Source organism: Haliotis cracherodii, unplaced genomic scaffold (genome assembly GCF_022045235.1).
Source record: "Haliotis cracherodii isolate W230 unplaced genomic scaffold, xgHalCrac1.p SCAF_2, whole genome shotgun sequence".
In the NCBI taxonomy this organism is placed as follows: Eukaryota; Metazoa; Mollusca; class Gastropoda; order Lepetellida; family Haliotidae; genus Haliotis; species Haliotis cracherodii.
The window spans coordinates 71720118-71787353 of record NW_027266275.1 but is presented as its reverse complement, the minus strand read 5'-3'; the positions used below and the strand labels follow the sequence as shown (position 1 = coordinate 71787353).

Sequence of the window (67236 nt, the reverse complement as noted above, 5' to 3'; positions counted from 1 at the left end):
TCGGTGCCAAATCTGGTGAGTACGCTGTCCAATCCATTCGTTGCACACCGTTTTGTGCCAAGAAATCAGCTACCACCCGAGCACGATGAGATCTGGCATTGTCGTCCTTCAAAATGGCGCCACGTCCAATTTGACAAAGCGCAGGAAGAACAAGGGGTTGAATGATGTCGTCCCTATACCAGATTCCTGTCAGATTACCCTGAACGACGTAGAGAGATGTCCTGTGGTGAACAGAAATTCCAGCCCACACCATCACTGAGCCTCCACCATATCTGTGACGTTGTCTGACGTTGACGTCGGCAAACCGTTCCCCAGGTCGACGATAGACACGAATCCTGGCATCATTGAACTGCAGTGCAAACCGGGATTCGTCTGTGAAGAGCACTCTCTGCCATTCAGGACGTGTCTACACCAGTCTGCACGTGCTCTCCGATGATGTTGCAGAAGAGATGGTCGAATTGCTTGGCGCCGTGACCGGATGTTGTCGGTTACGGATTGTCTGGTCAGACACTTGGGTTCCTGTTGCAAGGCGCAGTTCATCTCTAAGATGTCTTGCTGTGACAGGTCGTTGACGCAATGCCAGGTTTGTGACATACCGGTCTTCACGTTGTGAAGTTGACCTGGGTCTTCTGCCCTGAGGGCGATTCTGAATGGAATTGGTCACTTGAAATCTGTGCCACAGTCTACCAATCACACTTTGGCTACAACCGATTCTCTGGGCAATATTTCTCTGACTCATACTGTCCTGAAGCCATGCAATGGCTCTTCCACGATCAACAAGGCTTAGCTGACGTCGAGGCATGTTCAACATTCAAGTGTGACTCGTACAGAATCGTTCGCGGAATTTAAGCAAAAAACGGCACACGATGCACGTGCATTTCATTAATGATGAGGCAAGGATGAGTATATGTTTTGTTCTATCGCCGTGATGTCAGTTTTTGTTCGAATTTGACATTTCTCAAAGCACCTGATGCACCCACAAACTCGTTCAGTCTCCATGATTTGCACATGATCCTTCAATTTGATTCGCGTATCTTCAATTCTTTTCAAAACATTTCTCAAAATACAACCAACTGGGTGGACACAATGATTTACATTTTCATACTCTCGAAATACTTAGGCCACATGCCATCACATGACATCCGGGGAACGTCACCTGTCAGATTTAACACGGCGTAAACACCTTGTGGAAGTTATTTTTTCTATAAACACATTGGACAATATGCTCTGTGTATACACCTTGTGAAATATTCTCTCTGAATCCCACCTTGGGCAATATGCTCTGTGAATACACCTTGTGAAATATGCTTTCTGAATCCCATCTTGGGCAATATGCTCTGTGTATACACCTTGTTAGATATGCTCTCTGAATCCGACCTTGGGCAATATGCTCTGTGTATACACCTTGTGAAATTTGCTCTCTGAATCCCACCTTGGGCAATATGCTCTGTGAATACACCTTGTGAAATATGCTTTCTGAATCCCATCTTGGGCAATATGCTCTGTGTATACACCTTGTGAAATATGCTCTCTGAATCCCACCTTGGGCAATATGCTCTGTGAATACACCTTGTGAAATATGTTTTCTGAATCCCATCTTGGGCAATATGCTCTGTGTATACACCTTGTGAAATATGCTCTCTGAATCCCACCTTTGGTAATATGCTCTCTATATACAACTTGTGGAATACGCTCTCTGCAGACACCCTGCAAAACGCAGATTCGATTGTACGCTTCCGACTAGCATGTGTTTATGAATCACTAGTGAGGATAACAGGTGATTCCGAAAAGGTGAGCGTACCCTGCCCCACCGGCGGCACTCGTCGAAAAAGACATTCAAAGGCAAGTCAGTTGTTTACCTGAGAGAACATGGGAACATATGGTACAAGTCAAAATAGGGAATTGCATTGGACATATTTGTCACTGATGCGTTTAAAACCGTTTGAAAGCTTAATTGAGGTCTTGAATTTTGTAACCTTGATCAAACAACTTCTGAGCAGGAGTTGTATGACGCTCTCTGAAATCTTGGTGGATAGAACATGCTCGATTGTACCTCAAACGTTGTGAAATATAGACACCAAGGGCTGGTGCTTCAGGAATGTTGCTCGACATAAAGGGAACGTTGACTGTTGCAAATTTGAAGTCATCCATCTGGTCATACAGCCTTGTGCCGCTCTGAATCTTTATGCATAGATCTAAATACGAAACGCTAATGAGGCGTGGAAGGGATCATCAATATATACCTGAAGAATATGCTAAACTTCGCAGCCAAATTACCTTGCTTTAAATTTGCCAATCCGATCAGAAATTCCGATTCATATGCACAAATAAACAGATCAGCAAGACGGTACATTTGGTGCCTTGGGGATGCCGACCTCTTGCCGAAATGTCTTACCCCCAAAGTTTACATAGATTTTATCAATGAGAAAGTCCAGCATTTTACATAATGTTTTCTCAGTAAACTTCAGATGGTATTTGCGTTCAATTTTAACAATTGCCTTGAATCTGCGAATTATATGTAACTGTATCTTTCGTCGCCACGTTTTGTAGCAAAAGCCCCATGGATCAAGAAATGACGATTTTCTTTAGATTGGTCTCATATGGGATACGCGGGAACTGTTACAGTTTAGGCTCTATATTTCGTAGGTTTCCCGACAGTTTGAATTGTCTTTCAATGCAGTGGGCACGCAGTATAAATACATATATTACAGTGACTTATCGAGTTGATACGGGGGCACGGGTGGTCCGGTCGCCGCGATTCGCTGTGCAGAATGGGGTCTCTTGGGCACGCCAGAAACCTATGATTGTGGGTTCGAATCCTGGTTCGCCACAATTATTTTTCTAGGTTTGTCAGCACCAGAGACCTGCATCACTTCGGACTTTCCTCCAACATTAACCTGACACGCCGCGTTATAACTGGAATACTGTTAATAGCGGCGTTAAACCCAACTCACTCACTATTGATTTGATACTAAGCTAATTTCACATGAGCCTCCCACTGTCCCACAAGTGTACAAACCGGGATAGTGTGTGTGTTCGGTAGAATTCTTCTGTTTTGGAAGGCTTCGTCGTTATTTTACATATTCATGTCCCACGCATACATTTTGACATGTTTCTGATCTGTGTCCAAGATTAACATTTGCATTTAGAATGAGGCTACATTGATGGGAATTGCTAAGGTGTTGGCACAGTGAGGTACGAAAGTTTACACTGCATGGTACGCCAGTATGACCTGACCTATCATTAACCGAAGCTTATATGATCAATTTAAATTTGGAAGGTGTGGCAGTAATAGATTCCGCCGATTATTATGAATTATGAATGAAGTATGATTCCCAAGTCTGCAGAGAATCCACCATGGTGAATGGTGATTTTGTCGCTGCTGTCGGTTCCACATGAACCACTGTAGACACGAGATACAAGTCCCTCTGCTGTCACTGTGGAGAAGAGACACAAGTCATGTAGGTTTTATGGTCAACGTATATCACCATGTTCCTAACAGTATGTGGTGGTGAAATGGGGTGTAACGTCGCGTTCAAGATTATTGCACTTATATAGCGACGTGCATGCACATGTGTGTGCTTGTACTAGTCCGGAGTGATACCGATTTTTAGTGCTAGCCCACTGAGATACCATGCCACAGTTTAACATGGATACCCAACTCAGACATAGTATACTAACCCCGCGCCGAGTCCTTGTTTAGCCCCTTAATGCCAAGCTCAAGACAGGGTAACAAGTAACATCGTTTAACGTCTTTTGGTATGACGCGGCCGGGAAGCGAACACCGAACCTTCCGCTCTTCGGGCGGACGCTCTACCACTAGACCACGAAGACAGTCGTTCCTAACAGTAAGTTCCTATAGTTTCAAATCAAGCACACTGGTAACAATACAAACACCAATCCTTCATATGCACCACAGCTGACACAGCCGCTTTCAAACAAACACAACTGATCATATTACCAAAAAATAATACAACAATAGCAATATGATGAAAATCGTTTATTTTCAATTACCATTGCACAGTGTATAATGATTCAGTTATTAATTTAAATGTGCAATTGCATCACATATTGACTGAATTTTATGACTGATAAGAATGTCAGCTTGAGATTGTATGATATAGGCTGTACAAGGTCTATCAGAGATTGTATGACATAAGGTGTAGTCTCTCAGAGATTGTATGACATAAGGTGTACGATCAGCTAGATTGTATGACATAAGGTGTACGGTCAGCTAGAGATTGTATGACATGAGGTGTAGTCTCTCAGAGATTTTATGATATTAAGTGTGCAGTCTCTCAGAGAATGTATGACATGAAGTGTACAGTCTCTCAGAGATTGTATGACATAAGGTGTACGGTCAGCTAGAGATTGTATGACCTAAGGTGTACAGTCAGCTAGAGATTGTATGACCTAAGGTGTAAGTCAGCTAGAGATTGCATGTCCTAAGGTGTACAGTCTGCTAGAGATTGTATGACATGGGGTGTAGTCTCCCAGAGATTGTATGACATGGGGTGTAGTCTCTCAGAGATTGTATGACATGAGGTCTACAGTCAGCTAGAGATTGTATGACATGGGGTGTAGTCTCCCAGAGATTGTATGACATGGGGTGTAGTCTCTCAGAGATTGTATGACATGAGGTGTACAGTTAGCTAGATAGTGTATGACATGGGGTGTAGTCTCTCAGAGATTGTATCACATGGGGTGTAGTCTCTCAGAGATTGCATGACCTAAGGTGTACAGTCTGCTAGAGATTGTATGACATGGGGTGTAGTCTCCCAGAGATTGTATGACATGAGGTGTACAGTCAGCTAGATAGTGTATGACATGGGGTGTAGTCTCTCAGAGATTGTATGACATTGGGTGTAGTCTCTCAGAGATTGTATGACATGAGGTGTACAGTCAGCTAGATAGTGTATGACATGGGGTGTAGTCTCTCAGAGATTGTATGACATTGGGTGTAGTCTCTCAGAGATTGTATGACATGAGGTGTACGGTCAGCTAGATAGTGTATGACATGGGGTGTAGTCTCTCAGAGATTGTATCACATGGGGTGTAGTCTCTCAGAGATTGTATCACATGGGGTGTAGTCTCTCAGAGATTGTATCACATGGGGTGTAGTCTCTCAGAGATTGTATCACATGGGGTGTAGTCTCTCAGAGATTGTATGACATGAGGTGTACAGTCAGCTAGATAGTGTATGACATGGGGTGTAGTCTCTCAGAGGTTGTATGACATGATGGGAGGCAGATGACAGACGGAATGGGTTGCGTGAGCCACTTTGTGTAGGCAGTCCGTCAACACTCACAACGATATCCCAGGTTCACTTATACTGCGTGCAACAGATATTCCACTGGTGAGTCAGCTGATTATTCTTCGTGCGGTAAGGAAGAGAATTTTTGGATGTCAACTTCTTTATTATGAGGATCACAACGTTTCGGAATATATGCTTACTCCACAATCTGTGTCTTGTTCACATAATAAACTTATTGATATGGGCACAGCGTGTGAAAGTGCAACATGGGCCCGCCTATAGCCAATAACACGACACTGTAACCGCTGCAAACACTACCAATTCCGATATTGCCAAACATGTTTCAAACGATGATTGATGCATCACAGTTAAACACACTGGACATTTCAAGAAATGATCGCAACCACAGCCATAATGTCATGTTTTGTCCAGTAGGGACAGGTTTGACAGCTAGGAGACAGACGGTCTGCGAACCCGTTCGGATAGTGTTGCAGCGAAAACAGAACAAATACACCTGAGCGACGTACCTTGGACCTCCCATTAGTTAAAATAAACATGCACGAGGAAAGGGACTGATCCGTAATGCTAACAAACCCCACTTATCTGCAGTTTCCGATTGTCAACACGTGCAGCAGTGAACGCTCGCTGTCACCACGGCACTTTCAGTCGGAGACGTGGGAACAACACGAGCTATCCATTCAGTTACCAATTGCCACGATGAAGCCCATTTCTAATGTTCCCCGTAGTGATATTGCTGGAATATTGCTAAAAGCAGCGTAAAAAAATACTCATTCACTCACACACTTTCCACGAAAACCCTCAGCACACAGATCCAGACGTGTATTCTGCTGCAGCTGTCGTCTGCCATAAGAATGAATGGATATTGTTTTACGCCGCATCGATTTTCAAGCAATATCACGACGGGAAACACTAGAAATGGGCTTCGTCGTGGCAATTAGTCACTGTGTGGAACCTTCATATGCCAATATGTGACGCGCGAACGCTTTAACCACTAGGCTACCCGACAGCCTCCTTAATATAGTAGTACATGTATATAAAAGAAATAAAACAATGCTGCAAACGTTGATTTAAGCTCATGCTTTTTTTAGCTAACGGACGATGTGTTGATGATGCTGAGTGAGACGGTGACGTCATTTTGCATTGCGTGTTGCCATGGGTGATAAATCCTTTATATAACCAGATGCAATATGAACTGAATGATAGCGATGACGAAGACGTGACATCTGTCAATCACACGTTAGTCATCACGTGATCTGCAGTGTTACGTGTGAATTGGCACCATGCAGGCGACTCGGTCAGCCATTACGACATTGACGTCTCTCCGTGTCTCTGGCTGTGTCCAGCACTCTTCTCATGAAACTATCGATATATCAAAATGTGTACTTTCTCTTGCAAATATATATCATAAGGTAGTGTGTTTCTGTATCGTAAATAGCCTATGTTTGTAACATAATTAGCCCCGCACGATACAAGTGCCACCGGTGGGGCAGGATACGCTCACCTTTTCGCGAACGCCTGGTACCTCCACTATTGATAGTGATTCAGTGAGTGAGTGAGTGAGTGCGGTTTTACGCCGCTTTCAGCAATATTCCAGCAAAATCACGGCGGGGGACACCAGAAATGGGCTTCACAGATTGTACCCATGTCAGGAATCGAACTTGGGTCTTCGGCGTGACGAGCGAACGCTTTAACCACTAGGCTATCCGACCGCCCATCGGTTTATCGCATGGATGATCTGATATGAAAGATAACAGGATCTGCTGCAGTGAGTAGTGAGTGAGTGAGTTGGGTTAACAGTATAACAATAGTCCTGTCATATCACGGCGTGTCAGCTTAATGTGGGAGAAAAGCCCGAAGTAAGTGTACCACTTTGGGAAAACCCACGAGCACGGATATGGTGCTGGCAAACCCAGAAACATAATCGGGGCGAACCGGGATTCGAACCCACAATCATAGGTCTCTGGCGTGCCCAAGGGACGCAACTCTGCACAGCGAATCGCGGCGCCTCAGACGACTGGGCCACCCGTGCCCCCGCGACAGTGAGCAATGCATACGTGTTGCTTCAAAGTGTTCAAAGAATTATATACAGCTCGAATGCAACTGAGAGTCACCAACCATGTAACAGATTAATACTTTTATATATATAACTATCAAATATGAATATAGAAATGAACAAATGGAGTAATTTAAATAAGACAAATCTAAATGATAAAACAATTTCCCTAGGAACGGTGTAGCCAATGTGACGTATGTAACCAAGGTAACGGATGCAACCAATGTAACCTATGTTCGTTTAGTTTGTTTGTTTGTTTGTTTGTTTTAAACGCCGCACTCAGCAATATTCCAGCTATGTGACGTAAATAATCGAGTCTGGACCAGACAATCCAGTGATTGACACCATGAGCATCGATCCACGCAAATGTAATAACTTATGTAACCAATGTAATTGATGAGATTCAAAACTGATATGAAGCGTGATTGTAACATAGAAAATCTTCGGTACTGTAGCTGACTCGGGAATGAGGTCACAGCCCCCTGCCGACGTTTACAACATTCACAGATATAGCTATTGTGGGAAAAGGTGAACACCATAACAAGTCATTCTTCAACAACACCGAAATCCGATGTATCACGTTTGGTCTATAGTCGCCATTTATCACAATGGAAATAGTCGGGACTAAAAGCTTGTCGTGCAAGATCGCCATTACTAAACATTGACGAGGAGATGTGAGCGAGAGCACGTGTTGCCATAGCAACTTCCTCTGTGATTACCTGTGGATCCAATTGCTTGTATACACAACTGTATACGGTCCGGGGGCGTCACACGTGCACTTGCTGAGTCACTTGGTGTCATGTGTACACAAGAGCGAGCATGTCAGTCATCTAGTTGAAATGAACATACTTTTACACCCAGTACCGGACAACACAAACTTAAACAAAACCAAGAAAATACAAACGGAATTTCAATATGGTACTTTTCGATGAAGTCAGCATTGATTTTGTCAATGGATATCCTCGATCTCTCTCTTGAAACATTGCAAGGAGTGTATGACATCTCTAAAAATATCACAATTGTTCAGACATTATCACATATTGCAGTCCTTGGGTCCTGGGGGAGGAGAGTGATAGGGGTGACTTGTAGGCTATGTGCCACTCCCACCCCCATACTGTCCTCCCACTCACACTCTAGCACTTGGAACCTTCCGACATAATCACACGTCGGCAATCGGGCAGAATCTCCATCCCTGTGTTGCACTGATGGCGTGAGCAGTGAACGGTGCATCTGTCACATTGTCCCATACAACACCGAATTGAGGTCAACATAACCCTCGTCAGGTGTCTATCTCTAACACCAAGATCCACCTCTAACTCTTCAACTCACATGTAGAGCATACATGTACATTTCTAGACATGCTATCAATGCGTAGTCCTGTACTTTGTCTAGTTTCAGCATACCCAGCCCTGGACAGTACCAGAACTTGGCAGTGGTCAGTGTCTGTCTCAGTTTCTGTCCATAGTCCTCCTAATCTCAGCAGCACATTACATCCTCAGCAGAAACACACCAAGTTGACCAACACCTTGTCCACTACTTTTCACTTCCTCGAAGGTGCCACACGTGTGATTCGTAGAGGACCCAAACACAGGTTGGCTACATTCGTGCGTGCATCTGTTACCTTCTCGAAGCATCATTCACCGACGGCATTGTCAGGAGAAATCACTTTAACAGCCCGGCCACCTGTTTGTCCAGTTTCTTAATCTCCTCTATCTGTGACACCTCCTCTTCCTCTGAATCTATCTCGACCGACGCGGAGGGGATGGGGGGAGGGGGCATTGTTTTAAGCATGCCAGTCTCCTGAGTCGGAAGCTGGGGTAAATGGTCCACATTTAATATCACAGGAGGAACAGACTGCTGTTTGATCTTTAGTGAGGTCTCTATGATGTCCTGTGCTGTCCCGCTGCTGGTCGTCCTGGACGAAGCAGTCTGACATGAGTCTAGAGACTGAGACGACTCGTCCAGGTCGAAGTGTTCATAGCGGGGTTCACTTTCATTGATTACTTCCCTATGAGTAGTCAGATTATTTTTATATGTTTTAAGATGTGGCCTTTTCTTTGTAGACCGCTTCCCTCGTCTCCCTTTAGAGTTAGGCTTCCCATTCACTTCTGTGGAATATGGATCAGTTGTGTGGGGGGAATGGTTGTTGCTCTTACCCCCTCCGTGTCCTGTTGAATGTCTCGGCCCATGTCCCGTTGCATGTCCAGGGACAGGGCCACTGGGGGCTACTGCAGGTTTGGTTTTGGGTCGTGAGCAGACCGTAAAGTACAACACGGTGATGAGGGCGCTCATCCCCATGCCAGCTATGCCACAACAGATGAGGATGATACCAACAATCTTCTTGCCCTCCTCATTTCGCCACTCGGGAGGGAGGCCCGTCGTGTCGACCTCCATGATGCGGTAGTTGAGCACCAGGCAGACTCCTGTAGACAGCATGATGATCCCGAACAGCGCAGAGAAGACGCTGATTGCACAGCAACAACATTGGCTCTGCATCGACTGCATCCTGGCCATCTGAAACAGACAGGAACCATGAGGACTGACTAAAGCAAAGGAACAAACAACTCTCCTCCCAAGCATGGAAAGAGTATAGAATGACAGTTCTTTCCAAACTTAGAGAGCAAAGGATGCCTTGTAAAATGTAATTGATTGATCAAAAGTTGATTGGTTAGGATCCTGATCATGTCTGTAATAATATATGTCAAAATGTAGAATTAAGTTTTTGAAGGTTTTTAAATTGTTTGACTGAATGGGACACACACACACACACACACACACACACACACACACACACACACACACACACACACACACACACACACACACACACACACACATATATATATATACATACATATATATATATATATAGTTTAGGACACGCACAAATATTTGAATAATGCTTACACCAATTCAGAAATGCACACAGCTGGAATTAGAACCTTTGGTAAAAACAGTCCTCTTATACTCTGCTCGTGGTAGCACACCTCGTCAACCCTTCACTGTACATATCTCTACTTATGATCTTATGTACATGACTGACTGTCACGTCATCGTCACCACAGTTAGTTTGATTCTTGGGTGTGGAAACAAAGTGTTTTGTCTTCAAAGGTAGACACATCAACGCTTTAGTGTTCAGATATAAAGTCCCACGCAGTACTACGAGTCTGGCTACATACTACTGGGCGTCGTCAAGACGTTTGATGCGACCTGCTGGAGAGTTCGGCTTGTGGGATGCCCTATACACTACACGCAGACACTGACATAATAACATAGCCGTAAAGGATTGGGTGGAGTTGGTTGTACGTCGCCATTAGCAATAGTCCAGCATGGTGGGCCCTCAGAGATTATCTTTACAACATATGGGGAATCGAACCCTAGACCTAGATGCGGGACTGCTTTAACTAGTCGGCTACCCCACTGGACCTGAAGTTACTTGAATCACAATAGGCCATTTCGCCGGGGAGGGCGGTTCAGTAGTAGGGCTTAATTTGGCCTTAATTTCTGACGCGTGCTACAAGTAATTTCGGATAGTTAACACGTCTCTAGACATCACAAATCAATCAACTTGCACGTCCGTTGCCGTCAGCTTTACAAGCAGTGGCGTGCTGGAGTTGCATAGACAAGAGTAAATGATCATAGCACAGCTGAAGCATTCATGCCAATTAATCTACTTGTACAGAAGACAGAAGGTGCCAGATGGATTTATTGTACGATAAACAGCCCCCACTCGTTCTTTATTTCTTAAATATAGGATAGCTACTCGATACATCGCAAAGAACAAAACGAAGCGTGCTTTATTTCACGTTTGAACATAGTTTTATCATGACGTCATTTCTGGAGATTCGAATATGCGTTCGCCACTTGTTGAGGTCGAAAAGTGGACGACGTTATTTTTGAGAGAGACGTGTCTAGTAAGTTGTTCCCCATATGTGTAGCTGGGGTATGCAGATAAACGCAGTGGTCGAATGAGTGGGAGAGATATGAAAATCGGTTTCGGGAGATAAGGTACAGATGATCGACGTGAGGATTGTCAGAATATACGGGATATACCAAACTTAACCCACCTGTTCATAAAATGGACTTGTCTGACATTTCCGAGGTCGGATTCTATCCAGGGAGTCATCAATAGTAAAGTTTGGTACATATGTTTGAAACTTGTACATTTTATCCACATCAACATCTCATATAAGAAAAAAACGATAGGTGGTCGTTGTGTATCGTACAATAAAACACTGCAGGGAGAATACCTTACCTTTCCGAGAGGACACTCAACTCATAGCTTCTAGCACACAGGCAGGCCACCATGTCATAAAGTCAACTGGACGGGAACGGGAGAAAACGACAGGACCAAACAAGACGAGTATACTTATTATATTCACGCTTGACCGACTATGGAGCTTATCCCTGGGCCTGCTACGCTTCCACAACTTCAAAGCAATAAAAGCTGGCCAGCCCAGACTGGTCCAACCGGTAACAATTGATCAAATGACCAGGTCACCCGTTGGTAATTCTCGCTTGTTTCATTACAGCTACGATACATCAGAACCACAATGATAGCCATCGCTTCCCCGGGGCATAATGTGGGCATCGCCGTGGGACGGTCTCACCTGTGGGCAAACTCTACTTGGCATTTCGTTCATATTTCACAACACAGACAACATTTGTTTGTTTGTTTGTTTGTTGTATAACACCGCACTCAGCAATATACCAGCTACATGACGGCTGTCTGTAAATAATCGAGTCTGGACCAGACAATCCAGTGAATAACATCATGAGCATCGATCTACGCAACTGGGATACGATTACATGCATCAACCAAGTCAGCAAGCCTGACTACCCGATCCCGTTAGTCGCCTCTTACGGCAAGCATGGGTTGCTGAAGACCTCGTCTACCCCGGATCTTCACGGGTCACAGACAACATTCACACACATTCGCAGCACTTAGTATTGCATATTTGATACCCTGTATATGCCCAGGTGCCCGATATTAATAGGTGTGGTATGACGTAGATACCCAGGCGTCTGATTTTCACAAGACAATTCATCTTCAACATACACTATCTGGCAATTGACTACCCACTGTAACACACAGTTCTGGGTGAACTCCCGCCGCATGTATTCACCCCCAGTACCTGTACCTGGCAGCAGGTTGCAGTGGTAGACTACTCTGCACCGTGTACTTCCTGGTAGAACTGTCTGAGGGCGCTGTGATTTACAGGGCGGTACTTCTGTCCTGAGTTTCCCGGAGCCTACAACGTTACTCCACACATTGCCTGCCAACTGTAGATCCTGTGTGGACTCTGTGACACCACAAACAGCGTGCGACACTCAGCTGTTTGTACACATCGCCTTCTTGAACTGCACTAAAGGACACTAAGCGATGCAACACTACTTGTTAAAACTGCCTGTTAGGACACAACCCTGAGGGCTAAAGTGCTGTAAAAGTAATTTTGTGCAAAGGTTTTATAGATCACGATCTATCAATCAATATAAAACATGTCAATACGTCCAGTGTGCTTCAAATTGCGAGCGAATATTTCTTATTTAGATATGTACTCATCTGTGTAAGTTTACATTTCCCCACTAAGAGCCAACGGCATAAACACAACCAAACGCCAAGAGCCTAAAGGTGTAGTTTATAAAATTGACTGCCACTGTGTACAATTCTACGTAGGCGAAACATCCTGCCCCATCAACACCAGAATCAAAGAGCACAAAACATCGAACCAGACAGTAAATCAGCCATCTCGGACCATATCAGCAACCGCCCCAATCACAACATCAAATGGGAAAACGTCCAAATCCTCTCCAACCTCCATGACTTCACTAAAAGAAAGGGGGCACGGGTGGCCCAGTCGTCTAAGGCGCCGCGATTCGCTGTGCACGCCAGAAACCTATGATTGTGGGTTCGAATCCCGGTTCGCCCCGACTATGTTTCTAGGTTTGTCAGCACCATACCCGTGCTCGTGTGTTTCACCAAAGTGGTAAACGTCTGAGACCTGCATCACTTCGGGCTTTCCTCCCACATTAAGCTGACACGCCGTAATATGACTGGAATAATGTTAAAAGCGGCGTTAAACCCAACTCACTTACTCACTAAAAGAAAACTAACAGAAGCAGTCCACATTCGCGGCCACAAGACATCAATCAACAGATATCAAGGCTATTTCATCCCATCTGCCTTCTATGAACTCATTAAGCAATAATCGTCACACCTCCGTAAACCTATCCTGTTTAATTGGCTTGATGTCTCATTGGCTTCCACCTCGTGTTCTCTGTCCATCATGTTGTTACAGTAGTACCATTCTCTTGTCATTACTCAACCTATGCAATTATTGTTACTGTTAATCCTCCACCAACAATAAATATTCTGTACCATCGTCCATCATTCAGTCTTGCTTGACAACGGTATAAGGATCTATACCGAAACGTCGCCTTTACAATAATTAAAGAAGTTGCTATCCACACATTGTGTCTTAGCATTAGCCATCTGGGAACCCCGTTCAAAGCGATTTAGTATGGTTTACGCCGCATTTGGCAACATTCAAAACACTTCCCGACGCTATTCGTAAGAGGCGACTAACAGGATCGGGTGGTCAGGCTCGCTGACTTGGTTGATGCATGACAACGTATCCCAATTGCGTGGATCGATGTTCATGATGTCAATCACTGGATTGCCTGGTCCAGACTCGATTACTTACATACCGCCGTCATATAGCTGGAATATTGCTGAGTGCAGCGTTAAACAACAAACAAATAAACAAGCAAACCAGGGAAGATAAAGCACGGACATCACACAATGGGGACTAGACCCTGGGTCTGGGCGTGAGTGACGACCTCAGTCATGGATTACTGTTTGAGCTCGATGAAGGCTTTGCAACATCAATTAATCGTATATTGTTGTTTACGCGATAATCCAATCCGATAAACTTCGTATCACGGTCTGAAAATAATGCAAGTGAGGCCTAGCTGGAACTACTTTTGATAAGCTCCATGCATCTATGTATTTGCCTTCGAGCTCGATAAAATATTGTCTAACTTTGCCGGTAAGTTTAAGAGTTTAAGAGGTTTAGCGGTGTGCGGATGTTCCCTCAGCCAAACGTGGCTGCAAATAATTTGGCACTATTTTACTAACTCTATAATTGTATCTATACGCGGTTTCTAGGGTTATTTTGGCGAGTCAAAATGCTTCTTAATCTGGATACTTCTTGATACTTCTTAATTATAAAAGAATCAAACTTTAACAAAAGATACATTTTATAAAAACATTACCCTCGTTTGTTTCAAAGCAGTAAAATTAAAATATTAGGAAATAAAATTGCCTTCATATATTCCTGGTATATTTATGGTATTAACGATAGGGACACACTCTCCTCTGTTAACGTACGGTGTACCATAATGGTATATCTATCATAGGTAATCTAGTGGCCAATGACTTCAATAACACATGCTTATATGGCCTAGGAACAATGTCACCGTGACCCAAGAAATGCCTCACCCGTCTCATTGTCGCATGTGTCCCTAATGCTTTGATCGGTAAGCCTGGGATCGGGTACACCACAGCATGAGAGTTACGGGGCGCTGCCTGTTTTATGTGGCCCTTCGATGTGTTGTGTTCCGCGCCAATCGTTCACTACTGTTCAGATCGATAGAGATCGATACAGCCTGCTAAACGATGGCATGTGCTAGCATGTGACAACGTTCCCGCTAGGTGGATGTACCGTTATGAAAACGTCCTGTCATTACACTTGACGGCTGTGCCACGTAAGATTCTTCTTCAAGTCGAAAGGCAACAAATCGTGTATCCTCCGATTATCCTCTACCATGTAGTCACGTACACACATTAATATACAACTTGAATCATTCAACAACCATCTGCTTGTTTTACACTCGTAACATAAATACACCCGTAAGCCATAACCTCTTATCTCCCTTGTTCTACGCATGTCCTACCTACACGCCCTGTTCTACACGTCAATACGGCATGTTCTACACGACAGTTCTACATGACACTGTACTACACGTCAATACGGCATGTTCTACACGACTGCCCTACCAACACGACACTGTACTACACGTCAATAGGGCATGTTCTACACGACACTGTACTACACGTCAATACGGCATGTTCTACATGACTGCCCTACCAACACGACACTGTACTACACGTCAATAGGGCATGTTCTACACGACACTGTACTACACGTCAATACGACATGTTCTACATGACTGCCCTACCAACACGACACTGTACTACACGTCAATAGGGTATGTTCTACACGTTACTGTACTACACGTCAATACGGCATGTTCTACACGACAGTTCTACATGACACTGTACTACACGTCAATACGACATGTTCTACATGACTGCCCTACCAACACGATACTGTACACGTCAATAGGGCATGTTCTACACGACTGCCCTTCCTACACAACGCTGTTCTACACGTCAATACGACATGTTCTACATGACTGCCCTACCAACACGACACTACTACACCTCAATACGGCATGTTCTACACGACTGACCTTCCAACACGACACTGTTCTACACGCCAATACGGCATGTTCTACACGACTGACCTTCCAACACGACACTGTTGTACATGACTGGCAGCTGTATGTCAAGCACACTGGGCTAGGCGAAAGGGAAGGGAAACATGGTATACATTATAAACTTTCTATATGTCTTGCTGTGTTCGCGCTGGGGTTCCTCTTCACCATTGAAATCAACAATGACGCTCAACGACGACAGCCATATAGCACAAACTTACAGCACCTCGCAATCATGACTTACAAGGCAGTACTGTCTGACCGCCTGTACATGTCACTGAAGATGTTCGTGGATGTTTTTAGTGAATGTGTTTTGCGCCGTCGCCTGCCTGACAGACCGGAGCCGTGTTGACCACGCTGCTGGTGATCCCGGACGTTCCTCTGGGGTGACACTGTACGCTTAAAACTGCGGTCATTTCAGTTTTCACAACAGTCTAATTTTCGGAGAAAAGCATGAAAACTACGCACAGTTGTGTATCTCCAGACTCACCTCGATTGACACATCGATGTTGGAAATATGCATAGATAACTCTCCGTCCGTCCTATATTCCTACCCTTGCCTGACACGATTCTTGTCAAACACACACCCTCTGAGCAAGATAACGATTACTCAACCGCGTGTACAGACGTCTAGATCTTTTTGTTAGCCCACTTCAAAAAGCCCATACACCACTATTCCGCAGTACTCTTGTCCGTGTGGACTACGTAGACTGCGTAGCATTACCATAGTGAGAAGGAGCCTCCCAGTACCGTATGTTGGTGTCTACACATCACCACGCGCCGTCCCCTGGCTGTCTTTGTGTAGTTGTTTGTTTGTTTCATAATGTTTAACGCCGCACTCAGCAATATTCCAGCTTTATGACGGCGGTCTGTAAATAATCGAGTCTGGGCCAGACAATCCAGTGATTGACATCATGAGAATCCATCCACGCAATTGGAATACGATGACATGCATAAACCAAGTCAGCGAGCCTGACCACTCGATCCCGTTAGTCGCCTTTTACGACAAGCATGGGTTGCTGAAGACCTATTCTAACCAGGATCTTCACGGGTCTTGTTCTCTAAGTAGGGATTGTGATTCCTTATTTCACTATCGTTGTGACGCAGTGAGCAGCGAAGAGTGGTGAGTGAGTGAGTGAGTGAGTGAGTGAGAGGGGTTGGGGAGGACGCGTGTGCATATACTCAAGTTGACTGTGTGCGAGGTGGAGGCCTGGGTCACGGTGACAGTACAGTGCACCTATCGGCTATCAAAGTGGCATCATAATCACTCTGCCAAGATTGTAACGTCAACACGAACCGCTTTACAACTGTGTACCGAGAGCTTACTCACCGGATGAGAATCTTGCCGACGACTGTGGTACGTCGGCCTGAGATAACACAGTAGCTGCTCCTAATCCGGGTGTCCACCGATATGAGTGAGAGCCACTTTTTCCGCAACTTCGTCTCTATATTGGTGTGAGCGACACAAACTTTTGTCGCCTGTCAAGCGAGGCCGCGGTGACTTGTTGCGATATATCAATTGCTCCATGTGTAGACGCAGGAAGAATTCCTGCATGATACTTGCCCAGCCCGATCTACCCACTGTGTCAAATATTAATACAACCATTTCTCCGTAGGGCAACCTATCCTTCTTCAGCACGTCCAGTGAGGTAAAAAATACAGTAAGTACATTATTTGTTTGTTTGGGGTTAAACAACAAACAAACAAATAATGTACTTTCTGTATTTTTTACCTATATATTTACTTGTCTTTTTGTGTCTCACGGGCTATTTTCGCCGGGAAACTCATCATCTGTACTCCCCGCCAAAAGAAACGCGAATACCATACATGCTGGTTAATACATGGAGAATTACCCATATTCAGGAGATATTAGATTGGTTCGACGCACAATGAACATACTGGTATGTTGTGTGAACCGACGCTCATGAACGCATCATATGTGACGTCATAGATCCATCGGTCGAGATGTTCCATTTGTCTCGCGCTGGATAAGCGTGTAAAGTTTGATAACCACGTGCAGCATATCATGATAAGAACGAAGACAATATGTGGCTACACTTGACTGCTTATTAGTTTTGTCATTAATTTGTACACTTTGGGAACACCTCTCCTCGGCGTTCATACTTCTCTGTATGTCTGGTTCGCTTTTCTTTTGGCGGTGAGTATATATTGAACGTTTAGAAGTTAAAGTGGATGTCATTGAAATCTGCCTGGATACCTCGTGACCACACCCTCCCAGACGAACCTTACGCACGCATTCTCGCCATAGGACTTGAGTGTGTATGTTTGTTTGTTGTTTAACGCCGCACTCAGCAATATTCCATCTACTAGTATATGGCCGCGGGCTGTAAAGAATCGAGTCTGGACCAGGCAGTCCAGTGATTGATGTCATGAGCATCGATCCATGCAATTGGGATACGCTGACACTTATTAACCAAGTCATCGAGCCTGACCACCCGATCCCGTTAGTCGCCTCATGAGAATCATGGGAGGCTGGAGACAATACCATGTATAGAACGTTGATAAAAGCATTTCGCAAAAGGAAACAATGTCGTATCTTTCGTTTAAGCCAACACACGTCACATGTACATCCTGAACACCCCATTCAAAAAGGGCACTCTCCTATTTTCTTCCCGGATCATGGTAGGTGAGGTGAGGTGAGGTGAGGTGAGGTGAGGTGAGGTGAAATTGGGTTTAACGTCGCGTCCAAGATTATTGCACTTATATAGCGACGTGCATGCACGTGTGTGTGTGTGGCTGCTTGTACTAGTCCGGACTGATGCCGATTTATAGTGCTAGACCACTGAGATACCATGCTGCAGTTTAACATGAATACCTCACTCAGACACAGTATATTGACTCCGAGCAGTCATTGTTTTAGCCCCTTATTGCCAAGCGCCAGACAGGGTAACAACAAGTACCATCTTTTAACGTCTGGTATGACGCGGCCGGGGATCGAACCCCGGACCTTCCGCTCTCCGGGCGGACGCTTTACCACTAGACCACAGAGGAGGTTCATGGTAAGTGGTTTCACAATGTGTGTATGATGTGTGCGTGTCTGTGTGTGTGTGGTCACGCCAAAATGACGGCAATCGTGCTGTTAACGTAGTTTGTATGTTGAACTGCGTTTTAAATATCACCACAGTCTATGACAATTAAATAAAGAGAAACGTTGGACACGGGTGTTTTAAAGTCACCTGTACATGTATCAACTTGAGAGTCCAGCGAAAACCAAAGATCAAAATACTCGCAAACATAAGGAATAAATAGTTGCATCGTCCCGGATGAAAAAGGAGTTGTGGAATTCTTGTGATCTGACATCGGAGTATCCTGTTGTAGCTACTAGACACGCCCCAGCCTACATCCGGGTAGACAAGCACCTGCAGGTCTGCGTGTCTATCAGCTGTGTGTGTCAATGCTATTGGGCCAGGGTGGGAATTTGGCGGACATTACATCAATAAAAGGGGAATTAATATCACCTCATTTCTTCTGAAATTCAGGATTTATATAACAGATGTTCTCAGATTTGCTGATTGCAGGGTCAGCATACGTGTGTTGTTCATGTCTAGTACCTCAATGCGACACAGGGCACGTATCATACCGATGTCAACCGGTTTACTTGAAACCAAATGGCGATCAAACACAGTTAGCGTAATGACACATGTTGTCATTTCTCCCAAAGTGAGTGAGTACGGTTTTACGCCGCTTTTAGCAATATTCCAACAATATCACGTCGAGGGACACCAGAAATGGGCTTCACACATTGTATCCATGTCGGGAATCGAACCCGGGTCTTCGGCGTGACGAGCGAACGCTTTAACCACTAGGCCACCCGACCGCCCTCATTTTCCCCAAAGACACACGTTGTCCATTTGGCTACAGATATAGAGATTATCCAGCACAGTGTGACCCTTATTTCAAATATGATAGTTATACGAAATTTGGCGAACATGAAACATTTGTTTTATTGCTAATATATGATGCTAGCACTAAGGTAGCAGACGATGTAACATTTTTTCATGAAATATCTTTTAACAAATAACTGATGTTCACCGCGTTATTTTACTTTGTCAAGTAACCCCCAAAACCGCGTATAAATACAATTCTCGTGTAAACTGTCCCATTTTCATACTGGGCCAAACTATGTCTGGCCATATTTGTTAACTGACACACCCATACGTGCCTTTTATCTACTAGTAAGTTTCTGAACATATTTGCAACCTAAGAAGGTACTTTTTTAGCAGGTAGACATTGTGTCCATATGGGGAGCTGGTGAAAATAGTTCCTGCTGGATGACACTGCTAGTTCAACACTGGTGTTATCGTATACCAGATAACATCATATAATACCGAGAGTAATATAAGTATTACATAGGTCCCTGTATATATCAGTTTTACATCAGCCCCTGTAGATATCAGTCTTACACAGGTCCCTGTAGATATCAGTCTCACACAGGTCCCTGTAGATATCATTCTCACACAGGTCCCGGTAGATATCAGTCTCACACAGGTCCCTGTAGACATCAGTCTCACACAGATCCCTGTAGATATCAGTCTTACACAGGTCCCTGTAGATATCAGTCTCACGCAGGTCCCGGTAGACATCAGTCTCACACAGATCCCTGTAGATATCAGTCTTACACAGGTCCCTGTAGATATCAGTCTCACGCAGGTCCCGGTAGATATCAGTCTTACACCAGTCCCTGTAATATCAGTTTTACACAGGTCCCGGTAGATATCAGTCTCACACAGTTACCGGTAGATATCAGTCTCACACAGGTCCCGGTAGATATCATTCTCACACAGGTCCCTGTAGATATCATTCTCACGCAGGTCCCGGTAGATATCATTCTCACACAAGTCGCGGTAGATATCATTCTCACACAGGTCCCGGTAGATATCAGTCTCACACAGGTCCCAGTAGATATCAGTCTCACACAGGTCCCGGTAGATATCAGTCTCACACAGGTCCCTGTAGATATCAGTCTTACACAGGTCCCGGTAGATATCAGTGTCACACAGGTCCCGGTAGATACCAGTCTTACACAGGTCCCTGTAGATATCAGTCTCACACAGGTCCCGGTAGATATCAGTCTCACACAGGTCCCTGTAGATATCAGTCTTACACAGGTCCGAGTAGATATCAGTCTTACACAGGTCCCGGTAGATATCAGTCTTGCACAGGTCCCGGTAGATATCAGTCTTACACAGGTCCCGGTAGATATCAGTCTTACACAGGTCACGGTAGATATCAGTCTTACGCCAGTCCATGCAGATATCAGTCTTACACAGGTCACGGTAGATATCAGTCTTACACAGGTCACGGTAGATATCAGTCTTACGCCAGTCCATGTAGATATCAATCTTACACCAGTCAATCTACACATGTACCAAATACCATTACATTTTAAAATACAATTGCCAAGTAATGGCCATAAGAAGTGTCAGCTTCCAATATGGTTGTGCAAGGGACAGATCAAGGTGAAAATGTAAAGACTATAGCAAGAAACTGCAACATAAACGTTGAGACCCATTACTTACTGTAGACGTACTATACACCTATTTCATTACACTTTAATGGCCGAGTTTTGATCGTAAATAGTTTTCACAATACGTTGCCGAGGGGGTGAAGCTGGTCCAGTGGTTTCTAACAAGAAGATGTTTACGATGCTCGGCGCACGTCTGACGCAGAACCAGTCCAGGAAATAAACTCACTTGTCATTGAGTCAGGTGAGCTAAGCATATATGAGACTATGTATTGACTATTAAGAGAAATGTGTTGAATATGCGCTACATTGGTGGGCCAGTTAGGTGGACCACGCCCAGTGCGTACGCCCGTCACGCTCACAATCACTGACATGAATACAAACCACATTCCGCAAGTTCTGCCTTTGTGCTCCCTTGAATACAGAGACAGAACTCGGGTCTGGCGTGATGCCTCTCACACTTCAGTGGCACGTTCCACTTGCTTCTGTGCCCTCGCAGTACTGCAATGTCTCGTCCGTCCACGGCTACCAACAGTTACATGATCTACCCACAACTACATCGTCTACCCACAACTACATCGTCTACCCACAACCATTTAACCGCCTCACACTGTTTATCCACAACAAAACAATTTAACTACATAACACCGTCTACCAACAACAAAACCATTCACCCACCTCACACCGTCTACCAACAACAAAACTATTTAACCACATCACACCGTCTACCAACAAAACTATTTAACCACATCACACCGTCTACCAACAAAAAAAACATTTAACCACATCACACCGTCTACCAACAACAAAACTATTTAACCACATCACACCGTCTATCAACAATAAAACTATTTAACCACATCACACCATCTACCAACAACAAAACAATTTAACCACATCACACAGTCTATCCACAACAAAACTATTTAACCACATCACACCGTCTACCAACAACAAAACTATTTAACCACATCACACCGTCTTCCAACAACAAAACCATTCACACACCGTCTATCCAAACCAAAACTATTTAACCACATCACATAGTCTACCAACAAAAAACCCATTTAACCACATCACACCGTCTATCAACAAAACAATTTAACCACATCACACCGTCTATCCACAACAAAACTATTTAACCACATCACACCGTCTACAAACAACAAAGCAATTTAACCACATCACACCGTCTATCCACAACAAAACTATTTAACCACATCACACCGTCTATCCACAACAAAACTATTTAACCACATCACACCGTCTACCAACAACAAAACCATTTAACCACATCACATAGTATATCCACAACAAATCCATTTAACCACATCACATAGTCTACCAACAAAAAACCCATTTAACCACATCACATAGTTTACCCACAACAAAACTATTTAACCACATCACACCGTCTATCAACAACGTAACCATTCATCCATCTCTGACAGCCTATCCACAACTAAACCATTAACCCACCTCACGCCGTTCACCCACATCGCACCGTTTACCTCGCGCACAGTCTATACGAGCACAAAAAAACAGAGAGCTACCTGTCTGTGTGAACAAATTGGTCAGCGAACATCGGCGACAGCATCCAACATGACCTATCTGTAATATATGTCTGTACCTAACACCGCGCGTTGCGCATGCGCTACACATGCTAATGGTGTTCAAAACGATCAGTTACACATTATTTTACACAAAGGATAGATGTATGGTTCTCGGTCGAAAGCCACATCATCATTTCGATAGCGTCCGTTATGTACAATTTTACCTGATAAGGTAATTATACCCTAAGAAACATCAGGGACCAGGTCAGCACATCATAGTAGCGGCAGTTGATATTTGATAATGTTGGAGATGTAACGAGCGCTTCCAGTTGAACCGATTTCCCACAAAATGTCCCTTCTCTTCTTGATGTAGCCAAGATCTCCTGACACAGATTGTCACTTAAAAAACAGTAATCGATGAGGAGCAAAGAGCGTTACATATGGTTTTAAGGAAACATGTAACAATGGGAACTAACGATTGGATTAACGTCTGTCAATTACAGGCAATAGAGCGATTCTAGACACATACATGTCAAGGCTACAATCAGTCATGGTAATTAGACTTTTGAAATTTATGTTCATTTAGACAAAGGGTGCCATGAATATGTAGCTATAACCATGTGATTATATTTATACAGCCCAACCCGCATCTGAAGTACCGCCGTGAGCGATTCGTCAGAAATATAAGATAGTGACAGAACGACCGAATCCAACCCCATCGGCATCTATGCCAAATCTCAAAATTCCCAAATTCTTTATAAGCAACCCCTAGAGCCCCCTCTTGGGTTGCTCTAACCACTTTCGCGCCTTTCGGAAACACATTAAATGGCCTGGCCGGGCCCGTGTGCCAAATACGCATCGGTCGGAAAGCGCACGTTATATCTCCAAACTAGGTAAGTAAGACCGAATCGAAACAAGACTGAATCCAACCTGTGTAGAAAGTTGGATGCAAAACACGTGTCTGTGATGGAGTTGGCTACATCCTTGTCTAAACACACAGCACTCGCCGAGCTGCCATTACTCCAGTAGGTGGACAAGACGTTTCATGTGCTTGATGATCAAAGTGCTCCATTTATTGTGTCAGACTGTGGATATAGATGTGCTTACGCAGAAATAATAAGTCGAATCTGATTATTGAAATGTAATATTTATTTTATCATAACGTTCACCTGATGAAGGAGTAAACACATACTCCGAAACGTTGTTTTCCTCATAACAAAGAAGCTGACATACATATATTCTCTTCCTTGTCATTAATATGCCATATCAAATTATTATCTCTATACAGCTCGTTTGCGTCAATCCATGTAATTAAGACGGTCAGATGAACGTGATTAGCCTATTTGTATAAGTATGTAAATCACACCTGTCTATTGTGTCAGTTTTTGTTTCATACCTGTCGCTGGTTGTGTCGAGTTTGGGTCATATTCTGTCTATATACCAAGGTAGTTGTATCAGATCCGACTGTACAATATATGTACATGTATGTGTCTAAAACTGGAAAGATACAACATTTTATCGTCAACGATGTTAGTGTTGACGGGCTTCACGGGTCAGGTGTGGGCACAGGTGAGACGCACCTCTTGCATCAACGTCTGTAACTTGACAGTCGTCGCCTACTCCTACATCCACGACGTCGTAGGTAGCATGCAACGTACGAACTGGTATAGAGTCTACTAGCAAAGGTACAAGATGCCTCATCTTTGAGTCAATGCTCTTTCTTTACGAGGTACGAGACTGACGGCTTGGGACTGACATGTTTTGTTTCGTCATTTCAAAGACACGAAACGGATATAATAGCCAGTACAGAACAAATACACTAAACAGTATGCGATGTGACTGGGTTTTGGTTAACACATATGGGAAGCTTAAGCATACATCATCTACAAGTTGTTTATATAGGAAATCTTTATTAATAAAAAAGGTTAACGTCGCTCTTCAGTTTCCCTAGAGTGACACAAGATTGTAATTAGACCGCAATGTGTTTGTGGATACTACGCTTCAGTGGAGTGTTGCCCCCAGGAATACCGTAACTAAGCTAACTGGTCAGCGGAGATCGTTCTCGACTCCATACCCTGACGTGACCGCGCGTCCTGATGGGACTAACGGTGTGTACTAATGATGTTTGTTTCATGTTCCATGTGGGCAATTAACACAAAGGTTTCTATGGCTATCACAACAGGTGTGCGCTACAGGTGTGAAACCAGGTTGGCGGTGGCGTGGGACACGATTGGGTCACCGTGTACCTACATGCAGGTCAAATATTGCACCCACCACAGGGGAACTGAAGGAAAGCGTTCGTCTGTGTATGATCTAAGAATGTGACATGAATGGAGGCTGGTGTTAACACTGTCACATCGGAAATACGTGTGACGGCAGATAGTGGATGACCAGTGACCCACAGGGGTCGGCTGGTATATGCGTGTTTATATTGTACAAACACACACAAGCACGTTCACGCAGGAAATAGGGCGTCGTAAATAAATACTTGCACATTTGTAAGAAGTTATCAATTTTAATCATGGGTTTCCAATGTAAACACACCGTCAACACATCAAATAAATATCCTCTCTACAACACTTAATTCTTTGTAATATCACACCATAAAAATTACTGTTACATGTGGCCAACACAACCATAAGATACAACCTCATGGTTGTTGTTTACATCATCTGACTGCAGAATGATATGGGCGATATTCCCCGACTAGAGCACCTGTCTGTAGTGTTATATGGGCGATATTGCCTGACTACAGCAAACATTACATAATACCCCGAGGGGGACGTGGGAGCGACGTGAGGTAATACCTCAGCTTCAGGCCACGTTGCATCTTGAACCTCCCTGCGTTCACGGTAGTAGGATGCGAAGATAGTGTAAGAAAATAGGTCAGGTTAGTTTACAGAAGTTGGTTACACTGATCGCAAAGCCTACCTGATTCTACACAGCCATGGGAACAGTCACCACTATAGTCCCGTATAAAGTTTGGGCGATGATAGGACTATCCTCTCCTCCATTGTATCGAAGGTGTAAATCACATCCTGCGTCTGTCCAAACACTTCACAAGCACCCCGCTTGACGTACAGGCAGCGATATCCCAACACAATGCTTGTTCCCTCTCCGTTAACCGGACCAAAATAGCAACACTCACCACACAACATAGGTCACGTGACTTACTTCCCGCGTGACGTCGTGCTCTCAGCGCTCCAACGAGATGAATTTCACAATGTTGATTGTATGAAATCAATGTTTGGTTCAATTCCCAATCGACTCACATGACCTCGACACTTAACAACAGTGGATTATTTCATAAACAGGACGACTAATATTACACTCGGGATATCGGCGACATCTCTGGGATTTTCAAACTTTATTGAGTAGACATGAGTAGATTGTAAATCCATTTAAAACCCATATTTCACCATGTACGTTCAAGTTTGCCATGGAAACAGGGTTAGGGTTAGTTTACGACTGGATTTAATTTTTTTTAACTGAAGGTTGCGAAAACAATCTTGATCGACTATCGCCCACTACTAGAAGTACACACACCACCAGGGTATGAACGCCATGAAGTCAGGGACTAAATATTCTTAAATAATATATATATTTTAAGCAGAGATATATTTATTCGTGTGTGATCTGAATAATCAGGTCGGGCGTGGATATAGAGGGTATAGATGGCTTATGCTCGGAGTTTATGTATTCATTGGCGGGTGAGTGAGTGTGTGAGTGAGTTTGTGGGTGAGTTAGTGAGAGTGAGTGAGTTAGTGAGAGTGAGTGAGTGAGTTCTTGAGTGAGTGTGTGTGGGTGTGTGAGAGTGTGTGAGTGAGTCTGGGAGTGTGTGTGTGAGTGAGTGAGGGTGTGTGAGTGAGTCTGGGAGTGTGTGTGTGAGTGAGTGAGGGTGTGAGAGTGGGTGAGTGTGAGAGAGTGAGTGAGTGGGTGAGTTAGTGAGTGAGTGAGTGAGTGGGTCTGGGAGAGTGTGTGCGTGAGAGTGAGTGAGAGTGGGCGAGTTAGTGAGTGTGTGTGAGAGTAGGCGAGTTAGTGTGTGTGAGAGTTAGTGAGTGCGTGAGTGAGAGTTGGTGAGTTAGTGAAAGTGAGTAGGTGAGTGAGAGTGAATGAAATGAATGAGTGGATGGGTGAGTGAGTGAGTGGATGTGGGAGGCGTGTGAAGGTGAGTAAGGTTTCGGTGGCTGAGTTATTCCTGAGTGAGTGGATTGGTGAGTGTTTGAGTGAGTGGATTTTAGAGTGGGTGGGTGTTGATATCGGTGAGTGAGTGGGCGTGTGGGTGAGAGAGTGGGTGAGAGAGTGGGATGCAGTGTGGATGAGTGAGTGACCGTGTGAGCGGTTGATGGATTGGTTGTAGTGTTGGTGCGTCAGAGAGTGAGTCAGTGGGTGGGTGGAGTGGGCGAGGGAGTGAGTACGTAACTAGATCCACGCACACAGGGCGACAATGGGACTAGTTTTGATCCTCGCGAGGAGAGGAGTTTAAGGTGGAGGTTTTGGTCTGGCATGTCCATGTGAGATACTCAGGGGGCTCCTTGGGCATCACGCTGGTTCAGAATACCACGGGCCACTGGCGGGGTGCTGGCTATATGTCTGAACATACAGTGAACTACCGTAATATGAATAAGCAGCTAGTTAGTTTATGGGTAAATTTTAAGGGGCTACGTTTCCTGTTATCACAAACTAAGCCGAGGCCTAGCGGGATAACATGAATGTCATGGCGACACAGAGCTGCCCATGTTGTTGAGGAAGTCCTGCGTCAGTCTTGAAGTTTTGGGCCAAGCGTTGTCTTGTCGGAAGGATATACGGCTTGACTGTTGACGCCCTGCGTCAGTCTTGCAGAATGGGGTCTAGCGTTGTCTTGTTGGAAGAGTATATGGTGTGAATGTTGTTGAAGGCATTGCAACAGAACCCTTGTGCGTGAAGTTACCTTGAATGATAAGCAGCCTCGTTTTCAAGTCCCCACAGATTCAGACTGTGACACCAACTCCTCCACACCCTCGCATGTCTGGACACTGTACGGAGCTACTCGTTCACCTTGACGTCACCTTGACCTTGTCGACCATCAGGTCTAAATAGGCAAAACCTGCTTTCATCAGAGAATAAAACTCGCTCCAAGTCCCTCACTTGCCAACGGCAGACCCTTCTCACCCATTCAATCTGTCATGTGTTGTTGCGTTTATGTCACTGCACTTGAGTTGACGTGCTCGGATACCACGTTGTCTCAATCGCCGTGATACTATCAAGTGACACGATGTCATAACGCTGTCGATACAGATGTCGTCTCGGGGAGGAAGCGGTTTCAGAAGACGGAGAACGCGCAAGTAACACCGTTGAATGGGCGTGGTCACATGCAATCTTCCACTCCCCGGCCGGTCAGTTGTCCTAGCTGTCTGCCGTAAACGTTCCATCAACCTGATAAACATAAAAGCTACCAATGCCTTTGAGCTGCTGACAAACGAGGCATTTGTTCTGTAAGCCTTTAGTTACTGCGACCCCAGCGGGTGTTTGTTTCAGTTAATTTTTACATCAATTTTGCGCAGGTTAATTTTTAATTAAAGTCAAGTCAAATTCCTTGGCAAATCCAGATTGCATCAGCTGTAGGAATTGTTCAGGGCTCCATTTGGATTTTATTTATTTGTAAATATATTATATTTTCAAATGATATAAGTTTATATCTGGGACTTTGTGCAAGTCTAGTACTACTTGTGCATTCGTCATTATGGCAAAGTGCACGTTTTTTCGAAATTTACAGTTTTACCTGTTTTATGTCATCGGATACGTTTGGTTATATTTGGGCGACATAGTGAAGCAACTTTAAGTGTGCATATGCCAAATAATCTTATCTTAATCGTATCTTGGTATGCTTGCTGTCGGTCGTCAGTTTAGAGCAAAACAGCCGACATAGGGTCATTGACAGCGAGGGTTCTGACACATGGTGAGAACTTACAGACACATTGATTGACACGAACAATATCAATAATATTCAATAGTTAGTTTGCAGTTGTTTTCTCACATAGTCGGCCGATCCAGCTGTTCAGTAATACAATAAACACCTATCAACGGGTTAAACGAAGGGAATGTGTCGCACCGATAGTTACCATAGAAACGAGGCAAAATCCGTTCCACAATCACAAGAAATCCGGGGTAGATTCCGTCTCTCTCATGGTCATGTGTTTATGGTGGTACCAGGAGTTCGCGAAATGCGATCGTTTCCTGCACTACCAGTTACAACCCTCACAAACACATGCACAGGCTGGTCAAGAGTTCACCAGAACAAGTAAGCTAAAATTTAATATCGCTTCCTCATTATTTCATCCATATAACGACGATCACCAGAACAAAAGATGATATGGTAAAGTCAAAAAGAAATTTAATTAGACACTAATACGTCAATTAAAAAAAAAAATGTCTTGTACATGCTTTGAAAGTTTTACTATGGCCAGGGATTATGTAACCCTTAACAAACCACCGGGCAGTAACATATGGTGTGCAGAATACGTGGGAGTCGATTGGCATTCCTGTGATTAACGTCCTGTATCATTTGAGACTGACTGACCCCTGAACCAACAGGAGTCGGACAATAAGCTTGACCACGTGAAGAAGGACTTCAGACGCTACCGATAAAGAGCCCCGCTCTGTCAACTGGTTGTAACTGGACCCTGCGTAACGGGATATTATTGGTGACTGATACAGCCGATCTGGCAAGACATTATCAGTTTACATCAGCCAAATGTGCGAACGTCGACCTCGTGCATCCAGTGTGGAAACAAAGTGTTGTAAGTTACCGTGTGTATGGCTTAACGACAACACGACATGTGCCCAGATGACATCTATATATATACAGCACCTAGGACACGGTGGTAAAGAAGATACACTGTGAGTGAGTTCAAATTAAAGTCACGTCGGCAATATTTCAGCCAAAATGTGACTTGAACAAGATACACAGTATTTATAAAAACTGTCGACGAAGGACTAGCAATAGATCACAGAGACTTAAAACTAGTTGTAGAACATTACAAATATCTGTTTATTGGGGTACGATACAATATAGAAATGGAGCTATAGATCGACAGCAACAAGGTATAAATCACCATACTAGAGACCCACGGGACTCACGGTACCTCTGCTACCTGGCTACTCAGCAGGATCTATACTTCCCCTAGTTAAAGGGATTGTTGTAATTTTAGCCAGAGATTAAAAGGGAACAGATATTCTGCAGTTAAAATAGAGGTAGATATAATGATATGGTAGATATCGTCTTTTGTCGTCATCATCATCATCATCATCATCATCATCATCTAAGGTTGTAATGTTTGCATGACGGTGTTTTCCTTGGTGTCCCGTGACATGTGACAGACAAACTGTTTATGTTGAAACGACTTGGTGAGAGGCGCTTTGTGTTCACATGTCCCAAGTGATCGTGTCCTCGGCGACATATGATCCTTGAGATGACGCCGGCATCGATTACGTATAGAATATCTTGTTTACAAGACCAGGTCGCGCGATAGTCACTATCAGCACACAGGTAGAGCCAACACGTCAACGTGCACCGCGGCTTAGGCCAACAACAGTGGAGAAGGAGGTAACCTCATACAGGTGATCAATGCTACTGGTCGCGTCCGAGTGTCCCTGTTACATTATCCTCTACGTAGGTGTTGTTCTGAGGTTAAACTATTCTGACGATATATTGAAAAACACGGTCAAATGTTACCCCGATAAAAAAGATAGAAAATAGTTTCCACAATACGTCTTCTGTCAATATTATTCAATAATTGTTGTCATGAATATTTGCTTTGAACAATTGAAGTCATGTGATACGGTTGCACTTGGAGGTTTCCCTGCGTACCAGTCAGGTCCATGACACACTCTAATTCACCAATATCAGTCCCACATCACACTCAAGATTCATCCATCAGTTCCACATCACACTAAAATTCAACCATCAGTTTCATATCACACTAAAGATTCTGGGTACAATGTGTGAAGCCCATTTCTGGTGTCCCCCGCCGTGATATTGTTGGCATATTGCTAAAAGCAGCTTTAAACCATACTCACTCACTAAAGATTCAGCCATCAGTTCCTCATCACACTGAAGATTCAGCCATCAGTTTCACATCACACTAAATCTTATCCTTCAGTTTCATATCACACTAAAAATTCATCCATCAGTTTCACATCACACTAAAGATTCATCCATCAGTTTCACAACATACTGAAGATTCAGCCCCCAGTTTCACATCATACTGACATTTCAGCCATCAGTTTCACAACATACTGAAGATTCAGCCCTTAGATTCACAACATACTGAAATTTCAGCCATCAGTTTCACAACATACTGAAGATTCAGTCATCAGTTTCACATCAAACTAAATTTTATCCCTCAGCTTCACATCATACTAAATTTCATCCCCCAGTTCAGATCACACCAGATTTTATCCCTTAGTTTCATATCACACTAGATTTTATCCCTGTTTCATATCACACTAGATTTTATCACTTAGTTTCATGTCACACTAGATTTTATCCCTCAGTTTCATATCACACTAGATTTTATCCCTTAGTTTCATGTCACACTAGATTTTATCCCTTAGTTTCATATCACACTAGATTTTATCCCTTAGTTTCATGTCACACTAGATTTTATCCCTTAGTTTCATGTCACACTAGATTTTATCCCTTAGTTTCATATCACACTATATTTTATCCCTTAGTTTCACATTAAACTAGATTTTATCCATCAGTTTCACATCACACTTAAGATCTATCAATCAGTTTCAAAACATAGTAAAGACTCATCAGTTTCTTATCAGGACACCCCATTGACCCCCCATACATGGTTAAATGGCAACTGCGCTCTTCTAGCAGGGCATCCCGTTGATTCCCCGTCAGTGTATTCCGTTGACTCCCCATACATGCTTACAAAGCAAACACTCTCTTCTATCAGGGCATCCCGTTGACTCCCCGTCAGGGTATTCCGTTGACTCCCTGTCAGGGCATTCCGTTCACTTCCTGTCAGGGCATTCCGTTGACTCCCATACATAGTTACAACGCAAACATCTCCTCTACCAGGGCATCCCGTTGACTCCCCATACATAGTTTCAACGCAAACATCTCCTCTACCAGGGCATTCCGTTGACTCCCCATACATAGTTACAACACAAACATCTCCTCTACCAGGGCATTCCGTTGACTGCCCATACATAGTTACAACACAAACATCTCCTCTACCAGGGCATTCCGTTGACTCCCCATACATAGTTACAACGCAAACATCTCCTCTACCAGGGCATCCCATTGACTCCCAAACATAGTTACAACGCAAACATCCCCTCTACCAGGGCATTCCGTTGACTCCACATACATAGTTTCAACGCAAACATCTCCTCCACCAGGGCATCCCGTTGACTCCCCGTCAGGGTATTCTGTTGACTCCCCAAACACAGTTAGATACCTACCGCCCCGCTGACATGGGCCAAGTTAAGAGTATACAGTTCACGATGAGTGTGGGTCTTCGGTATTACCTACCTTGTACGTGATTCCCGTCTTCCGCTCCGCCCATTTCCTGGCGTGCTTGACCAATGTCCAGTCACATCGCGACCCCCCTAAGATAAAACACACAAGTATTAGATATACTGGCAAAGTCAAGATATTGAGAAGGCAGTCGGCCTGTGTAGGAGGAACAAAGTGAACTGCGAATGTTTGTCAATGCCGGAACTCCGGTGTGATGGTCAGACTTCCTATGCATAACTATTGTTCGCGCCATGTTTAAACTGAATAATGTTGCTCTGTCAGCAATAACCCACCTCTGTGACAGATACATGTCCATAACATCCGAATCAACAATCTCTGTGACAGATGCATGTCCTTAACATCCGCATCAACACTCTCAGCTCTCTCTGTTACAGATTCATGGCTGTAACAACAGAATCACACCTCTCTGTGACAGATGCATGTCTGTAACAACCGAATCAGCCCTCTCTGTGTCAGATGCATGACTGTAACAAACGAATCAGCCCTCTCTGTGACAGATGCATGGCTTTAACAACCGAATCAGCCCTCTCTGTGACATGTGCATGGCTGTAACAACAGAATCAGTACTCTCTGTGACAGATGCATGTCTGAATCAACCGAATCCGCCCTCTCTGTGACAGATGCATGGCTGTAACAACAGAATCAGTACTCTCTGTGACAGATGCATGTCTGAATCAACCGAATCCGCCCTCTCTGTGACAGATGCATGGCTGTAACAACCGAATCAGTACTCTCTGTGACAGATGCATGGCTGTTTCAACCGAATCAGCCCTCTCTGTGACAGATGCATGGCTGTAACAACCGAATCTGCCCTCTCTGTGACAGATGCATGGCTGTAACAACCGAATCAGCCCTCTCTGTGTCAGATGCATGACTGTAACAACCGAATCAGCCCTCTCTGTGTCAGATGCATGACTGTAACAACCGAATCTGCCCTCTCTGTGACAGATGCATGGCTGTAACAACCGAATCTGCCCTCTCTGTGTCAGATGCATGACTGTAACAACCGAATCTGCCCTCTCTGTGACAGATGCATGACTGTAACAACCGAATCTGCCCTCTCTGTGACAGATGCATGACTGTAACAACCGAATCTGCCCTCTCTGTGACAGATGCATGACTGTAACAACCAAATCTGCCCTCTCTGTGTCAGATGCATGACTGTAACAACCGAATTTGCCCTCTCTGTGACAGATGCATGACTGTAACAACCGAATCTGCCCTCTCTGTGACAGATGCATGACTGTAACAACCGAATATGCCCTCTCTGTGACAGATGCATGACTGTAACAACCGAATCTGCCCTCTCTGTGACAGATGCATGACTGTAACAACCGAATTTGCCCTCTCTGTGACAGATGCATGACTGTAACAACCGAATCTGCCCTCTCTGTGACAGATGCATGACTGTAACAACCGAATCTGCCCTCTCTGTGACAGATGCATGGCTGTAACAACCGAATCTGCCCTCTCTGTGTCAGATGCATGACTGTAACAACCGAATCAGCCCTCTCTGTGTCAGATGCATGACTGTAACAACCGAATCTGCCCTCTCTGTGACAGATGCATGACTATAACAACCGAATCTGCCCTCTCTGTGACAGATGCATGACTGTAACAACCGAATCTGCCCTCTCTGTGACAGATGCATGACTGTAACAACCAAATCTGCCCTCTCTGTGTCAGATGCATGACTGTAACAACCGAATTTGCCCTCTCTGTGACAGATGCATGACTGTAACAACCGAATATGCCCTCTCTGTGACAGATGCATGACTGTAACAACCGAATCTGCCCTCTCTGTGTCAGATGCATGACTGTAACAACCGAATCTGCCCTCTCTGTGACAGATGCATGACTGTAACAACCGAATCAGCCCTTGTACAAGGATCGCCTCCCTTTCAACCCCTCTCCCACCCCTAACTCCCCTCCCCTTCTGCTATACTGCATTGTACAAGGATCGCCATCCTTTCAACCCCTCTCCCACCCCTAACTCCCCTCCCCTTCTGATATACTGCATTGTACAGGGATCGACCCCCCACCACTGCTATACTGCATTCTAAGGGGATCGCCACTCCAACCACGCTCACACCCCTCCCCAACTTCTATACTGTATTGTACAAGAGTCGCCACCCCTTTCCCCACTCTCTCACCCCTATCTTCCCTTGCTTACTGCTGTAATGCCAGCAACGGTTGTACATTACGAGACACAAAGTCATGAATATACCAGAAGCCGTGTCATGCATGACATATAACTATAACTATATCAACTATGCGTGCACGGAATATTCACAGTGACAAAACCAACGTCGATGCAGCTATACAGCTATATAGGTACTTTTTAATGTTTTCGTGGCAAAAACAAATCAGTAAAAGCCAATCAATACTCCTTTATTGATAACGTTGTTGCCGTGGCGAAAACGGCGTCTCTGGTCGTCATGTCAACGCCATGCGCATCCGAACAATAGTCGCGCTCTACAAACTCCCGCCTTTGTACAGCGAACAAACATCGTGACACGGGATCTATTGTCAGTGTCCCAAGGGTCCCACAGTCTAGGTTAGCTGCACGTAGCACTGTGTCCTGCATGGTTACGTTTTGTTGTGTGTAGGATGAACCAGGTCATGAAGTCACTGGACAACGTCGGCAGTAAGGAATGTCAATAATCTTATTAAACTGTTTGACTGGCATTTTTAGATGTTGGTAAGTGACAGTAAAGACCATATATTTTATGGATGACAACTTCTTTATTCTATTATGACGTTTCGGTATAGATCCTCATACTCTTGCTTGACAATGGTAAGAGAATCTAAACCGAAACGTCGATTCATAATGGAACAAAACAGTTGTCAGTTTACAAAATAACTTGTCTTTTATCTTATTGGCGAACACTCATTTCAAAATGGCGAATGCCATTTTAGTGACCCATGTTGGGCAGGTATATACATGCTAATAAATTGACTTATCCGATGTAATGGTTTATCAACTTCTAATCTCCTCCACATATCAAGAATAAGAGGCTGGAGTCTTTTCTACTTCCGATTTCTAACACAATGACTGGTAGAGTCGTGTATATACGCGCTATATACAGCTCATGATTGTCTGTATATACCGAAGCATCTACAAATGTATATAGATCAATAAATCGATACATCGATATGGCTGATTATTAAATTCAGCATACACAGCGGGATTGCCCACATGCTGTTGGTATTTCATATTACTTCTTGGAATGTACTGACAAGTGATCGACTGGGCACTGTTCGCTGAGCAGAGTTGTATCCCTTAGTCTTGTCAGGATACACTGGTCGTGTTTAAAGTTTCGCCCCTATTCGTATCTATATTCTTAATTCTGTATCTGTGTAGGCCAAGGATCGATGGTACAATTGATGGTCAAAAGACACTTTAGCCAAACGGCAAATCATTGCGTAATACACAAATGGTTGTAGTTTCAGTTAACGATCTGTCTCGGTAAGATAAGATGACATTAGAATATTAAATTTAGATAATCCTTTCTGGAATATACTGCTGTTGAAGGTAACAATTTGCGTTACAAATTAACAAGAAATGACGTTCGTCCTCCACACAGCACATGTGACATATATTACAAAACCTTTGGTCTCTGGGAGTTATTGCATCTACCGGTTTCCATATATAAAGAACGTGAGCCTCAGCGGAATTGAACCAATGCAAGTCTAAATTATTAAAATTTACAACTGATAAATAGAGAATCTCACCCTCGTGTCTTTTGATATCAAATATATCAACACGAGTCGATAAAAGTGGAAAAATTCTGAGGCTTGCCGAGGAATTTTGCCACTTTTATCGACGAGTGTTGATATATTTGATATCAAAAGACACGAGGGTGAGATTTTATTTATCATCCAACATCATGCTTCCAACTTTTTCAATTTGTAGACAGTAATAAGCAGTGTCTTCAGTGTAAAAAGTACTGCTAACAGCTTCAGTAGCAGAGCCATTAGTGATGTCATTTGATTGTGACGTCATGGTGACCAGTGACGTCGCTATGGTCTGCAAAGCATTGTGATGTAATTTCATTGCAGCGATATCTACAGAGTAGATATCGCTTGATCTAATCCAAGCGATATCTCCTGTGGGAGCCAGTTTTGGATGATAAATAATATTCAATGCAGAAGTTTGCTTTAAAGAGGCATAATTTCCTGAATTTCCAAAATAAACCCCAAACAAAACTTTTATCAAAGCGACTCGCTTTTAAATGCCCAAATACATACTGCCGGCTTCCTGATACAGCATGTTTACAGTCTTGCACCAGTATGAAATGCATCCCTTAAATACTGAGATATACACTGGATATCTTGCACATTCACCTCTGACACAGCGGTGACATTTTCCAGCGACTTAAAAACTGAGAAGAAAAACATTTCTTGCGTGTAGCGATACATTTGTCGCATGTTTACTCCAATGTTATTTCTAAATGTTGCCGCTAAGTATTTTTACGATGACATACATTCCAAGGGACACTCACCAGAATCTATTCTCCCAATTTCGTCCCTATTCTGAACCTGTGTTTGTCCACTACATACGATGGGGGAGGTTGGGTAACCGACTCAGGTTCGATTTCCGACATGGATACAATGTGTGAAGTCCATTTCTGGTGTTGCCCGCCGTGATGTTGCTGGAATATTGCTAAAAGCGGCGTGAAACCATACTCACCCACTCACTGACTTACTACGTACGATGGTGACACTCAGGACCTGCTGGCATGCCCTCATATAAAATGAAATAGTCATCAAAACTTATAAAAATAAAAGTGAGTCATTTCGCAGTAGTTTATTCAAGAACTGTCCCACCATCCTTTTTCATATCAGCGACGACGCCATCTTTATTGCCATTTTCCAATAACTCGTACATGCATGACCTTGTCGACACTTCGTACCCGAGAGAGATCTCCACTGATATGACTACACGCGTGTAGTCTTGCAGTTAACCTAGGGGCAGACATATTGATATTCTTTTAGTTTTGGTGTGAAGTCGTTCACTGGACATTCTGGGTGTTCTGAGGCATAAAGAGCTGTGGGTCCGTCCTGTCAAAGAAGACGTTGTGGTTTGATGCGTTGACTGAATACATACAGCACGTCGCTATGTAAGTGCAGTAATCTCGAACGCTAAACCCCATTTAACCTCATCCGCCTACGTTTCTGTAATTGAAGTCGAGCCCGAGTCGGGCTACTCAAAACGGAGCACACGAACAGGGCTACTTGAAGTAGAGCACATGTACAGGACTACTTGAAGTGGAACAAACGAATGGGACTACTTGAAGTAGAGCACACGTAGAGTGCTACTTGAAGTTGAGCACATGTACAGGACTACTTGAAGTTGAGCACATGTACAGGGCTACTTGAAGTTGAGCACATGTACAGGGCTACTTGCAGCGGAGCACACGAATGAGGCTACTTGAAGTGGAGCACATGGACAGAGCTACTTGAAGTCGATCACATGTATACGGCTACATGTAGTGGAGCACACGAATGAGGCTACTTGAAGTTGAGCACATGGACAGGGCTACTTCAAGTGGAGCACACGAACAGGACTACTTGAAGTGGAGCACATGGACAGAGCTACTTGAAGTAGTGCACATGCACAGGGCTACTTGAAGTGGAGCACATGTACACGGCTACATGTAGTGGAGCACACGAATGAGGGTACTTGAAGTGGAGCACATGGACAGGTCTACTTGAAGTGGAACAAACGAATGGGGCTACTTGAATTAGAGCACATGTACAGGGCTACTTGAAGTGGAGCACATGGACAGAGCTACATGAAGTAGTGCACATGGACAGGGCTACTTGAAGTCGAGCACATGGACAGATCTACTTGACGTGGAGCACACGATTAGGGCTACTTGAAGTGGAGCAAACGAACAGGGCTATTTGAAGTCGAGCACACGAACAGGGCTACTTGAAGTGGAGCACACGAACAGGGCTACTTGAAGTGGAGCACACGAACAGGGCTACTTGAAGTGGGGCATATGTACATGGCCACTTGAAGCAGAGCACACGAAGAGGGCTACTTGAAGTGGTGCACACGAACAGGGCTACTTGAAGTGGAGCACACGAACAGGGCTACTTGAAGTGGAGCACACGAACAGGGCTATTTGAAGTGGGGCATATGTACATGGCAACTTGAAGCAGAGCACACGAACAGGGCTACTTGAAGTGGAGCACACGAACCGGGCTACTTGAAGTGGGGCATATGTACATGGCAACTTGAAGCAGAGCACACGAAGAGGGCTACTTGAAGTGGAGCACACGAACAGGGCTACTTGAAGTGGAGCACATGTACAGGGCTACTTGAAGTGGAAGATATGTACAGGGCTACTTAAAAAGGAGTACACGAACAGGGTTACTTGAAGTTGAGCACACGAGTGAGTGACTGAGTGAGTATGGTTTAACGCCGCATTTAGCAATATCCCATCAATATCACGGCGGGGGACACCAGAAATTGGCTTCACACATTGTACCCATGTCGGGAATCGAACCCAGGTCTTCGGCGTGACGAGCGAACGCTTTAACCACTAGGCTACCCGACCACCCCTTGTGGGGCACACGAACAGGGCTACTTGGAGTGGAGCACACGAATGGGGCTATTCGAAGTGGAGCACGCGAACAAGGCTACTTGAAGCATAGCACACGAGCCGGGCTACTTGAAGTGGAGCACGCGAACAAGGCTACTTGAAGTGGAAACATGGACAGGGCTACTTGAAGTGAAGCACACGGATAGTGTTACTTGAAGTAGAGCACATGTACATAACAATTGAAGCGGAACACACGAACAAGGCTACTTGAAGTATAGCACACGAGCCGGGCTACTTGAAGTGGAGCACGCGAACAAAGCTACTTGAAGTGGAAACATGGACAGGGCTACTTGAAGTGAAGCACACGGACAGTGTTACTTGAAGTAGAGCACATGTACATAACAATTGAAGCGGAACACACGAACAAGGCTACTTGAAGTATAGCACACGAGCCGGGCTACTTGAAGTGAAGCGCACGCACAGTGTTACTTGAAGTGGAGCAAACGAACAGGGCTACTTGAAGTCGAACACACGAACAGTGCTACTTAAAGTATAGCACACGAAGAGGGCTACTTGAAGTGGAGCAAACGAAGAGGGCTACTTGAAGTGGAGCACACGAACAGGGCTACTTGAAGTGGAGCACACGAACAGGGCTACTTGTATTGGGGCATATGTACATGGCAACTTGAAGCAGAGCACACGAAGAGGGCTACTTGAAGTGGAACACACGAACAGGGCTACTTGAAGTTGAGCATATGTACAGGACTACTTAAAACGGAGTACACGAAAAGGGCTACTTGAAGTGGATCACATCTACAAGGCTACTTGAAGTCGAGCACGCGAACATGTCTACTTGAAGTGAAGGACATGGACAGGGTTTCTTGAAGTAGAGCACACGAACCGGCTACTTGAAGCACAGCACACGAACCGGCCTACTTGAAGTGGAGCACACGAACATGGCTACTTGAAGCAAAGCACACGAGCCGGGCTACTTGAAATGGAGCACTCGGACATGGCTGCTTGAGGTGGAGGACATGGACAGGGCTTCTTGACGTGGAGCACTCGAACAGGGGTACTTGAAGTAGTGGCTGAGTTAAAACATAACGACAGCCACATAACGACAAGAACAAGTTGATATTACGCAAGTGAATCATGAATACAAAGTTATATTAAAAAGCAAATTTGTCAAACATATTTTCGTTTAACAATAGTATTTATACAGTTACAGAGAAGTAGAGCACACGAACATGGCCTGTCGCGCAGGACTGACTCCATCTCTCCACGTTTGGATCTATAAGAGCTTAGATTTCCCCTGTGTCCTGCTTGAATGCGGCCTGTTCTGTCATCTGCGCGTATAAATAGCCTACTGCTATCTACATACTCTTGCAATCAGGGTTAGGCTGACGGGTATACCTGTATTACATGTATAGCCAACTGCTATCTACATACTCTAATCAGGGTTCGGTTAAGGGCTAAAGGTTATACCTGAGTTAAATATTTCGGTAGCATAAACACTACAGATGCGGACCTACCCACTTATCTAAGTTGTATGTACGTTGACACATGCTGCTGCTATCGTAGGTAACACAGGGTACTATATATATACATGTACACACATACACAGGTACTGTACACAGTCGGGTGAAGAAGGTACTGTACACAGTCGGGTGAAGAAGGTACTGTACACAGTCGGGTGAAGAAGGTACTGTTCCAAGTCGGGTGGAGGAAGTACTGTACACAGTCGGGTGGAGGAAGTACTGTACACAGTCGGGTGGAGGAAGTACTGTACACAGTCGGGTGGAGGAAGTATTGTACACAGTCGGGTGAAGAAGGTACTGTACACAGTCGGGTGAAGAAGGTACTGTACACAGTCGGGTGGAGGAGGTACTGTACACAGTCGGGTGGAGGAAGTACTGTACACAGTCGGGTGAAGAAGGTACTGTACACAGTCGGGTGGAGGAAGTACTGTACACAGTCGGGTGAAGAAGGTACTGTACACAGTCGGGTGGAGGATGTACTGTACACAGTCGGGTGAAGAAGGTACTGTACACAGTCGGGTGGAGGAAGTACTGTACACAGTCGGGTGAAGAAGGTACTGTACACAGTCGGGTGAAGAAGGTACTGTACACAGTCGGGTGGAGGAAGTACTGTACACAGTCGGGTGAAGAAGGTACTGTACACAGTCGGGTGGAGGAAGTACTGTACACAGTCGGGTGAAGAAGGTACTGTTCCAAGTCGGGTGGAGGAAGTACTGTACACAGTCGGGTGGAGGAAGTACTGTACACAGTCGGGTGAAGAAGGTACTGTTCCAAGTCGGGTGGAGGAAGTACTGTACATAGTCCGGTGGAGGAATTACGGTGGAGCAGGTACTTTACACAGTCGGGTTGATGAAGTACTTTACACAGTCCGGTGGAGCAAGTACTGTACATAGTCCCGTGGAGGAATTACGGTGGAGCAGGTACTGTACACAGTCGGGTTGATGAAGTACTTTACACAGTCGGTTGGAGAAGATACTGTACGCAACAGTCTTGCTTTACGCCCGGCGACGGAGATACAGATTCGCGGTGTCACATTAAGGTCACACTATCCTGAATATCAATAAACTATTCGACCGAACCGAGGTCTCCATGTAATCTAAATTCCAGATCATTATTGATGGGATGTATTGATGGGTTGTATTGATCTACTGATGTGACATTATTTACATCTCGATCAACACGCTAAAAGCCTTAAACAAACACTTGCTTGTATAACAGGTATCCGTTTCAGTTTGTTACTATAATATTTGCAAATTAAATGAGTTGTCATTTGGAAAAAAACCTTCTTTTTACCAGCTCTTTTACCAGCGGACCGCCCTGACGTGGTGTGTGCTGCAGGTCGCCGGGCCGGCTTAGTGTTATCTGTGGCAAGATATACTGTGGTTGTGAGTGACGGAAGCCCCGATCACTGCGATACACGCACTGTCAATAATAGCTCAATAAATGACACTAGTCTCAATATAAAGCTCATTTGAGACGCGATGAAGGTGCGTTTAACTGTATGGCTGAGTATTCGGAGTAGTCTCCCCTTGTTGTCATAGCGATCTCTTAAACACAATGGCGTACGTACTGGGTTTGACATGTGTTGTCTACCCCCCACACCGTGCATGTAAATTGCTTCATCGCCGCGAGTGAGGCAGCGTGATGTGGGAGGATGGAGACGGGACTCGGCGCAGCAGGGTAGAGCAGGGTAGAGTCAGTGCGACGAACAGTTTGTGAAAGATTGCGTAGAAATAAATAGCAATATGTTCAACAAACAGAAAAGGAACTACAATGGCTAATTGGTCGATATTAATGTGAAAGTTGGAATCGCTTCAGTTACATTCAATAATTTATGAATTATTAAATCAGTATAATTATTACAACAACTTGCCTCTTCCCACCTTAAAAACACATAAAAAGCGAACAAAACAAACGAATCCAAGAAAACAAACAAAACAAAAACGAACACAAATGAACAAAATCGGCCCCTCCTCCCACTCAAAAAAAGAAAGAAAAGAAATTGAAATAAATAAACCCAAAGAAGATCACCCAGAAAACAAACTTGAAACGTAATTTTCAAAAATATATATTTATCATGAAACATATTGACCCATTCCAATCATGAGAATTGTTTCTCGCCTAACCTGAATTATTTATCGCTTAACACTTTACTGAAACCAGCATTCGCCGTAAGTTTCGTCCAAGAAATTAAATTTGGAACATCCAACTGTGTAAGTTGCGAATCCAGTTGACTACTCGACATTGAATCACTCACCTCTCTTATAAACACATAGAGTAAGTCCTTAGTTTAATCCCGAGCAGCGTGGAGCACAGCGACATGGTAGACCAGCAATGCCGTAGTAGGTGCGTGTGCAGTGGTTGTCGTCGCTGGGCGAGGGCTTGGCCTCCTGGGTGGGCTGGTATCGATCCCCTCACACACGTCTCTGAAGAATCCAGGCAGCATCAAAATGTGATGCTACGATAAGCAGAGTTACCGCCCCTTCATGGACCATGTTTGATGAATGGCGACCTCGTGTGTGTTATGTGACAGTGGGACGGCAAGTATTGGTCTCTCCAAATAATCACTGTCACTGAATAGTTTCCTGTCGTGAAAAAAAATATTAGTACTGTAACTATCATATACTATTAGTTATAGTGTCTTTAATTGTCGTATATGGTATATCATAGGTTAGCAGAAAAATATTGGGCAATGCGTCATCCGAGCCTAATATTTTTCGGCTAACCCTATATGATACCGTAAATGGCAACTAAAGACACCCTAACGAGTTAATTATGCCGAAAAGTATACATTGTTGGTATTTATAGCACATGTCATGATTAAATGAACACTTACAACCGACATACTAACAGGACCTGTATATATTTTCCCGATACAATGCTTTAAGGTAAACACAAACGTTAACAATGGAATATATAATGAAGTGTTTGATAGGCATTACTTAAAAGTTAACGGATGACAAAGTAGACACGATTTATGGATAACAACTTCTTTAATACTGTAAAGGCGACGTTTCGGTATAGATCCTTATACCGTTGTCAAACATGAATATATAATGCACTAAATGTGAACGTTTAAACAAGTATTGTAGCTAAAATGGAGAGTGAGTGAGTGAGTTAAGATTTAAAGTCACATCGGCAATATTTCAGCCATATTAAAATGGAGAGAATTATGATAAAAATGCCTGCATCGACGTGAGGGAAACAGCCACCTGTTCATTAAATGGACTTTCCCGACATTTCTAAGGTCGGATTCTATTTAGGGAGTCTTCAATATTAAAATTTGGGTAAATATTTATAAATCTTGTACATTTTATCAATATCTTTAAAGAGGCTGCACATTTCTATTGCATTGATGAGGGGCCACGTTATTTTTACACAACATTGACTGAGAACCACTGCTGCAAAAATCAACATCTTAGAAAATTACACAAACTGCAGACACATTTCCTCAACGATACATGGATACATCACATTTAGATGTTCAGGGCACACTCTACTACAGTGGTTTAAATACAAAATCTTATACAACATCCTACCTACTAACAATTTGTTTTTATAAAATGGGTATGAAACATGTGACTTTTATAAATTAGAATTAGAAACTCTACCACTTGGTTGCCGCATGTCATATGTATTCCATTTGCGTAGATCGATGCTAATGATGTCAATCACTGGAATGTCTGGTTCAGCCTCGATCATTTACAGACCGCCGTTATAACTGGAACATTGCTGAATGTGGCATTAACAACAAACAAACAGTTTACTTAGGAGGAAAGCCAAAGTGAATAAGGTCAAAACCAATCGCAATGTAGAAACATTCTTCCATTTTGAAAATACTGGGAAAGGTGGCTTCTTAAGAAAACAGAATTAAAAATCGTTCTTAACAAGGAGAACAAACGCCTTAAGTCAGGAAGGAAATAATGACCCTTTAAATATAATAGTTAAATTTGTTAAAAAACTAATTATCGAAAATAAACAGCAAAGACTGGCAACTTTCCAAAATATTCAACTTTAACTGTCAGAATACTGCAATGTAACAAAATACGCAGCTGCTATGACCAGCAATATTGATTCATTTTACAAGCTCTGGTCATGTTGCATGCCTTTCATGTAATTGTGGAATTGTACTGTCGGTAGACGGGCTCATATGGGATAATTTCAGCTCTCCGATTGGTCATTATCACTTTGAGGCATAATATAGCATGACATAATGTGTATGTCTCTTTGATGAGGACAATATTTCAGTTATATCGAGGCCTGTCAGCGTGATGTGGGTGAAACAAGCTCGGAATGATATAAATAAAATACTGTTGAAAACGGAGTTAAATGTCACCATGACAAAAACTGTATGGGGACCCTGTACAAACACCTTTCTTGCGTATGCTTGATGAATGCTTGATTACTAAGGCTTGAAGTGCCTTATCAGGGGTGCACGCCTGAAGTTGGGTTTGGCCGGGCTACAGTCACGTGACTTGATAGTTTGGGTACAATATGTTTCAATTTTTTTTACATCGGAGGAGGGTTACCCAAATGTCACTAACTTACCATTTTAGCAGTCTTAGTCAGCGGTCGGTGTCAGCGATCGTAATATTGGCAAACATTATTTTTAGATAATATCTAGATCTATTTCGTTCGTGCTGTACGTGACGATGCAACAACACAGGGTTAAGTTCAAACAGATGAAAAATCAAATTAATGTTGCATAAAATATTCATCACTTATGATATGTTTGTATAACCACATTGTGTGATGAAATTACCGCCCCCGAAATATGCTTTGAAAATATAGACATCATTCAGGATTTTGTACCATGGTCGTTAGTTAAGCTGCGTTTTGGTGACCAATTATATCCATATTTGGGCACTTTAGGCTGTTAACATTGCATTAGGATACAGACTAATGTCAAAAACGAGATACCTTAAAAAGTGCATTCATATTTCCGTGGGAAACTTTTATGAAGTATTTTCACGAAGTGACGTTTCTTTTGCGGTTCAGTATATCTATCATTTGCGTGTGGTCATTACTTTCACAAAGCAAAAAGATCTTTTCTTGTAACGTGATGTAAATGCTTAAGAATTGCACTTGTTTAGAAATACGTACACCATCTACTCTGATTCCTTATAACCAAAGACGCCTTTGTTGTGACCGTTATTTGACGAGTAAATTTGTTTTGAGTTACCGGTAAATAAAAGGATTCTCAGGGGATATATTTGAACATTTCTACCTCATGTTGAAGTATGTCAATCGCTGATCACGATCAGGAAATCCATTAGGTTACAAATCCATATTTCGGAATGATAATATAATGTCTACATATATATGTAACATATCCTGCTCTAAAGGACAAGGGTAGGTTGTCCACATGGCCGCCATTGATCCGTCACAAGCACGTCACAAAGTCACACAGTACCTTGAGGTCACTTAGTTATTTTATGTCGCTTCATTGGGGTCTGGATCGGGCTCCCCTGCCAGCAGACTTGCTGCTTGGCCGAGGTCGCCTGTGTCGAGCTCTTATTTCGGCGAGGTCCATGATTACACACCACCAAATGTTTTCCCATAAACTTTCATAAAGTATTATCAGAAATGCTAGAAAACTGCTTTTCGCCTGTTGAAAAACGGATATAATTTTTCACAGACTGTTGTTATTGAAATATAGGGTAACTACAGATCGCCCTACCTGTGGTTTGAAGTATTTCAGTCACAAGGAGTCCTATCGACAAGTTAACAGGAGACAAATTCGAACGAAAACAGGAAGTTTACATTTATTCTCCAACGATAGCAGTCTGAAACAGACTTTAGAAATATGCGCACGTGACTCTGTTATAATTATGATAACGCAGTCTTCATAAAACATCTAATCCACACACAAAAACCATTTTGAGAAAATTCTAGATGTGCATCTTCTAAAATGACAAAATGACGCTGTGTTTGTTTTGTTGACATTGCTCCCATGATGCATGTTACATTACACTTGCATAGCCATAACCATGGTACACGATATGGAGTCTGTATTGGGAAATGTGTACAAGTTCTTTACACTTTAGAGGGATAGAGGGAAAACATTTATCAATTTAGATATGGTGAATTACCGACCTGTCCAAGCTATATAGTTTTCAATTCATACCATCAAGTCTATGGTATGATACTTAAAACAAAACAGGTATAGGGGTGGCCTCAAAAACAAAACTGGGACGTAAAAGGATATTAGACAGCTTTGATACAGGGTGATTAGGCGTATAGTGTACAAGCTTTATGAGCAGAAGAAAACCCTGACTTGCAGTAAAATTTAGGAGGAATAAAAAAATACAGTTAATGTTAACTGCACTAACTATTGCCCTACAAGAGATGGAATTTCGATACACTGCTCGTAGCGATGACCAAGCACTTTTCAGGGGAAAATATTCCAATCTGTCTATGAGGTCACAATATCTCCGCACCATTCATAACTATCACAATCAGGGCGTCCAGATAGTTAACCTTGATGAATAATTCCACTGATTACGTGTGGCTATCGGCAGATTGACAAAAAGCATTCATAGACTTTGGGGCTTTTTGATGGTGATTTTCATAACTAAAGGAAATTATAGGAGGTGATGTGTTCATAGACTGGTTGGAACTTCAGCTATTGTCCATTTTAAACAACGTCAGTGTCATTGTCATATATAACGCCAGTTAATATAACGTCCGTGAATCAGATACTGTCGCCCAAACCATGAGTAGTCTGAAGGCGGCCATACAGGAATACTGGTATATGACATTGTCGACTTCAGACCATATGAAATGAAAGTTCAACTTATGGAGAAAATTCGTCGAATAAGAACCCTGTAAAGTACAGGACATATGTGCTGGCGGCACAACACGGTCACGTTGTCTAACGCACGCCAGTCAGACATTGTGAGCTCAACCCTGCTGTGCCCGTCTTGGCCAAGTGTAAAGGGTTCGTGGCAAGACATAACACAACATTTAAAAGTAAAGATTCACCTACGTCATCAGCGGAGATAAATGCTACCTCAAGAAATCATCTGTAGAACAAATACTTCTGAATTCCAAAACCGCAACCTTCCAATACTCATCCCGTTTCATAGCTCAATCATTCCTTAATGTTTCCAAGCAAATATAATGCAGTACATGTCCTTAATATATAATTGCTACCCCATTAACGCACATGTCAATTAAGTACAATAACGGCAATATTTTTTTAGACCACCCCCAACTCGGTGACATTTACACCTGGGAGAATGCACAGCACGGTGTGAGGTCATCACCTCGGGACAGGTGTCAGGTAATTGCCTCAGGTTATAGGCCGTTTCATACATGCATGACAACACACGAATATTTTCTAAGTTGCTCATCATTTTACCTGTAAAAGTACATTTTAAGGGTAATCACAGTGTCAGTTAGGACAGGCTAGATTAGGGCAATTTGCGCTATTTTGATTTATGCTCTATTTACAGTCCTATGATTCGTATTAATTTAATGAAGCCAGAAAAGCAGTTTTCAAGCATTTCCGATAGTACTTTAGTAATGAAGTAATTACAAGATATTAGTCTTTCAACAACCAATATGTGTACATGTATTCATAGCCCCACCATAAAGCTGAAATATAATCAGATAATTTGTCCAGCTTAGCCAGCTCGATTTCCGAGCACAGGAAGCTAAACACACCAACACAAGCCCCGCACCAACTATCACTTTCTTGAAAATATACGTGGACACATTTCGTTCACATACGTAATTATGTTAAAAAAGACTCACTATTGAAAAGGCCTGATAATGTAATTTTGAAAACTATAAGTCTTACACAATTTCCTTCAATCACAGCTGGAGGATTTCTTACTTAGCTATCTTTCTTCTCCGTGCAAGCGGCTGGCTGAACAACTCATTCTGATTTGGTTGCGTGGAACCTACATACTGGCAGTAGCTCATCTCCCTTAAAGTGAGACTTAGTTGATTGCTGTACTTCGGCGCCGCGTGTCGTTGCTCATTATGTCAATCACTAGATTGTCTGGTCACTCGTGTAGGCGAGAATAAACAAACGAACAAACAAACAAACAAGCAAGGTGTCCGGATCACCTCATTGTTGTCCGTCTACTTATACACCACGGATCTGGTTTATGAGTAGCGAAACCAAAAAGAAAGTTTGGTCTCCCCCCGTGAAGTCCCGGTTCAGAAATTGCTTTCAGCAACCCATGTTTGTTTACCTCGATTAACATCCGGGTTAGAATTGCCTTCAGCAAGCAATTGATGCTTGTCGCAAGAATGGGTTCAGGTGCTCATGATGTCAATCACTGGTCCAGACGATTATTTACAGACTGTTGTAATTCTGCTGGAACGTTGCCGAGTCGGCGTTAAACAACAAACAACAACAACAAACAACCAAACACGTGCAGCCAGTGGCCTCCACACCGTTGTGTGTTCAGTCAAGGGCAGCAACTCTGTCATATCTATATCATTTTGGTCCATAATAGTTCGACGACTCACACTGAAACATTTTACTTCGCCTCGGTGAATGAGAGTGCGGTTAGAATGCGGAGAAGGCTATGTGCCAAGCGTTTTCTCAAGAATGGTGGAATGGTGGAAATAAGATAAACTTTAACAGTTATTTTCAACAACAGGTAGATATATTTCCGGAATTTCTAACATATTAGATAACATTTCTGCAAACTCCGTCTTGTGTCTTGTATTATTACTTCAAGGTATTGTTATTTTCCTCCGAATTCCTTTGTTTAAGATTCTGTTGGAAAGACATCATGTTTAGCAAAGCAAATTTCGCTAACCCAGTCGCAATTATTACTGTTTTCAATTCTACGTTCTCTGATCGATCACTTTGCGGCTGTGAATAAATAACATCCCAGGCACACACACACACACTATGTATACGCCTTGTTTCATTTACTGAAGGTCTGAACTTAATTTTCTCCGGGATAAAGTCTTGTGGATGTTTTCTTGATAATGCTTTCTTAAGGAAATTAGCATTTCTCTTTTGACGAAAAATATTACTCCTAGGTTTTAACGCTGGCCAAAATGTTCAATACATTTATTATTCATTAATATTTTAAAGATAAACCAGTTCTATTGCAGAGAAAGTATTGATTTTGATTTGCTTGGCTTGTAAAGTAACAACGATTTATTTGCCCATTTGTTAACATTTTGTAAAATTTGAATTCAAAGTTATTTTCCAAATGTTAAATATCCTTTCTCGCCAGATCACGGGTGCCGTGTAGTACGGTCTAGATCATCAGCAAAATCTCTTTAAGGAAGAAAATTTGAGCGTTACAAGATTGAGAGTAAAGACTGGCTGCTACACCAGATTTCTGTGCCAAGGCTGTAGAGTCATTTTACTGAAAGGTTACAGAGGTGATTGGTGTATAATCATGTGTCTCATGTAGGAACAGTCAGGTGGATGACATTGGACTGGACTGTTTATATCATACTTGAGACGACAGATCAATCAATATACGTTATATGTTCACAGATATATTCATGCTGTAATGTATGCTTCGTTAAAACTTCATTGTTCACGTAACAGTGCTTTGTACACAAGTAACGATTATGTACATTGTGGAATTTATTTTTTCGATGAGAAAATTGAACACCTGTTTTTCACACAAGATGTCGGTGACAATGTAAGGCAAGGAGTAAATCAATAGCAACACATATGTTTGCTCACGGAGAATGTTGTACACGTATTTGATTCGTCCATTGAACTTTCTATCCTCATTTACCGTCGAATGTGGCCATCATACCCTTTACCGTAATAATAATTTTGATGTGTTGAAGTACTTTTCAGGTTGAAGTGTAATTTTAAACAATCTATACGAATCGTGGATTGAACTGTCTACTATTGTGTGGTCATTGGTCCGGAGGACAACCTATCTAACCGTCTGTGGTGGTCAGTCTGGGGAACATCCTTCGACCTATTGGTCTGCAGTGCTCAGTCTGGGAAACATGCTTGAACCAACTAGTCTGTAGCGCTCAGTCTGGAGGACATCCTTGGACCTACTAGTCTGTAGTGCTCAGTCTCGAGGACATTCTTGGTCCTACTCGTCTGTAGTGCTCAGTCTGGCGGACAGCCTTGAACTAACTAGTCTGTAATGCTCAGTCTTGAGGACAGCCTTGCACCTTCTGGTCTGTAGTGCTCAGTCTGGGATACATCCTTTGACCTACTAGTCTATCGTGCTCATTCTGGCGGACATCCTTGAACCAACTGGTCTATAGTGCTCATTCTTGGGAATATCCTTGAAGCAACTGGTCCTGTAGAGCTCACTCTGGGGAACATCCTTTGACCTACTAGTCTATCGTGCTCAGTCTGGCGGACAGCCTTGAACTAACTAGTCTGTAGTGCTCAGTCTTGAGGACAGCCTTGCACCTTCTGGTCTGTAGTGCTCAGTCTGGGAAACATCCTTTGACCTACTAGTCTATCGTGCTCATTCTGGCGGACATCCTTGAACCAACTGGTCTGTAGTGCTCATTCTTGGGAATATCCTTGAAGCAACTGGTCCTGTAGAGCTCAGTCTTGAGAACATCCTTGGACCAACCAGTCTGTAGTGCTCAGTCTGGGAAACATCCTTTGACCTACTAGTCTATCGTGCTCATTCTGGCGGACATCCTTGAACCAACTGGTCTGTAGTGCTCATTCTTGGGAATATCCTTGAAGCAACTGGTCCTGTAGAGCTCACTCTTGGGAACATCCTTGGACCAACCAGTCTGTAGTGCTCAGTCTGGGAAACATCCTTTGACCTACTAGTCTATCGTGCTCATTCTGGCGGACATCCTTGAACCAACTGGTCTGTAGTGCTCATTCTTGGGAATATCCTTGAAGCAACTGGTCCTGTAGTGCTCAGTCTGGGGAACATCCTTGGACCAACTATTCTGTAGTGCTCTTTCTGGGGAACATCCTTGAAGCAACTGGTCCTGTAGTGCTCATTCTTTGGAACATCCTTGAAGCAACTGGTCCTGTAGTGCTCAGTCTTGGGAACATCCTTGGACCAACCAGTCCGTAGTGCTCAGTCTGGGGAACATCCTTGGACCAACTATTCTGTAGTGCTCACTCTGGGAACATCCTTGAACCAACTAGTCTGTAGTGCTCACTCTGGGAACATCCTTGAACCAATTAGTCTGTAGTGCTCAGTCTTGGGAACATCCTTGAAGCAACTGGTCAGTAGTGCTCACTCTGGAGAATATCCTTGGACCAACTAGTCTGTAGTGCTCAGTCTTGGGAACATCCTTGGACCAACCAGTCTGTAGTGCTCAGTCCGGGGAACATCCTTGGACCAACTATTCTGTAGTGCTCACTCTGGGAACATCCTTGAACCAACTGGTCTGTAGTGCTCAGTCTTGGGAACATCCTTGAAGCAACTGGTCAGTAGTGCTCACTCTGGAGAACATCCTTGGACCAACCAGTCTGTAGTGCTCAGTCTTGGGGACTTCCTTGGACCAACAAGTCTGTAGTGCTCACTCTGGGGAACATCCTTGGACCTACTGGTCCGTAGTGCTCAGTCTGGTGGACCTCCTTGAACCAACTAGTCTGTAGTGCTCAGTCTGGCGGACATCCTTGGACCTACTGGTCAGTAGTGCTCAGTCTGGCGGACCCCCGTGGACAAACTAGTCTGTAGTGCTCACTCTGGGAACATCCTTGAACCAATTAGTCTGTAGTGCTCAGTCTTGGGAACATCCTTGAAGCAACTGGTCAGTAGTGCTCACTCTGGAGAATATCCTTGGACCAACTAGTCTGTAGTGCTCAGTCTTGGGAACATCCTTGGACCAACCAGTCTGTAGTGCTCAGTCCGGGGAACATCCTTGGACCAACTATTCTGTAGTGCTCACTCTGGGAACATCCTTGAACCAACTAGTCTGTAGTGCTCAGTCTTTGGAACATCCTTGAAGCAACTGGTCAGTAGTGCTCACTCTGGAGAACATCCTTGGACCAACTAGTCTGTAGTGGTCAGTCTTGGGGACTTCCTTGGACCAACAAGTCTGTAGTGCTCACTCTGGGGAACATCCTTGGACCTACTGGTCCGTAGTGCTCAGTCTGGTGGACCTCCTTGAACCAACTAGTCTGTAGTGCTCAGTCTGGCGGACATCCTTGGACCTACTGGTCAGTAGTGCTCATTCTGGCGGATCTCCTTGAACCAACTAGTCTGTAGTGCTCAGTCTTGAGGATCCCCTTGGACAAACTATTCTGTAGTGCTCACTCTGGGGAACATCCTTGGACCAACTAGTCTGTAGTGCTCTGTCTGGCGGACCTCCTTGAACCAACTAGTCTGTAGTGCTCAGTCTGACGGACCTCCTTGAACCAACTAGTCTGTAGTGCTCAGTCTGACGGACCTTCTTGAACCAACTAGTCTGTAGTGCTCACTCTGGGGAACATCCTTGGACCAACTAGTCTGTAGTGCTCAGTTTGGAGGACAGTCTGGAGGACCCCCTCGGATCTTCTGTACTTGGAAGAATTACTAATGGTTTTACCTTCGTCCATGTTTGTACATGTTACCTCCCCTTGGAACAAGGCCGTTGTTTGATTCGCTCATCATAACTACACAGTCAAGGAGCTTTATGCACTAACGCTGACATTGTCTACAATTAAATATTTATTTAAGAACTGAGTCAACCGATCTCATTAAAATCAGGTCTCAGAGCTCGCTTCCACAACACAAAGATATGATGACAGTGTAGGTCCCGTCAGAACGACCTTCCTGACAGACAGGAAATGTACATTAGCCAATCAGAAAGCAGCTTTCTCTAGCTTTACGGCACTAGTTTCAAAATGGCGAGCTACATTCAAGATTACGTTTTGAAAAATATTTTGACCATGTTCTTGATTAAAAATTTGAAAACGGAACGAAACAAAATTCTTGAATGTCAAAAGATGACCGAGATTGAATGGCAGTGCTTCCAACAGGCTATGGGAAGTCTGATCCGTTCCAAATGTTTATCCCATTGAAGCGAGAGATAGACGATGTCTAGCATTCGGAATCAATCGTACAGCTGGATAGCCCCATGTTAACCAACATCATGATTAGAAAAAACATTCGGAATTTCACTTTCGTCATCTCTTTAACGACGATTGGTTCAACGACAGGTCGCTCGGACGTGACCTGATGTCAGAAGATCTTTGTTCAGCTGCAGCGAGCACTAAGATATGCATTTATCTTGTGTTTTCTACTTATTAGTTTGTGCTTCAACGTATGGTAATCAGAGCGCTGCTGTGTGTTGCAACAACACTCAGTCTAAATCATTTAACTTTTAATCTCACAGTCACACTGTCAATAACTCTGGTTAGCACTAACCGTGGTTCGATTTTCGCTGTATTATCATTTTGTCATTGCCGTTTAATAAGAAAAATATCAGTGTAATAAACAATTAAAACAAATTTAAACATACAAGAAATTAGGCAACAGATACAGACAGGTAACAAATATTCAAATGCCTACAGTTCAATTTAATTCTACCCTGCTTTCAGTTGATTGGGTATCCGAGGTGTTAAATATGACATTTTAGGTGTCAGGTATTTTTTGTCTTGTTAAATGTGGCCGTGACGTATGAGGTGTGACGTATGACGTGTGACGTATGAGGTGCCTACGTGTGACAAGGCATCACAGTCATCAGTGATCGGGTAGGACACAGCTTCATCTCACCTAGGACCAGTGGGGCGATCTCTCTCGCTCTCTCTCCCGCCATGATCCCCAGTCACAGAGCCGACAGACACACAGCAGACTTCTCGCCGGCCTGGCAATGAGGCAATACCATCGGGGAGCCAGTTATTTGATAAGCAGAAGTTAATACCGTACCAAATATACATCGTTGCCTGTGACCTTTAGAAACACTGTCCCTGTGACATCATTAGCAGAGGGGGAATTTGGGAGTTCAGGGGCGTGGAAAGGGGGTGTTGGTTGGAGAAGGCAGGGATTGGACAACGTTCATGTTACCACTGTGAAACCCTTGTCCTGTTTGATCGCGTCCGTTAGGTTGAAAGATCTGGAATATAAATGACGGTTCTCACCGAGATAATGTCCAGTCGTAATTGACTGACGCTGCTCTTCTGATCTTGAATAAGTTAAGCCTTAAACACAAACCTTCTTTAAATAATAATCAACTGAATGAACATTTACTGCATAAATCACGACTTGCGTCAGGCGCCGGTTGCATCTGATTCCCGGATTTTAGCAGTGATGTTCACTTATAGTTTGGGCTTCGCCATACACTCCATGACACCGGAAAGAGAGACCACGTGACAACTTAAGACATCTGCCCGACCAAACACGTTTCACACCTTTCCAATGTAACAGCGAAAGTCTGGCACAGGGAGGCACACGGAGAGTTGTGCAAGTTATAATGTGGCGGAGACACAATGCCAGCTGGTAATTGACAGCAGACAGAGAGCAGTAATTGCCATTGTTCTGTGGTGGGTGCAATAATTGGAGGGGTGTAGTAGGCTTGTTCCGACATGGCTTCACATTCACATGTTACTATCAACGCCGACGTGGAACAGCGTCTGCCACAATACGCTTGTCATTGCATAATAGTTCATTTATAATCATAGAACCAAAACACTTGATGTGAGGTAGGTTCTTCGGGGTCAGCTTGTTAGTGAAGGGAGAGCACCCTTGTAGGAAGGGACCACGTGGCCCTTTAGGTTTGTTTGTTTGTTGTTTAACGCCGCACTCAGCACTATTCCAGCTATGTGACGGCGGTCTGTAAATAATCGAGACTTGACCACACAATCCAGTGATTGACATCATGAGCATCGATCGACACAATTGGGATACGACATGCATCAACCAAGTCAGCGAGCCTGACCACCCGATCCGGTTAGTCGCCTCTTTCGACAAGCATTTGGTTGCTGAAGACCTATTCTACCCCGGATCGTCACGGGTCTGGTCTTGTTGGGTGTGGACAATATGAGTTGTGGTGGATTTTGTACCATTGGAACCACCTTCCTTTATCTAAATGTGCAGCTACCACCAGTTACATGAAATACCGCCTCCGTTGTCGAGGGTGCGAATTGTTGTTGTGGTACGTACAAAAGGAGACTTGTATCGATGTTACCGATGGTGAGATTGTAGAGGGCGCGTGTTGTACTGATGCTAGTGATACTGAGATTGTAGAGGACGTCTCACTCATCTCAAAACTCCAGCATTAGCAGCAACATTGCTCCATCTGATTATTCATAGCTGCGTTTTCTCAAGGGTTTAAGCTTAGTTGCTTCTCGTCCAGCAGATTAGAAGATAAAAGAAAGTCAAAATAGAATGTCAATGAACAGAAATAGTCCAATTTAATCAGCATCAGTTATTTGTAGAGGTAGCTTTAATACAGCTTCATCATCGATAAATTGGTTCTCTTGGTTTGGTTAAAACCCTGGCACCACTTGTCACGAGATGTGAACACACACGATTCTTAACAAAACCTGGAGATGCTGTACAAGTAGAAGCACGTTGAAGTCTGCACACTCGCGGGACCAGGAGGTCGTCGTAGTATTTGAACAGAAGGAACAGTGCTAACAGGGTTGGGGATAGCGTGGTTTAACGAGGTCGCGACGAACCGGGTGTGGACTAAAGTTTTCGGGACTGACGGAGTCATGATGAACGGTTTCACGACTAGCGAGTTCGGGATTTAAGAGGTCGGCATGTTACGGAGCTGGGATTTACGGTGTCGCGACTAAAGAGGTCGGGATTTACGGAGTTAGAATTTACGAGGTCGAGCCTCACGGAGTTAAGATTTACGAGGTCGATCCTCACGGAGTTAGGATTTACGAGGTTGAGCCTCACGGAGTTAGGATTTACGAAGTCGAGCCTTACGGAGTTAGGATTTACGAGGTCGAGCCTTACGGAACTGAGACTAACTGTGTCCATCACTCATCAACCATTGTATTTCGTATAATGCTTAGGGCCCACATAAAACTATAATACAGTTTGATACATTCTGTGACACAGAGTGGCACCAATAGATGATGTATTACATGTACAAAGAGCGCAATGTCGATCTCTAACAAAGTTACAACAAATAACATATTTCTTCAAAGCAGTGTTTTTATTAAAGTAACATCGATCGATGTACAAAGGTAACGTTTTGAAATATTTCTGGTAAAAGTGATAACAGGTTGGAAATTCAAATATAAGGCGAAATTCATCTTTAATAGAATTGTTATCACATAGAGTACATGTTCAACATTTCCTGGGCCTCTATCACGGCCACCACTAGGTTAATACAAGCATACACTACAAAACACAAGCACCAGTCCTTAGCAAGGTTATTCTGCTCCTTGCTTCTTTAGATATATTTATCAAATGTGGTCCCGTGCAAAAAAGGCATGTTATAGTCATCTAAAGATGGCCAACTGAGAATATCTGAAACTATTGATTGCGTATGGCAGTCACTTATCCAGACGTTAAATTCATTCAAAAACCAGTTTTTCCGTTATCAACTCCCTTGGCTTCCCAGACGAAACGCAATCCATAATATATATATTTCCAAAATAGTTTTAACAGGGCTACTATGTTTTTCGACCAACAAGGTCTTAATTATTCAACATAAAATAACATTGTTTAGAACATCTATCAAGAAGTTTAAACCAATAGCTAACAACCCTTGATACAGAACCAACGTTGCAACATAAAGATGGTTTCCACCACATTCTGCCAGAATAGCAACACATGTACATCAATAGATTCTTAAATGAAATTGTTCAATAAGACTCCACTTAGACAGACAGACAGACAGACAGTTTATTCAGTAAGAAGGCCATAGGCCCATAATACAGACAATGGTCTATTGCATGAACTACGCATGCGAAGGAAGTAGTCGATTTAAGTTTCTCTTAGCTGTTGGACTTTATATAGATATAAACATGTGTTATATACAACATCAAAGTTTTCTGATGAAATAATTTCAGTAAAAGATGTTACAGTTTGAAACTTGATAACTGTTTAAGATACATATTTCTTAGGGCTGAATAACGCTCACATACAAGTAAAACATGAAATTCATCTTCAATAAAAGATATACCATTTTCTATACAATATTTACATAATCGTTCAGTGTATGGGACATTTGTGTATCTCCCCAAGTCGACTCCACTTAGAACCCATATGTTTCTGTGGCATACAAAACAGCTGTCTTAATTTGCATACCAAAGATCTTAAATAAAAAAATGGTGATAAATAGCCGAGTCCAAAAAAGTATACACTTGAAATCTGTCGCGAAATTGTGGCCCCCGTGTTCCTTAACACGTCATGTTCACGTCACCGGGTGGCAGACACTCGTTGATATGATACATGTGATATCGCCAATAACAATTTATTGTTTTTTTTTAGTTTTTCAACCACCATCACATGTGGGTGTATACTTTCGTTTGCCTGACAGTTTACATGTATTACAAGTATCTGCAGGACAATGCCCTGCTTGGTGTATTGACACGGTCCTGACCTGCTTTAGGCCAAGCACGTCTGTTAGAAAGAAAAAACCCAAAATAAACATTATAGGATGAAAGTTCATTTCACCGAAATACCAGGCTTCCTGTTTCAGTAGTTTACCACCATTTCTAAAAACTAAAACTGCAATTTTGTCAAAGTTGGCAGATTACCCTACTTCTTGCAAACATTTAACGTCACATCAGTTCAGTAGACTGATGACAGAGTTCGAAATTAACATCTGCAATTAACAATAGTTACAATAATTATTACTCTACTAACGCAGAGATAACACATACACCATAATGTGCCATTTCAGTGTAAGACTCCAAATGCTTCTTTTCACATACCCTACTCAAAGAATCAACATACTCAGAAACAAGTTAACCCTTGCATCAGTTTTGAAGTAAATATCATTTTCTGTATAAGAATATCATATCAGAGAAGAGCTATGTTAACTGAGTCAAATGCTTTGCCGAAATCCACATCTATACAATAAAATCTTCCCCTTGATTGGACAAATACTTTTCAGTTATGTTCATGTCGGACTGGACTTACATACATCCACGTCATGTCAGGTTGGCTTTACATATATCCACGCCATGTAGGACTGGCGTTACATACATCCACGTCATGTCAGGTTGGCTTTACATACATCCACGCCATGTCGGGTTGGCCTTACATACATCCACGTCATGTGGGATTGACCTTACATACATCCACGCCATGTAGGACTGGCATTACATACATCCACGCCATGACGGATTGGCATTACATACATCCACGTCATGTCGGATTGGCCTTACATACATCCACGCCATGTCGGATTGGCCTTACATACTTCCACGCCATGTCGGATTGACCTTACATACATCCACGCCATGTGGGATTGACCTTACATACATCCTAGTCATGTGGGATTGACCTTACATACATCCACGCCATGTCGGATTGACCTTACATACATCCACGCCATGTCGGATTGACCTTACATACATCCACGCCATGTCGGATTGACCTTACATACATCCACGCCATGTGGGATTGACCTTACATACACCCACGTCATGTGGGATTGACCTTACATACATCCACGCCATGTGGGATTGGCCTTACATACATCCACGTCATGTCAGGTTGGCCTTACATACTTCCACGCCATGTCGGATTGACCTTACATACATCCACGCCATGTCGGATTGGCCTTACATACATACACGCCATGTGGGATTGACCTTACATACATCCACGCCATGTGGGACTGGCCTTGCATTACATCCACGTCATGTCGGATTGACCTTACATACATCCACGTCATGTCGGATTGGCCTTACATACATCCACGCCATGTCGGATTGGCCTTACATACTTCCACGCCATGTCGGATTGACCTTACATACATCCACGCCATGTGGGATTGACCTTACATACATCCTAGTCATGTGGGATTGACCTTACATACATCCACGCCATGTCGGATTGACCTTACATACATCCACGCCATGTCGGATTGACCTTACATACATCCACGCCATGTCGGATTGACCTTACATACATCCACGCCATGTGGGATTGACCTTACATACACCCACGTCATGTGGGATTGACCTTACATACATCCACGCCATGTGGGATTGACCTTACATACATCCACGCCACGTGGTATTCACTATTTTGGTCATATGAAGTACATTTCTATGCTGATAAAGTACTGTCGTGCTGGGGCGGTCGGGTAGTCTAGTGGTTAAAGCGTTCGCTCGTCACGCCGAAGACCCGGGTTCGATTCCCGACATAGGTACAATGTGTGAAGCAATTTCTGGTGTCCCCCGCCGTGATATTGCTGGAATATTGCTAAAAGCGGCATAAAAAAACCATACTCACTCACATACTGTCGTGCTTCGTGAAACTTGTACATTTCGGCATGAGAGGTATTTATTAAACACCAATAACGACATTTTGTAATGGATTTAATCAATTCCACAGTTATATTCCATGGACACCTGGATGTCTTTGTCGCCTTGCTTAAATTTGAAAACTGAGAAATCAGTGAAACACTTTGTAGCCAATCACAAAATCACAGATTTATCTCAAAGTATTATTTTGTATAATAAATAGATTTCAAACTTCTGATTTTCTTGTCTGTGAATGATCCGTAAGAGACTAATGTGTTTGGCTGTTTTGTTAAAGACGGGGGTTACACTGCATCTCATATCCGTTTGAGAGTTTTCTCACTGGGTCGGTGGTACGGTAATATTTCATCTGATCCGTGTCCTGCTCTGGATTTTACCTGATCCATCTCCATTCCCTGAATGAGGAGGGTGGTTGCTGTAGTAACCGGTAATGTTTTGACTTTTTAATTTAATAACTCACTGTTGATGTGAGTAGATATCATTAATCAACTGCAACAACAATAACGTGACCTCATCATATGGTTTAATATCAAGGGATGTACGGGTGTAGCTCTATTTAGCGATATCAAATCATTATACGTATAGTATTATTATGGCTTTAATAAATGTATACTCATCATAGTTTACTTTTCACATGAGATATGAAATCACCGATATGTAAAAACAAACATCAACAGACTGATTAGAACATATAAATTAGTTGAATAAAAACGTTAAATGATGAACAAAACATGCATAATCTCATTAATAAGCAAATTTAATTACAATTGATTAACTTCATTTATTTTAATTTGGTGAAGGGGTTAAAAAGTGGATTGATTGGTTTGGGAAGTTAAAAACAGATCATTGAATTTCGTCTGTCCAATTCCAAGGTACATTATCTCCATTAAAATTTTAGTGATCGTCACTATGACGCAGGAGTTCATAGATGAGTTTTGTGTAACAGCTAGTATCATGCGCTATAGTATTTAATATGATAAATAGTAACATAAAATGACGAATCCATTGGGTGTGTTTATCATGTTCGGCTTTCCTGCTTCAGTAAACATCCGGTTCATGCAGTCCCCCAAAGTGGACTCCTACACACTGAGAACTGAATCTGATGTGTTCAGATGGAAGGGACCAGACACAGGAAGACTGAAGCTAATGATTAAATTCTTCCGACGAAATTGCTGAAAAGTCAAGTGGTACGAACATTTATGCTTAATGAACATACACGTTTCTATTTTCATTAATTGCCCCTTCTGTACAAATGTTAAATCTCTCTTTGTATTAATCCTGACTTTAACTGGTATTCGATCTGCAATAAAGTCATGTATCATTGCTGAAGTAATAGATGCATAAGACCATTATCTCTTGAGGTCGATGGTATTACATTTTGAAAGGTTCGTAACCACTCGACCCTTTCCGTAACCTGCAAGAAGACTCGTCCCCCTATCGATAAATGTTATGTGCGAAAATACGACAAACCAATCAGAATGCGCGTATGACTTCAACCTCTTCGGTCAAAGAATCCCTCAGTAATAATTATTGATTTTACAAATGTCTTGCATCTAAAAAATATACCCTAGATACAGCTGAATGTGTTTAATCATACTGTATAAATACCGTAAGTCTGGATGTGTTGTAAATAGCATCTGGAATATAGATGACATGGGGAAAATATACGTGAATCATTACGCTACGAGTTGACAATACTTTGCCCGTTTGCGCTTAGACGGAATCCATTCGAAAAAAGATGGCCACGAGTGGAGCACGAGTCGCTATTGGGCTTGTCCCGGAATAACACGAGCTAGTCTCCATTCCTGAAAAAAATAATGGAGCGTTTCAACAATAGAATGACGCCACAGGTGTGTTTAAATAGGTATATATGACTGTACCCCTGTCTTGTCTCAGTATACAAATATATTCCAATGGTGCAAACAATTCTTTAGATCTATCCCGGCAGGGAATAGTTTGATACAAGTATTTGTAAAGAGAGGAAAGTTTTGTAAACCACAGAGGGTACTTAGGTACATGGACATGTTTCCCAGTGGTATAGATGTTTCCGCTGCAATGCAGGAACACGTCTCTCTCGCCCTAACACCAAAATACCCTCAGATAACAGGGCAAGCCTATCTTCTCACATGTTATCGTCAAGTTTCAACCACCAATATACACGTTTATTTTCAACTGTAATTGCATTCCACCTTTGCGAATGGATGTGGAATCGATGCCAAATCATCGGTTGTAGTCCCCCCATGAATGTAGATGCCGCATCTGAGGGGAATCCTGGACACAGATTCAGATGAATGGCATCTGCTCATTGTCTTCCTCGTCACACGGCCTGGTCACTGTACCCCTCTCCGCTCCACTAATGCCCGGTTGTCCCCGAAAATAACGTTTGGAATTGTAATTAATTGGTCCCTTGTTATGCCTTGTTGATATCCGGCACTGTACGAGTTGGTCGATAGGGGGACATCTGGTTGTACCGCGTCCAGCGGTATCTGTGCGGTCTGTCTGTGTCCATCTCCTCAATGGACATGAACAGAGGAACACCATCCAACAGACCAACACCATTAGAAGAGGAACACCATGAGCGGAGAAACACCAGGAACAGAGGAACACCATCCAACAGAGGAACACGATCCGACAGACCAACACAATTAAGAGAAGAAAGAACACCATGAACAGAGGAACACCATGAAGAGAGGAACACCATGAAGAGAGGAAAACCATGAGCGGAGGAACCAGGAACGTGGCCCTCTGTTAACCCAATGAGGAACACCATCCAACAGACCAACACCATCAAACAGACCAACACTATTAGAAGAGGAACACCATGAGCGGAGGAACACCAGGAACAGAAGAACACTATCCAACAGAGGAACACGATCCGACAGACCAACACAATTAAGAGAGGAACGCCATGAGCGGAGGAACACCATGAAGAAAGGAACACCATGAAGAGAGGAACACCATGAACAGAAAAACGCCATTCGACAGAGGAACACGATGAAGAGCAAAACACTATGAACGGAGGTGCAACATGAAGAGAGGAACACCGTGAAGAGAGGAACACCGCGAACAGAGGAACACCACAGAGGAGGAAAACCATGAAGAGAGAAACACCATGAGCGGAGGAACTCTATGAAGACAGGAACACCATGAAGAGAGGAACACCATGAAGAGAGGAACACCACGAACAGAAGAACACCATCCGACAGAGGAACACCATAAGCAGAAGAACTTCATGAAGAGAGGAACATCAGGGACGGAGGAACACCATCAAACAGACGTGGTTCTCTGTGAACCCAATGACTCCTGTTTTGGTGTAACCTGAATGTATATTGTAAATCGGTGGGTCCGAGACATAAGACCTGGACTGTCTGCTACTCTCCATGTAAACCCAGAACGTGGATCTGTTTTACCGAACGAAACTCTCTTAATGTTGTGTCCATGAATCGGCTGTGAGTGTGAAGTCCTCCACCTTCCAGTACAGGTTGTGTGGGGAGAATCCTTCAGGGTTTGAATAAAAACTACCTTGGATGTTTCTTTTGTACTCAGTGCTTGTCAAAGACACGATACATTTATAAATATGACTATTCTATGAATCCTGGACATCCTCCGATTAACATCCTTCAACTATTAGAATCATACCCGTGCTCATTGGTTTAACCTGACTGGGAAACGCCTTTCATCTTTGACTTTCATTCCACATCAAGCTTTCACGCCGTGATATCGCATACTGTTCACAGCAGCGCTGAACCCAACTCACTCACTCACTCACTCACTCACTCACTCACTCACTGATGTTTGGGGTTACCTGAATAAACCCCTGTTGTGTTCTACTTAGTTTGAATACTCACGTATTAATATTCGACACACATGCCGCAGTAATCTCTCATATCACACTGCTTGGCTACTGTGTGAAATCCTTGCTGATACATCACAAGATAAACACCACGTAGAACCGTCCATCAAGATATGTACTGTAATAGAGTTGTGGAGATGACGGTTAACGGAATCAATGAGAATGGCAGCCTGATCCCAGAGTCTCTATATATCATTTGTGTATGAAGTATTCGGGAAGATGGTAGGGCAGTGAACGCCGGGCAATTACCACGACACAATGAAGCATGTGTGATGTAGCGGCCGGCGTGGCACCATGCCTCCCTGCGCTCACTCCTCACTGCGGGGGGCGATATCATCTGCCATAAAGCCGAAACAGGGGTAACCACAATAAAAACTGGCGTGATTTTGATTGCTGCTGTACCAGCGGGCGTGTTAATGTAGTCCAGCAGCCGTCGGAATAGTCCTGTGTTTGCGATCAAATTGTCACATTTGATGAGCAGATATGCGCGGCATCTCTTAATTCATCACAATCACCGATTCTGTGACATTAGTAGGGTCCTTCTGGCGGGAAATTGGAGTAGATAAGTGGTAATAATGACACGAAGCCAAGGGGGACATCTTGGTCGGGGATGTAGGGATGAACTGGACGATGCTCCGACCAGGGTGGGATATGAACTGAGGGATATTGTGCCAGGGGTGAGGGATTAACTGAGGGATATCGTGCCAGGGGTGAGGGATTAACTGAGGGATATCCCACCAGGGGTGAGGGATGAACTGAGGGATATCGTGCCAGGGGTGAGGGATTAACTGAGGGATATCCCGCCAGGGGTGAGGATGAACTGGATGACCCCAGGACCAGGTAGAGGGGGAAGAACTGAGGGCCACCCGAACAGGGAGGGCACAAACCGAGTGACTATCTGATGTGAGTCGTGTACCTCTAAACATTCATGGACCACAGCTCCTGGAAGACATACATGGAAGTATCCTGACAACGGAAGAGCCCCGGTATCGCCGAGCTGTCTGTATGTGATTTGTCATACTCCCATATCAGCTTGGAACTGTTATCGAGATATAACAAATCATATCACATACCCGAAAAGAGATAAGTGTGATATGTTTATGACGGCATAAATGTAGTGTACTCGAGAAACGTATTTCTCATTACAACTCAAACAAAAACGACAATACCATTTCCATAATGATAAGAATTGTTTATTAAGTCCCTTGTATGATTCCGACAATACGATAAGCATGTGTTTACGAATCAATTAGACAAGGGCTTCACCGAAGCTTACTGAGGTTAATATTAGGAAACACATCTACTGCCTTCTCTAGTTAAGGGTGTTTATCCTGGATTAACATCCTCTTAATGTCATTGAAACACACAAGTTTTAATTTGAGAACAAGTTAAGGTTTATAAAATGAACGCACGTAAATGCGTGTGTGTAGATGGGTTGAATCTAGTTCAGATTGTTCTTAATGGCTTTTAATCCAAAAGGTTTCTTATAAACTTGAGCTATACATGACAGACATACAGTCATACAGACATGAGAAACAACTCTATCATGGAGTATCGGGATCCATATGTCAAGTGCGTGTGTAGTGTGCCTGTCAGTGTCCTACATAAGGCACATCCGTGTCCAATGTGCCTGTCAGTGTCCTACATAAACACATGCGTGTCCAATGTGCCTGTCAGTGTCCTACATAAAGCACATGCGTGTCCAATGTTACTGTCAGTGTACTACATAAGGCACATGCGTGTCCAATGTGCATGTTAATGTCCTATATAAAGCACATGCGTGTGCAGTGTGCCTGTCAATGTCCCACATAAAGTACATGTGTGTGCAGTGTGCCTGTCAATGTCCTACATACAGCACATGCGTGTGCCTGTCAGTGTGGTACATAAACACATGCGTGTCCAATATGCTTGTCAGTGTCCTACATCAGGCACATGCGTGTCCAATGTGCATGTCAGTGCCCTACATAAGGCACATGTGTGTGCAGTGTGCCTGTCAGTGTCCTACATGAACACATGCGTGTGCAGTGTGTCAGTCAATGTCCTACATAAAGCACATGCGTGTGGGGTGTGCCTGTCAATGTCCCACATGAAAGCACATATGTTTGCAGTGTGCATGTCAATGTCCTACATAAAGCACATGCGTGTGCCTGTCAGTGTGGTACATAAACACATGCGTGTCCAATATGCCTGTCGGTGTCCTACATAAAGCACATGCGTGGCCAATGTGCATGTCGGTGTCCTACATAAAGCACATGCGTGGCCGAATTGCATGTCAGTGTCCTACATAAGGCACATGTGTGTGCACTGTGCCTGTCAGTGTCCTACATAAAGCTCATGCGTGGCCAATGTGCATGTCAGTGTCCTACATTATACACATGCGTTTGCCTATCAATGTCCTACATAGAGCACATGCGTGTTCAGTGTACCTATCAATGTCCTACATAAAGCACGTGCATGTGCAGTGTGCCTATCAAGGTTCACAAAAAACACATGCGTGTGCAGTGTGCCTGTCAATGTCCCACATGAAAGCACATATGTTTGCAGTGTGCATGTCAATGTCCTACATAAAGCACATGCGTGTGCCTGTCAGAGTGGTACATAAACACATGCGTGTCCAATATGCCTGTCGGTGTCCTACATAAAGCACATGCGTGTCCAATGTGCATGTCAGTGTCCTACATAAAGCACATGCGTGTCCAATGTGCCTGTTGGTGTCCTACATTAAGCACATGCGTGGCCAATGTGCCTGTCGGTGTCCTACATAAAGCACATGCGTGTCCAATGTGCATGTCAGTGTCCTACATAAGGCACATGCGTGTCCAATGTGCCTGTCGGTGTCTTACATAAAGCACATGCGTGTCCAATGTGCCTGTCGGTGTCCTACATAAGGCACATGCGTGGCCAATGTGCCTGTCGGTGTCTTACATAAAGCACATGCGTGTCCAATGTGCCTGTCGGTGTCCTACATAAGGCACATGCGTGGCCAATGTGCCTGTCGGTGTCCTACATAAAGCACATGCGTGGCCAAATTGCATGTCAGTGTCCTACATAAGGCACATGTGAGTGCAGTGTGCCTGTCATTGTCCTACATAAAGCTCATGTGTGGCCAATGTGCATGTCAATGTCCTACATAAGGCACATGCGTGGCCAATGTGCATGTCAGTGTCCTACATTATACACATGCGTTTGCCTATCAATGTCCTACATAGAGCACATGCGTGTTCAGTGTACCTATCAATGTCCTACACAAAGCACGTGCATGTGCAGTGTGCCTATCAAGGTTCACAAAAAACACATGCGTGTGCAGTGTTCCTGTCAATGTCCTACATAATGCACGTGCATGTGCAGTGTGCCAGTCAATGTCCTACATAATGCACATGCGTGTGTCTGTCAATGCCCTACATAAAGCACGTGCGTGTGCAGTGTGCCTCTCAATGTCTTACATACGCAATGTTCGTGTCCAGTGTATCTGTCAATTTCCTACATATTCGGGGTCCTAATCACTCACGTATT

General features: G+C 43.5%; 2 protein-coding genes across 3 annotated transcripts; both read right to left on the bottom strand.

The window, feature by feature from the left end:
- Window positions 1–6552: 6552 nt before the first annotated feature.
- On the bottom strand, window positions 6553–42879 carry LOC139468460 (uncharacterized). Of its 2 annotated transcripts, XM_071250428.1 has the most exons (3): window positions 42810–42879; window positions 32455–32531; window positions 6553–9842 (listed from the first exon to the last, which is right to left on the bottom strand). In XM_071250428.1, exon 3 carries the CDS (start codon window positions 9840–9842, stop codon window positions 8991–8993), a length of 852 nt encoding a protein of 283 aa, XP_071106529.1. In that variant the 5' UTR covers window positions 32455–32531; window positions 42810–42879; the 3' UTR covers window positions 6553–8990. The 2 variants fall into 2 exon arrangements, with proteins under 2 accessions (XP_071106529.1, XP_071106528.1); XM_071250427.1 differs by lacking the exons at window positions 32455–32531; window positions 42810–42879 and adding an exon at window positions 25857–26096.
- On the bottom strand, window positions 20286–21238 carry LOC139467776 (coagulation factor V-like). The gene is made up of 2 exons (XM_071249283.1): window positions 20643–21238; window positions 20286–20589 (listed from the first exon to the last, which is right to left on the bottom strand). Exons 1-2 carry the CDS (start codon window positions 21236–21238, stop codon window positions 20286–20288), a joined length of 900 nt encoding a protein of 299 aa, XP_071105384.1.
- Window positions 42880–67236: the final 24357 nt, after the last annotated feature.

Bases quoted from the DNA above. Each gene is read 5' to 3' on its own strand.
- LOC139468460 (XM_071250428.1), bottom strand. From the start codon at position 9,842: ATGGCCAGGATGCAGTCGATGCAGAGCCAATGTTGTTGCTGTGCAATC.
- LOC139467776 (XM_071249283.1), bottom strand. From the start codon at position 21,238: ATGGACTGGCGTAAGACTGATATCTACCGTGACCTGTGTAAGACTGAT. The intron at 20,590-20,642 runs GTAACTGTGTGA...CTGATATTACAG, and splicing joins TGTGAGACTGATATCTACCG to GGACTGGTGTAAGACTGATA.